The following is a 71,458-nucleotide window of genomic DNA, read 5'->3' as shown; positions in this document are numbered from 1 at the left end:
CTTGGTTTTGGAATCAGAGTGAACCAACCTAAAAACATCAACCTAAAAAAGACCTAACTCACACTGCCTTGAAAAATAAAGTTAATTTATAGTCTCATAGAACTAAAAATCCAAAAGAAGGGTGGTATGCCAATTTCTGAACAAGGCATAGAGAACTGTGATTAGCTGGGCCTCTGTGTCATTTGTGCATCTCTGAGGTCTGAGTAGGAGCGGCCCCCTTGAATTCCTAGAAGTTCACCCTGTCTTCAGGGCTGGAGTGCCATTTCTCTCCCATTCTTTCAACTCTGCTGTCCTCTTTGGGTCAGCTTCTTTCTTAGGTTGGTGTCCCCTGGAAACAAAATGTCTGCAGCAGTTCCAGGCCTAACATCCAAACACCACAAATCCAGATCACCCAATATTCCAAGCAAAGCCTCTGAAATTCACTCTATTGCATGAGTCTAGGTCATATGTCTACTCCTGGTCCAGTTGCTGTAGCCAGAGGCATGGCATACACTCACCATCTTGGCCTAGTTCACAGCTCTTCATTGGAGCTAGGGATGGCGTCAGATGTTTGGAATGGAGAAATGAATGCAGCCAACATCTGTCAGACATGGGGAGCAGAGTGTGTAGGTAAGCTTTCTGAAACGTTATGTGTGACACATCACTCGCCATTCATCAACATGGTGGCATTTATTATAACTGAAAGAAGCTCCCAATCTTCCATGAAAAGTGTTATAACCAATGTGGATAGAAGAGGAGCCATCTTTTGAAAACCAAGGGGTAAAAACCTATTGTTAAAGGAAAAAGGTCCTATCAGCTTCCCTCCTGCCTTGACTCTGAAATACCTTAAACCACAGAGCCTCGTTTGACTTGGCCATACTCACCGTCTCATTGGAGAAAGGGAGGTGGTACAATATCAGTCAGGATAGCTTATGTTATGCTGCTATAACAAGCAACCCGCAAAACTCATTGGCTTCATACAAGCCCACTGTAGGTGAGTCTCTGGGTGAGGTAATGGGCTGACTCAGAGATCCAGGCTGAGTCCCCACCATCCTGTGCCTGTGTTCATGCAACATACATCCAAAATCAGAACTATCAGGGAAGAGACAACTGCAAAGTGAATTGCCTCCCCCTTGGAGTGAAACCCAGCCCTTTGGCTCACATTCCATTGACTAAAATAAGTTGCATGGCCACGCCTAATATCAAGGGACAGGTAAGTGCTTCAGTGCCTAGAAGTAGAGCAGACCTGGATACTGGTGAATGCTGGTAGCGCCTGCTGCACTGGGCTCCTTAAACAAGAGCAGAGCTGTGTCAGGTGCTGCTCCTGCCTTCTTCCCTTGAACGGTCTTTCTACCATTCCGATTCTGGCTGCCACACGCAGGAGCTTGTTTCTGGAGGGGGAGGAGGCTGGCAATGGAAAGATTAGCCTCTCCCTAGGTTCCACAGGGGGATCAGTATTTTCAATAGTACTTTGTGAGTTCAGCCTCAAAGTAAATGGTTAATTCATCTTGTATCAACAGCACTGTGATTCATAATGTAAACTTGGAGAATCCTTGATGTTTCGGCCCACATTCCTTTTAATTTGGCTCTGCATTCTTTTAAAGCCACAGTGTGCTCACTTAATAGAATGCAGCATGCAAATGCACAAGTTTCTGCCTGGAGGCAATTTAGCCTGGCTGTTTCAATGGATGTCTTCTTTCAAGTGTATATTCTTTCTTAAATTATTTACTGGGTAAACACACTTTGCATTCTCAAAAGGGAGATTAAGACTGCTTGCTGCAGACCTAGTTGGACATAAAGGCCCCTTGCCTAAAGTTAGAAGGAAGTTTCTTTGGGCTTCCCCCAAAGTTCCTGCTCCAGCTTACTAGCTGGGAACCCCTCTTCCTGGCTTGTTTTTCTAATTCTCTCCAAACTGCATTCCTTTCTGCTTTGCCTGTAGCAATACCTGCTGGCAGCCTCTGGCTGAGCCAGTACTCCAGGCTTCCTCACAGATGGACCCACCAAGTGCCTGCCCCTCCTGGCTGGCTTGGTCTTATCCACCCAGGGCACCAACAGCTCACTTCTCTGGTCCTTATAGGGCCTATATCTGCCCAACACTTTCAGGTCCAATGCTGGGTTGCTGGGCTGGCCAGAGTCGAACGTACTTTCAACTCTGTCCTAACTCTTTATTTCTCCCTCTATACCTTTTCTCTTAAATACCTGCCAGCCTTTGGTTTGAAAACAAATGCTCTCTCCCACCACCACTGACTGGTGCTTTCAGAGGCATGATGGTCTGAGTTTCCCTCTTTGGGAGTAACCTTCAGCTTTTAGCATCAGTCTTTCTATGCAGACTCCCTGAGATTCCCCTACAAATTAAGCCTGCACAGATTTCTGCTCCATCCTCCCTGGAAAGGAATAATTACAGTGACGGCAGGACCGCCTTTCATCACCACGCTGTGGACGCGCTCTTTCCAGCCTGCGTGCCAGTTACTGTGCCGTGCGCAGGGGCCACCAGGCTGCAGACCCTGTGACAGCACCAAGGAGAGAGTGGACAGTTCACTCTTTCTGGCCGGCTGTGACACAGTGGTGAGGCCTGTGGGATGGAACATGTGTCCAGTGAATTGAAGGCACGAGCTGTGAGGGGAGATCAGTTGTGAAGCTCCCCTTTGCCTTGAGATGAGGGAAGCCCAATTAGCAAAGGCCGGGGAAGAGCTGAGGATTTCGGGATTCCCATGGATTCATTTTTCTAACCATGCCTCCGATTAAATAAGTAACACCCACAGTTAATCCTTTATAAATTAGCATCATGGATGCCTTGGGGCCCTCAACCCACAAATAAAATGGTTGTCAACCTAGAGACACAAGACTGTATATTACTTAAGGCAGAATTTTAAAGAGTTTTCATGCTTTTAATCTGTTTCACCGCTGCGTTTCAATTTTGCTGATTTCCTTTGCATGTCTGATGCGGGTGACTGTGGTAAATAGAGATTTTGACAGTGACTTGGGCAAACGGGATATGGAGGGGACAGTTGTGCCCCTTCCGGAGAAAGGGAAGGATAAGTCAATTGAGTTTTAAATTCAGCCGCCAAGCAGCACTGATCCGTGTTCATAATTAGCCTCCCTTTAACAAGCTAGGAGGTCCCCGTTTTATTTATTTATTTGGGGGACGGAGTATCTTCCTGCCTCCTGAGTAAATATGGCCTGTTAAGTCTGAATTAGCTGTCAGCACAGGAGAATTAATGTCGGGGCGCAGCCTTTCTAGTGGGGACGAGGAGAAATAAACGAGACAGTTCTGAGCTGAGGCTTACTTGATGAATGAGGACCAAGAGGATGATTCATCTCCTTCCAGCAAAGTGGACACAGGCACTAAAGCAGTTTTGCGGAAGACGTGTCAGCAAATGTGATCATTTTGTAACCTGTCAGGAGGAGAGAGAGCTAGTCCTTCCACGGGCCTCCAGGGACTGGGCTTGTGTGATGGGACCGTCTCCATCCATGCATTTAGGTTTGGGGAAGAAGGGGGTGGCCAGGAGGGACCCCCACTGCAACCACAAGGATGTCATCATCCTTCCTAGAAAGAAATTCATCCCGAAGCTGGAAAAGGCTAGAAACACCCTTTCTTCACAAACATTTGAAGTAGGAAGGTGGGGTCTCTGTTACAGAGGGGGCCTGGTGAGCCCCACCCAGCTCGTCCCTGTGAAAGTCCTTCAGGCCCCCTCCTACCCCCCCCCAACCCCACCGCCGCCGGTGCAGTGTTCTTGTCTAGACTAAGGCAGCAGCCCCTTTCCTGCTTGTTGTCTGAGGATGAGCGAGTGGGGTTTGCCAGAGGGTGATCAAGAACGGACAGGGGTTAGACCAACAAGCAGCCACTGTCCCTGTTTCTGCATCTGGTTCTGGGAGGGCAGACATGGGTGAGACTTTGGACATAGCTCCCTTTGAAAGTCTCGGTAGCATTCTGATGTTCGACCTCTTTTTTCAGAATGAGGTAACAAATTTTGAAACGACTTCATCAGCAGCTCTGCATAGGCACTGTGGGGCTGCGTCTCCACCCTGGTTCTCCTTCCCAGTTCCAGCTCCCAGGCGGAATCTGGCAGAGCCAGAGCTGGGGAGGTTAGCACCCCAAGAGATGAGGGCTCACCACCCCAAAGCACAGGAGGCACCTGGGTGCTTGGGATAATTTCTCATTTCCATCTTTTTTTTTTTTTTTTTTTTTTTTGCTATGGAGCAAATGTAACATTTCCTCCTGGCGTCACACACGGAGCATGAGCCCCGGTGACAGATGACGGTTTCACAGCCTGAGCTGCAAGTTTGACACTTGCTTCTTAATCCTGTCATTTTCTTCCCAAGTCTCTCTTTGACTTTTCCCCAGGTATTTTTGTACAGGTAAGTACCTTACTGACATATGTTTCCTTAGAGTCTTTTACTGTAACAGGAAACACTGGAAAAAAAAAAATCGAGGCTTGTATCACCTTTTAAATTAAAAAGAGACGCTCACAAGGGGCCCTTGATCACTTAAAGATTACTACGAGGCACTCCGAGCCTCGGAAGCCATCGGGTTCCCTTTAGCTTTGCAGCAAGCGTTTCTCCGAGTGAAGCGGGATGATCTCTGTGGAATCATTTGTGCATCGTTAGTAGAACCAAAAGGCTGCTTGGTCACACCCACACAAACGCGCACGCGCGCACGCGCACACACACACACACACACACATGCATGTTCATACATACACATGCCACCTCCCTCTCCCATCTGCAAAGCCATCGTTTGATTTGCCAACTTGATCTTGGATGATCTTTGCTGGAATGTCTTCTATTCATCCGTGTGATTTCTTTTTCCTTTGCTCTCTCCTAGAATCATCCAGAGCCGCATCCTGCTCGTCATCCTGGGCATCATCCTGGTCATCACCATCCTGACGGCGATCACTTTTTCTGTCAGAAGACACTGATGTATCTTCCTTGATAAACAGCAACCATGGGTCGTTCTGAGTAATTAAGACAAAATGGTCATATGAATCATTCTTTTGCGCTGACAGGCCCTGAGTGACCCTCCCTCTCCCTTACCCCTGCTCAGCTGAAGTGCAAAGAGTGTACAAATATTTTCTATTCCTGTTTGCATGTGGGTCGGTTTCCTTTCCTAGGTTTGTCTTCACCCAGATTTGTTTTCATTGGGGCAGGCGAATGTTTATTTGCCTTTTTGGTGATTTCATCTATGGACCAAAATAGCCTTGGTGACATTCTTCCTGGTCCTGTGGACATGTCAGGGGTCATGGTTTGGGAGGGGGCAAGATGAGTCAGCCACGAGGGCTGCTGAGGGGCGGTGCTGTTTGTCACATGGCTCTTATCACTGAATTGTCCTTCTGTGATGTCTGAGGGTAAAAACGCATTGAAAAGCAGGAGCCAGGGCCAGTAACTGGCCATAGCAATCCGACCTGCACCCACCCAGGTATAATGAATATAGTCAACCTGCCTAAGTGCTTTCATTTTCAAAGTGGGCATTTAATGTCAGTTGTGCAGGAAACAGACGTAGCACTTTCCCTGTTATTCTAGGCATAATTATTTTTTTTTAACCCAAGAATATTTTTGCCTGAGCCTGCCCAATATCCACTTTTCACAACTTGGATTACTGGCTACAAGAACAATTTCCTTGCCTTCCAAAAATTTCATACAGCCCAGAATTTGCTGGCAAAGTGAGCCCAGGCACCATATTTCATTGTGACCTCTTCTCCCCTGACCTGTGTAAGCATCTCTGTATCCTTTCGGTTGTAATATTTTCATGGCCAAAAGCAGCCCTCGTACATGCAAAAGGTCTGACAAGGTTCTCTCCACATCCATTCCAGTATGTAAAGACAACATGAATATTTCAGGAAGAGCAAGAACATGACTCCGTCAGTGTGAAATTTCAAATGTGACTATAAATATGGTAGAGTCCTAGAGGATAATCCACTAGAAATAAACTGTGGAAAATGCCCACTAACCTCCTTTGAAAGAACAAGGGATTGCCGCGTGTTACAAAAGGACAGCTTGGGTTTTCACTAATAACTGTTAGCAAAGCCTTCCGGAATTCACTGTGTATTCAAACCTCTAACATGCTTTGTGATTTTCTTTGGTTTTTTTCTGTCCGAGGTAACCAGGAATTGCGTTCAAAATGAGTTCATTTATGATCAGGCTTCAAGTTGCCCAAGCTGAGGTCATCTTTCCCCTAGTCATAAAGCAAAATGTATTTTTCTTAAGACTTCATAGACACTTCCAGGGTTCATACTCTCTTTTGAATATAATTGGATGCTTTGAATCCTTGAATAGCAAACCTGTTCCCTTCATAAAAAATGCTAACCACCTATGCCCATGGATTGAGATCACCTGGGTACAGCACTGGATTTTTTTTTTTTCCTCCCCAACCCAGAAAGAGAACCATTATGATTTAGACAGGAAACGCAGAGTGGTAAAATCCACCCGAGAAATCATACTTACCGAAACAGGCCGGGGCCTGCATATGTGCAGATAAATCATTTAGTATTGCGTAAATAAAGCTGCAGCCTTTACTTTACAGGAATGGTGTGGGATTTTGGCAGAGCCAAGTAGGACATCGAAAGAATAGGAAGGTGTGCTGATTTTCCTATCAGCTTCAGGGATCTCTCCCCACAAACATCCTTAATTCTGATAACGGAACTCTGAATGTGCTAAACGGAAGAAACCATTAAGAAGCAAGGAAACCACCTCCTCATTTGAAACACTAAAGCTCGAGAAGGGTTTCCACCTCTCTGATGGCTTCCTTCGAAACTGTTGGTTACTGAAGTATAGAAGCAGCTACCCAGCTGCCCCCCTCACACCTCCAGACTCGTGCCAAGGACCCCTAGCCTTCCGGGTTGAGCTGATCCTCCAAACTCGCTGGCCACAGTGTCCATCACTAAGACCATGACGTCATGTAGAAGTAGATGAAATGAGGAGCAAGGAGCCCTTTCTCACTTCTTAATGGCTTTGTCCTCCAGATTCTATCTCCTTATCAGCTCTTGCCTGAGATTTTACCCCATTTCAGCCTCAGGAGTGGAGGAAGGTAAACAGATGACCTTTGACCTGTTAGCTCCATCCACCACCCCCCCAGGGACTCCTAAGCCTGGGGTCAGGAGCGCTTTGTGAGGAAGCTGCTCCAAAGCCCCCCCTAGACTCCCGCTTGGCCCTCCCGTTGCTGCTGGAGAAGCTCAAAGGAGCCCCAAGGGAGGCAAATTGTCCCTCTTCTTCCCTGCTGCACCAGGAAAGGCAGAAAACCCACAGTTCCAACCAGGTCAAAAATCTGGGAAAGCCTCTAGGAACTTAATATGTAGACTTCAAATGATTTTTGATGACTATTTCTCAAGTTGAGCCTTTGTTAAAAATGATATTGGGGAGGTGGGGTACAGGGGCGGGATAAAGGTGAAGACTCAGAGAAGGAAGAAACCCTGGCCGTAAAAAAATCACACCGACCAGGTTTCCGGACAGAACAAATAGAGCGATGCGACCGTGCTCCAGAATCCAAAGCAATTTCATTAAGGTCTCTTAAGTTGTAAAGAGTTTTAAACGTTCCACGTTGCAACCGAACGCCTGCAAGTGCAGCGAGCTTGACGTCAGCTGCCGGGCCTGGGCTGGGAGGCCATTTGCTATTCTGTTTAAGGCAGGCTGGATTGTCTTATTTTGGAACCAGCTTGGTGGGGGGTTTGCTTTGCTACTGCTTCTGAGCCCTGAGCTTCAAAGGCTGAAATTAATGGTGAACAAAATTGTTCAGCTCTGGCCGTCCCATGCGGGGCAAGCCCATTGAGGGTTATCATTAAGTAAAGAAATAAAGAGGGGGGGAAAAAGCCTGCCTGTTCCAAAAACCTCATCAGATAATGACCTCAGTGATTGGGTTTTCATTACCAAACAGCATCCAGAGATTATCTACCCTGTCGAAGAAGGGGTGGGGGGGTGGGAGAAAGAAAGACAAGCCACTGTCTCTCTTTCCCTCTTTCTGCCTTTTTTTTCTTTTTCTTTTCTTTTTTTTTTTTCTTTTTGCACATCTTTTCTTTAAAACTGTCAGATCATCTCAGTATTTCAAATCCGAGGAAAACAGCCTGCCTGCTGCTGTATTTGAAGTTGTAATGGTGTCAAAAAGTCACGACTGACTGACAGCCGTCAGTCCCAGAGGGGCTCATTAAATCATAAAAACTTGACAAGGAAATAATTGCACATCGCCAGCAACTTGGCGCCTGTTTAGACGTTTTTATTTCCTTTCATTATTAGTCCCCACCATTACGTTCATTAACAAATTGCATTAAACAACTGTTAAGGGCTAATGATTTGTTTATCGCTTTTTTTTTATTATTATTATTTAAACATTAGCTGTGTCATGTGGTACCCCAGCAGCCTCTTGCCATCATCTGACTGAATATTTTTTTCCACTCCGAGCTCTGGGTACTGTTGGAATATGAAATAGATTATTCATTACTCTCCTCTTTGCCACTGATTTGGTTTCATGTAGCGTCTTCCACAGAGAAAGATGAAAACTTGTCAAAAATAGGTTATATCTTATTCGAGGGGGCAACAATAGCAGCAGGTACAGGCACACTTTAATATTTAATTAAGGTTGATGTTAACCCCTTTAAATGACTTTAGCTGTAAGTTCCATTCAAATGCAGGAGAAAAAAATAATTGTTCTTAATTTGCAACCTGTTCAGCAGGCATTCTTCATGGCGTGAGCTAGAAATTTGCAGTGGAATTTTTAAATAATGAAATTTCCCATCATAAATATGTATAGCCATTTGTCTACGTAGTTGAGAATTAACTACAAACCATGATTTCCTCATTCCTTTGGTTGAACGGGTAGCCTCGTGGTGTACTCGGCGCTTGGGAGTAGAAGTGGCATTCCTGGAAGAAAAGTGTCTTCAGAGCCAAGGACTGATGGTGGCTTATGGCTGGGGCTGTGGGTCCCCCGTCTTCCCGTTCACTCAGCTGCCCTTTTGGCAGCGTCTGTGGTTGGAGGACTGTGGTCTGGAGGACTTCTTAAAGAAGGCATGTGTGTCCAGCCAGCTGCTGTGGGCAGGGGTGAAAGGGATGTCTGAGTGTCTCTGTGAAGCGGATGAGCTATTGCCAGCAGTGCACCCCCCATAAACAACAGGAACTACGCTTTGTTGGGAATGACCATACACCATCAATGACTTGTCATTGATGAAATGATTGGCTTTTCCTTGGGCTATGAGATCGAGGGTAGAAGATCCATCATCAACCCAAGTCAGAAGTCAATGGCGTTCTCCACCCCACAACTCCTGGCAGCATCTGGTTACCCTGTTTGATTCAATGAGTTCACATAACCATAGAAACTACTCTCAGAGGCCTGGTTCAGTGGTTCTTCAGGGTTGGAAAGTTCTGGTCAGTATCAGAGAATGGCAAGTACCTTTCTCCCAGCTTATTTCAACTCCTACCAACCCATCTGCAGACAGACAGACCCCTTAGGCAGCTACACCATAATGTGAAGGGAAGAGATGGCACATGTTCCTGGCTCAGCAGAGCATCTCTCAGCATCACCCACCCAAACATGATGGTCCTGCAGTAACCATGGCAGGAGAGGGGTCAGCCCAGCAGGAGTGAGCCAGGTGAGTGAGGCCTGGCTTCAACCCTCATCATTACTATAGGTGTAGAGACAGCAGACATGCCAGGGCCAGGGGATAAGGATCTGGAGCCTCTATTTCAATCCACTTCAAATTAGCCACCTGAAACCTAGCAGTCTTTGGGGTGCCTGAGTCCTGGCCAGAGTCATCTGACCAGAAAGCCCATTGAATTATTTATCTAGAAGGAAGAAAGTCTCTGAGGTGACTCAGTCCAAGTCCTAGAGACACAGGTTGAAGATACTACTTGAGAGGAGAAGCCAATCCTCAAACATAACTTTACTGGACCCCAGGAGACATTCCTGTTTGTAGAGTTCCCGTGGTCTTCTGAGTTCAGGCCAATGGTATCTGCCAGCATCTCCCCATATTGTGTGACAGTCAGGTGACTTATAGATAAGGTGCCAGTCTTTTCTAAAATGGGACCCATGGTTTTATGGACAGCTCAGAAAAGTGCTCAAAGCAGAGGCACTATGCCCAAGGAGGAGGACATTGAAGGATAAGCAGGAGTAGCCAGGCCCATGCAGGAGAAGAGTGTGTGTGGTTTGAGCCAAGGCTGGATATGGGGCCCTGAAATGGGTGACTGAGTCAGATGCGACGTCCTCGCATGTAGTGGAGATAACACAAGAAATACTAAGGGAGACATCTCATCTCTATTAGGATTCCCAGACAATCAGAAGGTGAATGTTCCAGAGTCAGCTTAACAGAGACATGTAGGGGAAAAAACAAGATGGCGGGGCAAACCAAAATGGCAGGGCAAACCAAGATAAATAGATTGAGAATATAAGATAAGGAACAAATGGAGTGCGGTTAAGAGTAGATTCCCTACAGAAGAGAGAGTTAGGTGGCTCATTCCAGGGACGAGTCAAGAGAGGCAAGTAGACCCCACTTTGTCCCACTCTGGACCCATCATCGCCCTTCTCCAGGAGGTTCCAAAGAAGGAGAAGGATAGGGCGCATGTCTCCTGGGATCGGTGCCCAAATCAGACACGACCCTTGTCGCTGTGCTTTGCCTGCTCCAGGCCGCTGTGGGAAAAGTGCCTTCTCATCCTGATTCACCTCGTTATTCAAGCCATGTAAGAACGAAGGCATCACAGAGAGAGGGGGAAATGCCACGAAGCAGAGCTCTGGACTGATTCTGTGAACTCCTGCACCCTCCTTCCCTTCATCCAAACAAGGCCCTTTGGCGTGAATAATAGCTCGCTGGCCCTGAAGCCCGTATTGATCGCTGCCCACGCAGCTAGCCGAGTGCTGCCTGGACTTTTCCTGGGGGCAGGACAGCCCGCTCAGCGCAGCCCTCCTCCTCCCCCTACCCCCACAGGTGTGTTCAGGAGGGGGTGAGGGGGGCGTCCTCCAGCTCAGTGCTGCTTTGTTGCCTCGACTTTTTTTTTGTTTTTAACTTATTTTGCCAGGAAAAGTAGATGAGTTGGAGAGAAATATTTTCTTCATGATGATGCCCCATAGAGTTGAGAGTGAATTTATCCTCAGGCTCCGGTTTCTCTCCAGAAGGTTCTGCCAAAGACCCAGGCCACAAGAGCACCCCGGCTGACATTTTGGAGGCCTGTTTACTGCATGCCCAGCATTGGGCTAAGTGCCTGAGCGTGCTGTTCAGCATTTCTCTGTGAACGTTCCCTGCCTTACATGCTTGGAAGGGAGAAGATTCTCACCTCCCTGTGGGGCCCGGCTCTTGTAAAGTTCTGTGGGGAGCCGTCAGCTACGGGTTGGTAGAGACACAGGACGGATGCTGTACCCCAAGCTCCTGACCACACTTGCCCCTCATCGCTCTTCTGGGCACAGGGAATGGCCAAGACCTTGGCCCTCTGAGAAGTGTGCTGTTGGCCCGGCTCCTGCAGGGTTCCCCCCAACCCCGCCACGCTGGTAGATCCTACCTGAAACCCCACCTTTCATGGTTCATTCCTTTGGCTTCTGACTTTGAACCTTGTGAAAATGCAGCTTCCTTTGCAGTCTGCTCAGACTCCGACCCAGCTGGGTGAATTCTCTGACACGTTTATAAGGGAGATTTTGGATTTGAGGGAGGAGAGATCCACCATGTGAGAGAGTAGAGAGTGGCCTTTGGGAAGGGGGTGAAGTTTCCCTGAACCACTTCCCCAGAGGTGTCCCTGGGATCTGCTGTCTTTTGGGTTTATGAGCAGGTTCCAGGGACCACAGCCTTGCCCAAGAGGCCTGCACACCCCGGCCGGGGCCCAGGCAGACACAGGAGGTCTGAGAACTTGTGGGCTCCAAGAAAAGAGGTGAGTGGTATAGGGATCCTCTGTACGTCACAGTGATGCCACTGAGAAGTGAGAGAGCTGGCAGATAGGGGCGCCTGGGCTCTAGCAAATTGCTCCCCTCAGTGAACTGCTCCAACCTCCTCTCGCCCCAGCCTTGCCAAGGGCAAAAGGAAGCATAGGCTGACACAGGGCACCTTTTGACATTTGCCCCATCCAGGGGCCCCCACCCAACAGAGACACTGTGATTATCAGAGCATCTCTATTAATTTCTATCTCTTCCTCATCCAAGCCCACGTACCCCGCCCAGCCCCCCAAGAAATTACAGAGCTTGGGGAGCTGGACGGCTCCAATGAGCTCATTATTGACCCAACAAGACTTCTAAATAATCAAACCTTCCGCTATTAGACGCCTGAGAGGTGTGATCAGATTTATTCATTCAGCTATTCAATAAATGTTTAATGAGCATCTATGTTCCAGGCCCCAAAGTCACCTGATAAAGAAGATAGATAAGAAAAGATAGTCCACGGCCCTGGGCCTGGAGGTCAGAAGCAGTTTTCAGTCCCAGTGTCCTGACTTGCTGGGTTTCAGGCAAGTCGTTCTCAGGTTCCAGAAACCAGCATGCATGTCCCTGCATCTGCTGCCCTGGAGATCAACGCCTCATCTCCATGAATTGCTCGCAAAGCCCATTCCAAACATTGGTGCTGTGTGTTCTCTCCTCCTTGTGGTTTCCATGACTACATTTGCAAAATTGCCCCCCTGGCACACGAGCAGGGTTGGCCTTGCCTGTAAGTGGGTAATTCCCCATCAGCACATCAGCAGCGGCCCCAGGTCAAGGACCAGCCCAGGAGAGGCGGGGAACAGGAATGGGGGCCCTTTAGACTAGACTGACTTGGAGGGTTTTTTTCCCTGCTTATTAAATGATCAAGGTTTGACTTGGCAGGCAATCGGAAACCCAAAATATCATAAAAGGGAAAAAAGTTGCCGCATGGCTGAGAGGCGCACCCCGGGAGTGTGGCTGGGCTCGGCGGCGAGGTGAATCACTGAGCAAATGGAGCAGGGGACGGCTTCTTTCAAAGGCTTCTCTCTCCTTCTTCTCCTCTATCTGTCCCCCATGCGGAAAGGCGGGAAAAAAATAGAAGCAGAATCCAGATTTGGGCTTGTGTTTGCATCGATCACCCCCCACACACACACCTACCCCAGCGCCCCCAGACGGTGGGGGAACTTTGATTTCTGGGCACGTGGCATTGGGGGGCCAGAAAGCAGCACGCCCACCTCCGGAGGAAGATGAAGCCCTTGGGGTGGGAGGGGCGGGGTTTTGAAGTGAGATGTGGGCTGGGTCTCCCCTGAGCTCCATGCTGGCCACCTCAGCAACAGTTTGCATGGCAGGACCAACCCAGGGGAGGCGCTCGGATAGGAGAGCCCTCAGCCACGTGGACTTCAGGGCCTCTGAGCCAACCTGCTCTCAGAGAGGGCGTGTGGCTTGTTTAAGAGCACCCAGCCAATGGGTGGCAGGGCCGGGAAGAGAGGCCATGTCTTCAGCCTGCAGTCAGGCTGCTCTCCTCTGCACCAGGAGGTGTCACTCCCACAGCGACACGTCCTGGAAGCCGCAGCCAGCCGCAGGGCCACTGGCTGCCGAGGTCGAGCTGGCTGGCGAGGTCGAGCTGGCTTCCTCAGCACTGGGGCTCATGGTCCTCACTTACATTTTAAAAGCAACGTGCACAGAGAAGCTCGGCTCTGTCCCTGGAGGCAGGGACCATTTTTTTTTCCCTATAAGTAAGTGTTAGATCTTTGCTCTTTTTGAGGAATTAGCAGGGGATACCCCAGGTCTCTTAGCTGAGCTTCTAGCGTTACCTGGGGAAGATGTTTCTGTCCTTGAATCCTCCAAGGCTTCTCACCCACCACCATCACTAGCCACCCCCCTCCACCAAAGGAATCTTGTGAGAAACAACTGAGTAATCCTTTGAGGCACTCCTGCCCCCCGATGCTGAGTCCACAGGGATGCTCAGGAAGAGACCTGGGCCACAGATGCTAAGGGACCTTCAGTCTTGGAACTGAAGAAAACCCTCGAAAGGCTCCTGGGTCCTGGTTGTGGCGGCTGAAGTACATTCACACCTGGAACCATCGCCAGGGAGACCCCAGGAGACTTTGCTGTTTTTCAAAAGTCTCCCATCTCCATGCTGAGCTGGGCCTCCGGTACCTGAGGTTCCCCAGGCAGAGTGTGGGCTTGTGCAAGACAAACCTTGCTCCAGACCTTGGCTCCTCATCCAGCAAATGGGAAAGTTGGGCTGCAAAGTCTGGGGAGGCACATCTCCCCCAGCTCCATCTAAGGTAGTGAAAACAGAATGTTCTTGAGAGTGCCCAATGGCTGCCCCTGGTGTGTGGAACCTACTGGAAGACCAGGAAAGATTTGTCCATCTTCTGAGTTGCTTAAATACAGGGCCGAGGTCATTGTCATGGATGTGTGGGCAGTAGAGTCCAGAGGGCAGCGCCTTCAGTGGACACCACACTGGGTTTAATGCCCTTTGGTTGCCATCTCTTAACACAGTGAACCTTTGAACAACGTGGGGCACAGCTCCCAAGTGGTGGAAACTCTTTGTAGCCCCGATGCACTGGTTCTCCATTCGGGGATTCTACCCACAGACATGAACAGTTGGTTGAGGCCATGAATATGGAACCTGTGGACAGAAAAATTACCTAATATGGGTGGCCCCTACAATTCGAACCCATTTTGTTCAAGGACCAACTGCAATTTTATCTTGGTGATTGTGTTTTGTAAGTGAAAGCCAGTGGGACGAGAGTCAGGCGTGGGGGGCGTGGAGCCAAGGCTCCTTTGTAGCGCTGCCTCCCATCACCTCCCTGCTTCCAGGGTCTGCTTCTCAGCTGCTTGCTCCTCCATCCCCTAGAGCCCAGTTCCAGTTCCTCTTGGCTTTCTCCTCCCCACTCTACCCAACCTGCCCCTGTCCTGGGCACAGCATGGTGGGGGGGGGTGGAGCCGGGATTGGGCATTCACACACCACAGCATCTTTGGATGGTGCATGGTAAGCAGCCCCTGCCCTGGGCTGGGAGCCTCAGCATATTTGGTGGGTCTCAGCGGGAACAGGCCTCCAGCCTCTGCCCCAACCCAGTACACAGAATGCCAATGCACCCCAGCACAAAGGCTGCTGTGCCCCTGGGGGCCCCTGTGCTGGTTGGGGCAGGGTTCTGTGGAAGGAGAAGATGCTGGCCCTACCTTGTCCCAGATGTGGTCACAGCATGTCTGTCCAGCTCCAGGGAGGAGGGGGGTCTGACCTCCAGGTTCAAGTGCCAGGCAGGCCCAAGTCACAGGCAGGGCCCAATGCCTGTGGGGTCTCCACTCCCCCTGAGAGAATCCCTGTGCCTAAGAGATCACCCCATGGGCAGCTCCATGTCTGGGGCAACCCTCTCTTCCTTCTAGCCTTCCTGAATCTGGCTGGTCTCCTCTGGCCAGCTCGAGGCGCTCTATGAATATAGTGTATAACTGGTCATTTTGATGTTTGCATTTAAAACTTAAAGGGCACAATATAAATGAAGGATAAGACTGATGCTAATAATTGATACTTGGTCTTTACTTAGAGGGACATTATTAGAAAATTTAAAATGTCATGGCAGGTGGACAGAGAGACCAGGAAAGAAAGGAAAAAGCTCTTTTTCTTGTTGTTAGGTCAAGGGGCCCCACGTTCTCCTTTGGCTGTGAACCTGGCAACGATGGAGCAAGTCCTGCCTGCATGAGTCACTTTCCCTCTTGGGCACCCCTTCCCTTGGGAAGAAACCAGGCTGCTAATGTGCCTGGTTGGTCACAGGCACATTATGAACATGTACTTGGATAAAACCCGTGAAGGAGATTTAGAAGCCAAAGTATGATGCCAATCCTTGGCCGTGGGGCCACAGCCCTGCTTTCTTCAAAAGGGGTTCAGCCCCCCCTTACATAAACATAAAACACAACTCTCAAGTCAGTCTCCCCCAACCCAGGCCTCCTCCATTAGTGTCATGACTTAAGACCAAAGCCCCATTCCAAAAGCTCCCATACACACAGAAGAGACACTTAAGCACTGGAGAAATTTAATTTGGAAGCTGAGGAAGTTGTGAATTGGACAGACATCAGCTGGCCCGAGAGCCGGGGCCTGCAAGTGCATCCTTGATGTCTGCTCCATCCATCTTATTTCTGGTGGGGCCCAGGGCTTCAGCTTCTCCTCCAGGGGAAGGTGTCTCCATTCCAGGATTGTTTCCAAAGCTGTCCCTCATGATCATGGGGGTTTCAGGGTAGCCTGCGGCCGGCCTGGCTTGACCTTTGATGACTCAACTCTCCAAGGGTTGGACGGGTCCACGTAGCAGCCTCGAATATTCTGTGAAAGTGCCATCACTCACGTTGGGAAAACACTTACCCAGTGAGTCTGTTTAGCTCCAGTTGCCTCAAGTGGAGTTCAAATATGAAATCACACAGTCGGTGTCATTTCAGGAGAAAGGAAGAATTGGTGGCCCCCATTTGGCTTCTGTAGCGTCTTCCAGTCCCGGGTGAGCTCTATCATTTTCAAGTTTTGTTTTTTTTCAGTTTATCTTATTTCACTTCATTTCCTTTTGAGTGATGTCTCCTGGCTCCAGCTTCACATCCTCCAGATAATTCATTCGGCCTAAGAGCTGCTCCATAGTGGGATTAGAACCTGTGTACTACACAGTCACTTTAAACTGAGATCTGCTAATTAATCACTCTTCTCTGTGTAACTAAGCGATAGCGCGCCTTCCCCGAGGAATTGCAATTTCATGGTTCCTAATGGCGGTGCGATTACATTATCTGGATCACTAAGACTGTGGGTGTCAGGAGCGGTGCCGGGACCTGTCTCAGGAATGGGGAGAAATCACTCCTAAAGCAGGGGCTGCAGGGGGGAAGGTGGAGTTAGAATGTCTTCTAATTTTCACTGATGTACTGCTGTGTCTTCCGTCTCATTCAGACCTTAGTTCAAGCTCCCATCTTAGGCCTCTTTCCCCAAAACTAAGAGTCACAGGATTATTTCTTGGGAGGAAAAATTCTATTTATTTGTTGTATTCCACAGAGTAATTTATTTCCAGCATTTATTTTCATTAGATTTCTTGGAAATGTGGTTCTACATATCGTTAGTACAAGTAATACATTTTGATTGTTGTTTCCTGAACTAACTTGTATTATTTGATGAGTTAAATAAAATGCCTAATTCCAAAGTCTGCTGTTCCCATCTTTTGCACTTGAATTATTCATCTTACTTCCATCCCCTTTCTAATTGAACGGGAGTTATAAATCTTCAGTTCAGTGCTCTGCTGTAGTTTTTCTGCTGTGAATCTAGACACTGTCTTTTTTAATGACAAAACTTGGAAGGATCATGTTCAAGGTTGGTTTTGAGTAGTTTTATTTTTCTTCTTTCCTGATGCTGAAAAATGGCGTCTCAGCGTGATCGCGGGCCTGGTTTGAGCTCTGACTCACCTCCTCACTGAGCCTCAGGTTCCTGGACTGTAAGTAGGAAAACTATCATGTACCCCAAGACCTGAGGTGCAGGTTCAATTAGGGAACCCATGGAAGGCACCACCAGGCATGTGACAAACCAGTACCATTAGCTCATTTAACTAAAAGGAGCTGCCTGTGAGGTCAGGTGGCCCGAAACTACCAGGGAGGAGGATGAGTGGTTTGGCGTTGTTTTCTTCAGATGTTTCTCATGATTATGATTTTAAATAACTCAGGAATTTCCTCAATTAATGAAAGGAAGACATTTGTCTCTTCATTTATTAAAAAAAAAAACTTTTAAAATATTTTAAATTTTTTTTAAGATTTATATTTCTATATGCATACGAGAACTGGGTTCCAGGCCAGAGGTGTGGGAGTGGGGCAAGTGTTGAAAGGATTTGCCAGATACATAGTAGGGAGCAGAACAGGTGGATCTACTGAAATACACTGCTGAGGGAAGCAGTGAGCAAGACAGGAGAGGTCTGCTGCGCCATGTGGGTTAGCTCCCTGGCTAGGGATCGAACTCAGGCTGCAGTGGCCGGCAGTAGCTTGATAGTGCTGAAACTTAACCCCTGTGCCTCCAGGGAGGTTCTGTTTTAAAAGTATTTATCAACACTGAAAGTCAGACAGTGCCAGGGATGGGAAACAGCACTGAACACCCAACAGAGACTCAGCCTCACAGGCGGTAAGTGAGACCCAGTGTTACCTGGAATTACCTGCCCTAGTGTCTCAGCCCCACATAGAGCTGGAGAGGGCAGGCAGTCTTGGCTGGTTGCGCTAATGTTGGCCTGCCCACTGCTAAGGGTATGGTGTCCTGAGGGCGATTTGAGGACACATTTGAAACACTGGGCGGAAAAGTCTATGAATTAAGAAAATGGAGACTATAAGGAATGACAGGTGCTGTGATAAAATGCTTTTAAGTCGATTCATAATAGTCACATGCATAGAAATTTGAAAGCAAGATGTAAGATCTAGTGTCCATTCTATCTGCAAAGAGTTCTTGAGTCCAGAAGGAACCTTAGGCCCTCAGTGGCTGAGTGGTCGCTGATAAAGCAGCTACCACAGGGGAAGGGAGGACAGATTCTGTAGAAGAGATTCAAATAAGTGAATTAAAATGGTGCATGATGTCCCCAACTCAACGTGACTTAAATGACATGTACAGATGAAATAACTTACCCCGGAAGGATTGGAATTGCCGTTTCTCCACCCCTTTCACTCATCTTTGTCCAAGCTGCCATCCCTGTTCACCTGGGCCATTGCCAGAGCCTCCTAGCCTCACCCCCCCCCCCACTTCTACTTAGTAGGTTGTCTGAGCTCACAAAAGCCACCATGATTTTTCAAGTTTTCAAATCAGATCATAGAAATTTCTGGCTCAAAACTCTTCCACCTGGCTTACGCATCCTAATCGGAATAACTTCCCATGGCCCGCTGAGCCCTGCTTGACCTGACCCCTGCCCCCCCCACACACACCTGCCTTTCCCCTCCCTGCTCCTCTGGAGCACTCTCCTGCTCCAGCTCCCTCACCTCCTTCCTTTCTCCAACACTCCCAGCTCTGTCCCACCCCAGAACCTTCTCCAAGGTCATTCTCTCTGCATGAATGTCCCTCTGCCCCTCTGTCCTCTTCCTGGCTAACTCTGGCCAATTCTCCATCTCCGGGGCCATCAGAGAAGCCTTCACCAAATCACCCCCAATCTCAAGAAGATCCACCTGATTCCTCTTCATTCTACCTTTTCCCTTATCACAGTACACAATCATGCATTTATTTCTGTGTTTATTTTGAATGTCCATTTTCCCCACCTCCACCACCACCCACTAGGCCGTATGCTGTATGTTTTATGTCCTCTGTAGATCATTAGCGAACAATTGGGAGGTGACTTCTATGATTCCATGGCTGGGAGGTTCTCCATTAAGTGATCACTGATCCCCAGCAAGGGTTCAGGCACTGTGGCCCTGTGGGCGGGAAGAGGTGGGAGCTGCCTTCCTGCTGAACAAGAAGTGGAGTTGGGGTACTGAGCCATCAGCCACACCTGCCCCAGCACAGTAGGTGCTTCTCGAACATTTGTGGGTGGACCCCCTGCCTTGGAGGAAGTGGCTCTTCTCCATGAGTCTCCCTTCATCCCTCTAATTTGGTCACCAAGACCCCACCCCCCTTACAAGGGAGCTGAGCAGCTTCACGAGGCCCCCTCGTTTAGATGCATAGCACAATGACTTTGTACCCACCGAGCCTCCAGAGCTGATATTTCAAAACCTACAGTACACTAAACGTGAAACTTTTGTTCAAATTTCAAGGATTTTGATAGCCCAAGTGAATAGACACTGCCTATTGATTTTTCCCTTACAATGACTCTTGGATAACCTATTTTCTCATTTATTTTTAAAGACAGCTCATGAGATTTCATAGCAATTCTGCCCAACCTCCTAATATCAAAATCCCTCCTTGACCCTGAAAATTGTAATTCTGCTATAGATCACAGCTGCTGAATATTACCTTTTACTAAGCTGGTTAAATAAAATATGTCCAAATCACTAGATCCCACAAGCCGTGGTCGGCAAGTATAATGATGCAGGGCTGCGGCTCCACAGCTGTGCGCGGCCAGCCGGCGCTCTTGCTGGTCAGCCAGCAGGAAAGTGAGAGTCGGACTGTCCGCCCGGGTCTGGAATTTAAGGAGGAGGAGGAGGAAGAGGAGGAGGGGAGCTCCACTGGTCTTCAATGATTTCTTGTAAGTTTTACAAGGAAGACTTGGGTTGTTTGATGTATTCTAGACAATCAAACGCCCCGCAAGTCTGCCTTGGAGTGACTGGGGCTTTCTCCAGCAGAAGGAGGGGGCGTATTTGATGTTGGCCAACTTCAAAACCCCCAAAGCCTTCCATGCTGGCAGGTCAGGTTGCACTCACAAGGTAAGGAAATACAACACGTATGTAAAGCGTGAGAAGGCCCAGGAACCCAGGAAGTCACGTTCTGCTCTGGCTTTGGCTGGAGGGGAGGGAGGCCCTTACAGAATGAAGGTGGGGGGAATGGAGCCCCACTGGGCCCCCATCCACCCTCTGGGCACTGAGGCCCTCACCTGTGCTTCATTCACTGTAGCCTTAAGACCCCTGGATCTCTGGGCCCACCGAGCTGCTCAAGGCTCATTCACATTCACGTCCAACTATTTCTCTTCCTTGGAAGAGTGAAGGACAGCACTGGTCGAGATGGATCCAGGGCAGCTTTGCATATTTCAATGCCAACACTTAGACCAGAAGTCATGACCCCTGACGTTCAGATTTTCCTCTGGCCTTACCTGGGCTGCCCCCATGTGCAGTCTGGTGATTTTTCAGGAGACGCTTGCTCTTTCCAGGTGAATCGGTCTGAAATGACTCCAACTCAGCAGAAACGTGGCATCTCTTGGCAGTGGCCAGCGGAGCCCATTTGAAATGTGGGAGATCGACACTCTTTGCAGGCCCATGGAGCTCGGTGGCTAAGCCCCCCACCCCCTCCCCCTGGCCCAGCTGTGACCCGCTCCCCCATTCAGCAGAGCTTTGGCAGATGACGGGTCCCCTGGAGCAGATGCTAGAGATCTGCTGACATCAGCAGCAGGTGAGTTGGAGTGAGCAGGAAATTGTCCATGAAAGAGAAATTAATAGATAGCAATGAGTCCTTCCCTCCACCATCACCCCCCCCCCATCAGACCTGTCAGGAGATCAAAAGAGCGAGCATGTGGTACATTCCTTTAAGCACCCCTCTTGCCGAGACAAGCCTGCAGCAGAAGGTCCCCTACTCCGCCATGCTACTGGCCCACACTGCAAGTTGATCCTCATCCTCCTTTGGCCTTAGAATGCTCTAGTATTCCCTGCAGGCTGTATTACTCCGCAGGAGTTGATTTAGAAAATGCAATCTTTTTTTCGGGCACCCCCATGTTCCCACACCCCACATCATGTGCATGTCTCTTGGCCTACCTGGGGGGTCCTCACACTCCCTCCCCTAGGAACCTGCTTCTCCCCTCTCCAAGGTCCCATTCAATCTCAGCCACCCTTCTCCTCCCACCTCACCACAACTACACCCGAACAGGATAATTGAGATAAGGAGTGTGAAGCCCTTGAGGTTCCGGCCCTAAGCACTTTGGATGACTTTGGACAAGTGACTTTGCCCTTCTTGGGAGTAACGATTAAGACTCCAGGATCTCTAAGGTGAAACTCAACTCTCCCATTTTGTGATGTCAATTCACTTGCAGCTATCCCACTCCTTGAGTGGTTGGATAGAACTCTCTGTCATCACCTTCTTCCTCTACCTTGGGAGCTCCTGGAGGGCAGGGATCCTGCCTGGGGCTGCCCTGTATTTCTCCTTGGGGCATCCAAGTACTGGAAGCAGCGTGCTCAGTCCCCGCTGATTGCAAGTTCGATTCCTGTGAGGTTGATCGTCTTCTAAGGAAGCAGAGTCCCTAGACAGTGACACCGAACCAGCATTGTTCCAAAGGGACCAAATGCAACTTTTACCCCCCACTCCCGAGGGGCCTTTAGCCACTGCTGGGGCCAGTGAGAGGTCAGGGAGCCCGCTGGGTGTGGTGGCCACAGTTCAGATGTAGGAGCCGGCTGCTGCAGGAGCTTAGCAAGAAGCTCGCTTCACCCTGCTTCCCTTCCCGGCCAGCTAGGCGGCCGAACTTGGGTCAAGGAGGTGGCAAGAGGACTGAATGAGGGAACGTGCGAGGCATTTTCCTCTGAACCTGGACAAAAGTAAGTGCTCAATAAACCGAAGCCATTCTGACAGGGGCCACCAACTGAGGACGTTCCTGGCCTCTGGTCTCCCCATTAGCCCGCTACCCGAAGCATCCTGCTCTCCCGGTTCAAGGGCATTGACTCTGTGCCAGCCACTGGGCTAGGAGTACGCAGAGAATGAGCAATTCTTGGCCTGGAGGAGCATCAAGAACAGAAACTAGAGGTGGCCAGACAATGAGGTCCCAATTCTGACAGTTCACACTGGACACGATCACCAGCCCCAAGCCTCAACCAACTTGTAACTGGCTCCATGCAAGAAAAGGCCCTGCAGCTCAGATGATGCAGAGTCCCCAGTCCCCTGGACAGTGCCACCTGCCTCGGGGTACACTGCAAGCTTCAGGGCAATAAATTTTAGCTCTTGTTACTACCCCTCCATTCTCCTCCATCACTCTCTTGATCTTCCCCTCGCTGCTGACAACTAGATATGGCAGGCATTTAGAGGGGGATTTAAAACCAGGAGAGCATCTCCCGCCCTTCAAGCTGGAAGCTGGAGGGCTGGCTCTGGGAAGCCTCTCAAAGCTGGGCGCCTGATGAGTGCCAGGAGACCGGCTCCTTAAACCGGAAGAGGCCTGCATTGTTGCACCAAAATAGCTAATGCGCAACATGAGTCTCTTCAGGGACCCTCAGCTGCTGGCAGCCTCCAGTGGGCGCTACTCAGGCCAACTGTGGAAGCAACTGGAATGGCCCTCGCTGCCACTGGAGAGCCCTTCCACGTACATGAATGCTCATACCTTCTCTAGGTGAGTTCCTCCCATTGAAAATGGACTCTGCAGTCCTGAGCTCAAAAATTGCATGTCTGGCTTAAATAAACCAAGCCTCTACCCACAGTCCCTGCTCTTCCTGGTGACTTAAATCCTCCCATCTGGAGTTGCTACCCATGGATTTCCCAGGACAAAGAGACCCCCCCCAACCCAAAAGGACCCCTTTCTGTGGCTGGCAGGCACACTCTTTCCCACTCATGAGACCAAGGCGGAGTTGCAGGATGTGACTTCTCTTCCCGGGTGATGCCCCACGGATCACTTGTCAGCTTCCAGAATGTTTTCATCTCCAGAAGAAACAATACATAAAAAAAGCAGTTCTGAAAGAGGAATGAAGAGGCTGGTTAGACACGGGTTTTGGGGCAGGGTAGGTGGCCTTTCTGGGGGGTCTTTGAGGAGGCAGACTGGGGTTTTAGACCACCCCTCTCCCCTGCAGTCCCCCTTAATGAAACTGTTGTGCGAGCCCCCTCGGAGGGCCGGGCTGCTGCAGAGCGGTAGCAAGTGGCCCATTACTGTAAACGGCCTTTTATTTTTAAACTAATGCTATATTTGGAAAGCAGTAATCCTGGGGAAATGATACTGGGACTAATGGGGAACCTATTACCTTTCATGTGCTTTTTCATGTTTAAGGTTTCTTTGTTATTATCTGAGTAGCAAGGTTCTGCATACACTCTTGGGCAAAAAATCAAAATAAGCCTTAAAGCAATAATATTTTAATAAGCATCAAATGTCTTCAATGAGATAAAAGTATTATATGGTGTTTTGATATTGGGCTTTAGTTAAAACCTCATTTAAAAAAAAGGAAATTTCTCGGCTATGTTGGGGTGGGGAATATAATGTTTTTATATTCAGGTGGAGAAAAACTTGCAGTTGTGATCCATTATGCTAATTCAATGCCACAAACGACCCAAATTGCCAACAAATGGACGTTATTATTTGTTGCTTTCACTGTTTTGCATTGATCAAAAACGGAAACTAATGACACTTGAGTCTCCAAAGCTGAGGCTCTACTCTGAATCAACATCAATGCCTGGGTGCCGGTCACAGCCCTTGGGTGACGGAACTGAGCTGTCATCCAGCCAGCTTCCACCCCTGTCCTCTTCTTGGGTGAGGTTTCCGACTGCTGGGCTGCTGGCCACCTCCCCGAAACTCAGATTAGCTTGGTCAGTGACTGCCTGGTGCCGTTCCCAGCCCCAACTGGGAAGTGCTGAGGGGCCCAGGTTATGAAATGAAGCCAAGTCTCTGATTTCTTCACCCATAGCTGGGGCCAAGCTAAAAGCAGGGGCTTTTTTTGGCAGAAAGGAGGAGCCTTGGAGAGCCTCCACTTGGTTTTAGAAAATGAGGAAACTGAGGCTCAAAGAAGGGAAGTGACCTGCCCAAGGGCACACAGCAAGCTGGACGCAGGGCCAGGAATAGAAGGGCGGATTCGTGACTTCCGGTCCCGTGCCCTGCGGCTTCCTCCCCCATGTTCCAGGACACAACTGCAGCTTTCCTTTCCCCCACACCCCCGCCACCCCCCGGCACATCCCCTGCAGCTTTTCTTGCAGTTTCATGTCAAACCACAGTTGAGTGACCTCAGCCCACAGTGACTGGCTGACGAGAGGACGCAATCGAGGCCTGAGTCTGTCTTTCCCATGGCTGATCTAAAATGGGATCAAATTTCAGTGACAAAATAAAATGTCCTTGACACTGAAGAGGTGGATCCTCAAAGCAGTGGAGGAGATGATGGTTTGGGGCTGATAGAAGGACCCCAGAGTCCTGGCTTTCTCCCCTGAGTTAGAGAAGAAAACACACTGCTGGCTCAGCTATTCACCACTGCTATCTGCAGATGAATAAAGAGCCCCCGAAAAATTTGCTGCAGGAGTCAGCGATCAAGAACCTCGCGGGTTGAGGCCTCTGCTTTTCTCATTTGGTTGGCTTACTGTTTCAATATATGAAAAGCTCCTAGTTTCTCCCGAGTGCTTAGCAGGTACTTCATGAGGTCTGTCCTCCCTCTCTACCCACTCAGTAGGAGGCAAAGCCCCATATCCAGATAAACCCCGTCAAGGTGGACTTTCAGCCATTTGGGTAAAAGAAATTGATGCTATGTTGAAAGAAGAGGGGCTCTGAGACCACCACAGGGGAACCCACTGATGCCTGCCATGGGTATTGGTGGCGTGGTGGCATCAGAGCCCACTGATGGAGCCCTCGAGCCTGTGGTCAGGGGACAGTGGGCATCTGTCCCTCCCAATGGTCCAGGATGATGATGACTCTCAGCTGTCATCTCAAAATAGAAAGGCAATAAAGAATTGGTTCTGAGGATGCTGAGGCAGCAGCCCCAGAAAAGGGTGCAGCACCCAAGGGTCTTGATCATGGTGGGTGCTCACACTCAGGATTTGACAGTATCCCCAGGGGCATCCACTGTCCATGGCATAGTTTCCAATCGTCTGTCTCCTGCCATCCTGATATTCTGTCCACTAAAGCTTCCCCCAAATCTCCTCCTCTACTCCATCAGTGGCTTGTGCCAGGAACCTGATCTGGGGCTGCCTTCAACTCCAAGGCCCATGGGAGCCAGAGAATGATTACAAGAAAACAGTGGTTCACCTTGGTCCCAGAACATGCTTTCCAAAACTGGATACAGATATAAGGATTTCTTTAAGATGTGTTGCCTGTGAAGAGACAGAATCGTGTTGGGGTTTCCATGGGAGGGTTAGGATAAGGACGATAGGGTTTTCACATTCTGGTGGGATCCTGAGACCTGCTTCATGTTGCTTTCCTCTCCCCGGGGAGAGCAGAGGACTCACACCCCTTCATTCCACGGCCCTTGGCTTCCCTTCACCGCCAGGTGTTTACTACCTCACATCAAAGCAGACAGTGTATTGTGGGATCCATTTCAGTTTGGCTGTACTTTCCTTGCGAGCTCATAGGAATCCCCTTGTTTGAGTCCCTGCGGGCCAAGGGAAAGCGCTGGACTGGTCAGTAAGCCTGGCTCCACGCCCCTGCTCAAAGTCCAACTGGCTGTGATGGTCCTCTCTGGACCTGTTTTTCCCACTTGCAAAATGAAAAGAACCCAAATGTTTCTGTACAAAAGTCCTTCCAGCTTCAAATTCTATGATGCCATTATTCTGACTCTTTGGAATGCTCCTTGCTGTTGCTGCCTTTTCTGCACTCTGTGTAGACGGATCACAGAAATAATAGAAGAAAAAAACAGGAAGGTTAAACTCAACAACTGTGTCCACCTTTTGTGTTTAGCAAGGTGGGGGATGACCAATTTGCTACCAACTTCTGTTCCCTGTCTTCCCAGTGTTATATTACTGTAATCGTCAGGAAAACAAGCCACTCCAGGCATTGCAAGCAGGAAGGGTTCTAATACAGGGAATTGGGGACCTGCAAGATTACAGGAACAGGCCAGGGGGCAAAGGTCAACCAGCAGCTGCCAGAGGCAGATGATTGACAGGAGCTCACCGGAAAGCTGCCCCTGCCAATCCCAGCAACCAGAAGGAACAGAGCATGCAATTCTCTAGAGTTTGGTTTGGCCCATGTAGTTTAACTGCAGCCACTGGCAGAGAGAGATAGCAGCTCTCCTTCTCCAACTCCCAGTCTTGCAGCATGCCTCTATCTGGCAGACTCCAGAGAGAGTTGTTTCAGAGAAATGCAGTTCCAGCTTCTCCTCTGAGGAGCAGGCTACCAGAGTGTGTGGCCATGATGCCAAGAAACACGAAATAATGAGTTTGGTTTCACAGCCCCAAGCGGGGAAGAGCCAAGAGATTTCATGAAGGCCAGCCCTTGATTAACTGGTCACAGCTGGGCAGAGTGCTGTGTGGAGAATAAGGTTGAGGTTGTCTTTAGGGTCAGCAAGAGAAGATGCTATAATTGATTAGCGATGCCTGTCATGGGTGGTGAATGAATGGGGAATCATATGCAACAGACTTTTCATAGCACGCTAAACCAGTGACTGGAAGATCTTCTAAAGGGGCTGCCATTTGCATTTGCTCGCTCTTCCCGAGTCACATGATAAGCTGTAATCATCCTGTGTAGAGTTACCCCCAAGAACCTTGAGCTCAGGAAGGACTTCTGCAAACAAATGTCCCTTCTCTTTCCATCTCCTTTCCCCACTTCTTGCTCCAGCCCCTCTTCTAAAGAGTGCAAAGAGGGACTCTTTGGTGGCACAGGGGTTAAAGACACAGCATTATCAAGATATCGCCAGCCACTGCAAGAGGAACTCTGGTCAGCCAGGGAGCAAGCCACATGGCACAGCAGACCTCTCCTGTCTCTCCCGCTGCTCCCCTCAGCAGTGTATTTCGTCAGTCTGCCTATTCTGTTCCCCGCTCTATCTCTAGTGAATCCTCTCACCCTCTCGCACATCTGGCCTGTACCCCAGTTCTTGTGTAAATAAATAAATCTTTAAAAAAGTGATATTCGGGCCTCCCCGGTGGCGCAGCGGTTGAGCGCTGGGTTGCGAAGCTGCCCGCAGCCTCTGAGGCGCCGGTTCGATCCCCGGCTGCTCCCCGGCCACCGGAGGAGGGTCCCACATGGCGCGCAGACCTCTCCTGTCGCCCACTGCTCCCCTCAGCAGTGTACTTCGGTCCTTCTGCCTGCTCTGCTCCCCACTCTGGCTCTGGTGAATTCTCTCACCCTCCCGCGCTTCTGACTGTACCCAGTGCATGTATAAACAAAAACAAACAAACAAATAAATAAATAAACAAACAAACATGCCTCTATTAAAAAAAAAAAAAAAGTGATATTCTATTAAAAAATAAATAAATCTTTAAAAAATTAAAAAAATAAAGAGTGCAAAGATCTGTATATGTTCCCATTTTGTTTATTTTTTTCTAATTAATATTGCAAAATCTTCACTTAATTTTCAAACTGGGTTGAAGCTGAGAATCAAATCTGAAGGTCAGTTCTTGTTGTTATGAGATAATGTGAGGTCATCACTTTAATAAGGGGACAAGGCAAATTAATATGTAATTTCCTCATTTTCCAAAACTCTGTTGTTACTTTGTTTTCTACTTTGACAGCCCGTTGAACTATAGACAAATTCGACCTTGACGTTGTGAGGTCCATAGTTGCTCTCTCTGTCCCCTCTCCATATGTGAGGTGCGAAATGTTGAGAAATGAAAACACATTGTTTTGAGGGGTCCTTGTTGTTTGTAATGACAGCACGTTGACTAAAGTTTTTGTCATGTTTCTTTTTTAAAATATGAGAATCACTCAAATAGGTTTTTCTGCTCAAAATGTGCTTTGGCGTTCCATCGAGGAGGGAGGAAGACTTTCGGTTTCCCTTCCTGTTGCAGTTTCACTTCGTTCCCATTAACACTAGTTCTAGAAGACCCTGAGTCAGCCATAAAATATGACCGTTCAGGAAAATGTCAAGTTCATTTTTGTTATTCCTATCTGGAGGGGCAGGGGCAGATTCAGGGTGACGGGTTTGAGGAATTGTGGGGAGAGCCCACCATTTTGTCTCAGATCTGTGGGGGGTCTTTGTGGGCCATGAGGGAGTGACTGGATTCAGCCCACTCCGTCTTGATGGCCCCTGCCTGCACAGTCTGTGATTACTGACCAGGGCCCTTATGTCCTGGTCCCTTTCAGCATGCTCACCAGCTGGTTGGCTGGAACCTAAGAGGTGGGGCCTTCTCCCATTGGCTGGCTCAGATTGGCAAAGAAAGCTGGAGAGCACAGACCTGTGGTCAAGCAAAAGCACCTGCCTCACCTCTAGGCTCTCAATAATATCACAAAAAGTGCTCCTCTCCCCAGAAGGCACAGAGACCCACATGCAGGAGAGAGGGCTCACCTTGCTGAGGGCCTCTTGCAGACAGACTCAACATCCAGGAACCTGATGACCTTGGGGCTGGGGAGAGAAGATGCCTCGGCACAAGAAAGTAGGAATGCAAGGCCATTCCCCTCTGGACTAGCTAGATTCCCCTGGAGTGGAACTGTTCCCCAGACCAGAAGTGGGCACTCTGGTGTTCCTTCTAGAAAAGGACTCAAAGCAGAACCTGGCATGATGGGAACTTGATTCATGCGCAGGAGAGTTTGCTTCTCAAAATAAGCCAGTCACCTCTCATCATGTATTCCATTCTTTTTGAAGCGTATCGAAACCTCAATCCTATCATCAGAGCTTTCCTGCTCGGTTGGAGCTCCTCTTGAAGGGCCACAGCGAGCCACATCCTACAGAAATGGAGGCCTCATTGACCAAGGGAGTGGGGAAGTGATCCACATATGCACAAGCAGGAGGGACAGAAGACTGGGCACAAGCCATCATTACTGACCCTAGAACTGACCCATGATGACATCCTAGAGAACTAAGTTACGCTGTGTGATACTGTGTACACCTGAGCCTTGAAATGTGGTTGGTACAACTGAAGAACCAAATTTTTAATTTAAATTTAGATAGTCACTTTGGCTAGTGACATCAGTATTGAAGAGCAGAGTTCTAGAAAGTTTAATTTGTAAGAGATGTTAGATATTCTTTGGTTCAGGGAGTCTCACCACATGGCCTCTCTTATTGGGAAGTATGCTTTGCACAAGCCTATGCTTTATCATTTTATATATGAAAAAATTAATAACTCCTGGCTTTGCATAATACAAACCTTCAGGAGAGAGTTTTGTGTTTATCAAAAAGTAGCAAAACCATGCAGTATAGTCTTATTCTTTTATAAGACAGCCTGAGCCGCAGAGAGAAACAGTGATTGGCCAAGTTCTCCCTGTCACAGTGATTTCTCTGGGATGCCTCCTCTCATCCCAGCACACAGGGGAGTGCAGGGTCTGTTAAGTTACAGGCTTCTCATGGAAATCTTCCTCACCCACACAACACCCACCACTCACCAGGCCAAGGACCCACACTTCCACATGGAATTTAGCTGCTCTCTCTGACAAACTGTTCGCTGCACTCATTTATTCATTCTATCACTGCCATTTTTGAGAATATATTCTCAAAAGGACAGAGCTTCAAGGGAGACTTCCGCCAAATGGGGAATGTCATGAGAAATAATTGAAAATCAAAAGAGTTTATTCAGTATCATATTCAGTATCATAAGGCGAAGAACTAGATCACTGCAGTTACAAGAAATCATACACTTATTGTGGATAAGTTCCACCTGGCTATTGCCTTATTCAATAAACAATTCAATGATTCAGTTCTGTAACTATGTTTTAAGGTGGTCACAGACAGGAAGGCAAACTAGAGAAGAAAAATAACAATAATAATGACTATGATGCCACATGATGCATACAGAAACAGAAATATATACAGAGCCCAGAGACTGCTCTGGGAAGGAAGAGAATAACACTTTCTGGACACTCAGCCTAGTTGCTGGAGAAGTTGGTTTTCCAGCTCAGCACTGGAAGGCATGCGTAAATATGGTGTCTTGTATGTCCCAGCAGACACCACATAGAGCAGAAGAATCACCCAGCTGGGCCAAATTCAAATATGCTGAATCATAAGTTAAAATAAATATGTTGCTACAAACAACTAAGTTTCAGGTAGTTTTTTTGCACAGCAATAAATCATTAAAATATTTCCAAATTCAGTCCCCACATAAAAATAGAGGGCATATCTTCCTCTTTCAGAAGGCTAGTCCTAGTGTCTTGGCCCTCACCTGTCAGCTGCTCACAGCTCTTTTACAGGCAATGGTATTGCAAGCACCTACCCAACCCGTTTTTGTGTGGCTAGGTATAATTAATTAATTAGCCATTTGTGAGCCCCAGACAAGGGGTGCCATTAACCTTCAGTCTTCTCCATTGGTGAGGAGACTTTGGAGTTAGAACCATTAAGGTTGGGCAGGGATGACTAGGGCAATCCCAGACACAGAACCCCTCCCAGTTCATGCTGTTACAGGAGATGCCTTAATGCCCATCCCCAAAATGTATGGGCCAGGGTTTCTTTTCATATCCCTTATGCTCCAAGGACCTCAGCATTGCCAAGTGTTGATGAGGCAGGGGCATGCAGAAAGAACCAATGCTTCCATTTCTCCATTTTATCAGATTTCTCCTTCATGAAAGAAATGGCGGGGCCTCCCCGGTGGCGCAGCGGTTGAGCGCTGGGTTGCGAAGCTGCCCGCGGCCTCTGCGGCGCCGGTTCGATCCCCAGCTGCTCCCCGGCCACCAGAGGAGGATCCCACATGGCGCGCAGACCTCTCCTGCCGCCCGCTGCTCCCCTCAGCAGTGTACTTCGGTCCTTCTGCCTGCTCTGCTCCCCGCTCTGGCTCTGGTGAATTCTCTCACCCTCCCGCGCTTCTGACTGTACCCAGTGCTTGTATAAACAAAACAAACAAACAAACAAATAAATAAATAAATAAATAAAAACATGCCTCTAAAAAAAAAAAAGAAAGAAAGAAATGGCTCTTTGAGGGCAGACATCAAACCCATTTGTCTTGGAGGAACAATATAGAGGAAGTCACTGGTATAGCTACAAAGGAGCACAACAAGCCCATTGGGGCTGAACTTATTCAGAAGTGAATCTAGTGCAGGTGGCGTATTTAAGTCAAATAGGAGCCATGCCCTGCAGGGAAGAGGAACTGGCATTGTATGGCCCTCAAAGGCAGCTTCTTACCACACCAGACCTCTTAATATGCAGGGCTGGCTCTTGGGGGTAAAATTTGCACAGGAACCAAAGAACCCCTTGAGAAGAAAAACAAAAAAACCTAGACCTCAACCTCTTCCCTTTTGAAGACAAATATTTCTTGGATCTAATATGTCCTAGGTAAATTAATGTGCAAGAAATGCAGGAAAAGACACCCAGACCCTGCAGAAGCCAATATACAAGAAGAGGGAGTTTGGACAAATAACCCGGATCAGACCCTGGAGACAGAGCTTCAAGGGAGACTTCTGCCAAATGGGGAATGTCATGAGAAATAATTGAGAATCAAAAGAGTTTATTCAGTATCATATTCAGTATCATAAGGCGAAGAACTAGATCACTGCAGTTACAAGAAATCATACACTTATTGTGGATAAGTTCCACCTGGCTATTGCCTTATTCAATAAACAATTCAATGATTCAGTTCTGTAACTATGTTTTAAGGTGGTCACAGACAGGAAGGCAAACTAGAGAAGCAAAAAAACAATAATAATGACTATAATGCCACATGATGCATACAGAAACAATATATACAGAGCCCAGAGACTGCTCTGGGAAGGAAGAGAATAACACTTTCTGGAGGTGTCCAGGAAGACTCTCTGGAGGAGGTGATCAAGAAAATGGATTTTGAAGGTTGAATGGGCATTCACTAATCACATCAAAGGGTAGAGGCTCATCTTCAATGCTTGGCAGCCATGGTTTGTGTGTGGGTCTCTGTGGCTTAGAGCTAGAGGAGCAAAGCCAGCTTTGCACACTCAATTTCCAACAGACAGACATGTTGACTTCATGGTGGGTGGCAGGGAGCTCCTGAACTCACCATGAATTTAGAGATAACACCCACAGGACTGTGGCATGAAGTGACATTGTAAGTTTCTTAGTAGTAGGATTGATCAGTCACAAAGGCTGTAGTTTTTTCTGAGCATTTGGATGCAGCTAGAGGACCTTAAAAAGAACAAATAGAAAACAGCACATCTCTAGGTGGTGGAACTAAAGTCTCCAAGTGGTGGCAGTGCTGGCTCAGGGCCCCTCCACCTGCTGGAGAAGTTTCTACATCGTCTTCACACATGGGCTCTCATTCCACACCGTGGCCCTCAGTGCCCCAGCCCCGAGAAGAGTTATGAGTTCTGACACCCATTGGTGAAGATGCCCCTTTCCGAAGCTGGTGCGCAAGGCCCAGGCCTTGAATGGTGACTCAAACCTCTTGGTCTAGAACTTGTTCCACCTTAGAAACCCCACCTTTGCCTGTAGAGGGTTCTATCCGGGTATCCGCAGGCAAGGACAGCCCTGAAGTAGGTAGTGCCCCTTTGGAAAGAGCAGATGTCTCTCTTGTCACTTTAACTTGAGCTAAGAGGGGATGACAGAAACATAATACTGGGCAAGCCATATTCGACTGATATTCTGTGAGATATCACATGGGGTTGTGATCCACATCCTCCCCCATCGGCCGTGGCAGCCTGAGTGACTGAATGCACAATGGCATCATTACCATATTTTGTTCCTATTTCCCACCATCAGTTTGGAGCCAGTGAGTGTGAAATCTGCCCTCAGCAAAAGGGCCCTCTGGCGGGGTGGGTGCCAGGGCGAAGGCATCTCCTGGTTCTTCCTCTGAGGAGAGCTGGGCAGCAGGGAGGGCTGACCTGGAAGGCATCCCAGCCCTCACCCCGGAAGGTGCAGATCCTGGAAACAAAGGAGGAAGGTGGAGGATCAACAGTAAGGAACAGGATTAAGATCACACAAACCTGCAGCCCTTAGAAACCGGCTTAATCCATTTTATAAAGAGTTGGGAGGGTTTTTCCCTCCGTGAATATAATACCTTGCACATCTGATCAGCCTTTTTCCCAGAACATTTCAAAGCTCTCTGCAAATACAGCAGAGTCTCCTTAGATTAGAGCACGGCCTATTATTACCTGGCTCTGGAGACACCCCGGTCAGCAGGTCACCTGGGGCCCTCTGAAATAAGACAATTCCCTACAACAAAAAGGCTGGTGATGTGGTTTGTCTGACAAGTGGTTTTCAAACTATGAGTCATGGGACCCTTTAAAAAAAAAAAAACACAGCCTGAAGCTCAATTCCTAATTCAGAACAAAGTGGAGATCTTCTCACCAAAGCAAAGGTGGGATGAGTGTGCTCCTCCTGAAGCTCCATCCAGCCACCCCCAGGACTTCCCCGACCCCAGTTTGAAGACCACGCTGGAGGGCAGGCATGTCCCCTCCTCCAAGTAGAGGCAGGTTTTCTTGGAAGTTAATGAAACTTAAGTTCCTTCAGGATACCTTCCAAGGCTGGGAGCTTAATTTTGTTTCTATCCCTTTGTGTTCTTTAATAATGTGGGTCCGGGGCCTCCCTGGTGGCGCAAGGGTTAAGACGCAACCTATGAAGCTAACCGCAGCCACTGTAGCACGAGTTCGATCCCCGGCCAGGGAGGTGACCCACATGGCACAGCAGACCTCTCCTGTCTCGCCCACTGCTCCCCTCAGCAGTGTATTTCAGTCAGCCTGCCTGTTCTGCTCCCCACTCTGTCTCTGGTGAATCCTCTCACCCCCCGCACCTCTGGCCTGAACCCCAGTTCTTGTATGCGTAAATGAATACATCTTAAAAAAAATAATGCTGGTCCCCTTCCCCTCAGCTATGTAAGTTCCATGCAGAACCGGCTGCATCATTTGCAAGGCAAATGCAAAATAAAAATGGGCCCTTCGTTCAAAAAACAATGAGCTTTTTCTTTTCAAAAACTTGGGAAGCAGACAATGGAGTGAATACACAACAATGGGAAGTCATTCATGCCATGAGTGTGCATTTTAAGAAGTTAAAATTACAAATTTTGTTGTTTCTATATTTACCATGATAAAAAAAAAAACAGTAAATGAAACAAAAATCAAGAATTTCAAGATGGCGACATCGAAGCTTTATACTAAGCCCAAGGCCTGATCCATACCTTCCCACACTGAGGTCTGCCCCTTTCCCCAACTTTTCTAGGTTCCCCTGTAATCTCCCATCTCCAGAGACACTGACTGTTGTCACACCGTCCCAGCCCATGCTACTACTGAAAGCATGATGTTGCATAAACACACCCTCTGTCCCAACTACGCCATGCGCTTGGCCTCTGACTACTCTGTGCTCACTCCAACCAGCAACCCCTTTACGTGTCTTCCCCTACCAGAAAGTTCTCCTTTCGCCCTTCTTTAATCCAGGTCCTAGCCACCTGTCAAGCTCCTGTGCCATGTCCGCTTCAGGGGCCTCCACGTGAAATAGGCTGCCCAGTTGGATTTGGTAAGGAGAGCCACTTCCTGGGATGACTGGGTTGAGTCTGGAGTCAGAGAATGAACAAGGCAGAACCTACACAGGAAAGGGAAACCATGGAAGGACTAGAAACACAGGGGCTTAAACACAGGAATTGCCGGCAATCGGAAAGCAAGAATCAAACAGGGGGCACTGAGTTAACCTAGTGGCCAGCACAGCAAGCCACCTGAGCCCTCACCGGTGGGACGGACAAGGGGGAATTGTTTCCAGAGTGAGCCAGGGCTCCTGGGCAAAGCTGTGTCCGCAGGGCCTGTCTGTTCAGAGGAGCTGGAGCTGTGGAGGGGAGAAGAAGCCACTGCCCATGGCGGAATGGGCTGGGGGGAGACACTCCGTGGTGCTTCCTCATGTTACCTTGTATCATCCCTCTCCCTCCTTGGCCAGTGGGAAACCAGTTGATAAAGGCTTCTGAGAGATGCAGCCTACACGAGCCAGGCCTCTCCCAGGCAGAGGAGAGCAAAGGGGAGTGGGGAGAGGCTGGCGCCAACAAGCCCCTCGGTGCACATGGGGTGTTGTGAAGTGAAGCTCCTGTGGCAGCCGGGAGAGGCCTCTGAACGTGAGAGTCTCTGGGACCCTTTCCAGCCCGGAGAGGGCACTTGACAGCAATAGCCATTACTTTCCACAACAATTCACTTGATAATGGCCTTAGAAATAATGTTTCTTGGGCCTCCAGGGTGGTGCAAGGGGTTAAGATGCAACCTATGAAGCTGTCCACAGCCACTGCAGCACAAGTTCAATCCCTGGCCAGGGAGCTACCCACATGGCACAGCAGACCTCTCCTGACTCACCTGCTGCTCCCCTCAGCAGTGTACTTCGGTCAGTCTGCATGTTCTGTTCCCCACTCTGTCTCTGGTGGATCCTCTCACCCCCTACAGCTCTGGCCTATACACTAGATCTTGTGTGCATAAATAAGTAAATCTTAAAAAAAAAAAAAAAGAAAGAAAGAATGTTTCTCATGCTCAGTAGAAATTCTTTCTCAGTAGAAAATTTTTCACTGGATATTTAGTGTCCCTCTTGGTTAATTTCTTTTTATAATTTAGGAGAAATGTTGTGTTTTCTGACTTGCAGATTCACTTCCTTTTATGAGACAATGAAAATTATATAACCTATCATGTTTCCCTTTTTGCCTTAGCTGCCAGGAAGCTCTGAAGTAAATGTCAAACTTCCCAACGACAAGTTTTTAATTATACGCTATGCCCTTCATATTTCTTTAAATACACAATTTCCATTGAGTCAATGTTCTATAATGCAAGACACCTCAAATTTTGAGTGGCAGATAAAATATATCTTGGTTTTTTTTTTAATTTAAGATGATTCCAACAGTTCCAGCCTCACTAATTCTTCCTCACAGTTGGTCCCTGTCTGTTCCCCTTCCCCCGTAAAACTTCCTAATGATTCGTGATTTTCCCACGTTGAGAAAGCCACAAGCCCTCTCCACTTCTCCATGGCACTCTCTCACTCTCAAATTGTCCCTGTATCTCTTTCGCTTCCTCTTCCATTGCCCTCTCTGGAGATTTCCTCTCTAGCAGGGCATGAACCTTCCCCAAGCCGTGCCAGCATCACGGGGCCCACTAAAGAGGAAGCCAAAAGTCTGGACAGAGAAGTGAGGGTTGCCGGAGGTGGGGGGGCCAATGTGTAGACATGATTGGCAGTTCTTGAGGCCTTTGGGTCACTGACTTGTTTGAACTCAGTTCAGCCACTCACCTGCCGCGACCAGCGGACATCTCTTGTACTATCTTCCCAGAAGGGTTCCTTAACCTTGCTTTTAGACATAGCACCCCAATTTCTTTCTAAGGACTATTCCTCTTCCACTGCACCCAGTCCGGATGGCACTGTCCTTCAGTGTCATGCCCTCCCTGCCCCAGATATGGTTGGGTGGCCTGGCCAAACCACGAGCGTCTCCTTGCAAGAGAATATGGGATGAAGAGTTGGACCTCACTCACCTCACCTACAGACCACAGTGAGCTTGTCCATTAGCTCCTGCTCCCTCCAACCCCTAGGGGAGCCGAACCCTTGTCGTTGAGTGGCTGGTCTGCTCAGATTTTCCTCGTTTCTTTTTTTAGGAATGAGCGTCTGTTGCTGCCACTATCAAACCTCGAGTGGTGCAGGGCCTGTTATGTCCCCTTACTGAGCCCCAGGTCCTGCATCTGTAGAATGGAGACCCCAGCACAGACCTCGTGGGGTGAGGATAATGGTTTAGTCCACCGTGGGTGTTTCACAACCAAATTATCTCTCTACTTGCTCTACTGAACATGTGACCTGCAAAAGGTGAATAGATCCTGCCCCCAAATACGATGGTGAAGTCTCCTGAGACCTCGTGATCCCCTCCGGACCGCTCTCCTTTTACAGGATTCCTTGGGATCTCACCAAAAGGTGGATAGTGGTTTACTCATTTTAAGGGGGGAGAAGCAGAATTTCTAAGAAAAAAAAAAAAACTCATCATGAGGAACAGAGGCTTCGGGTTCTCCAGCTGTGGCTCCCACACAGCAGTGTGGCTCCCACACTGCTATGCCCAGTGGCTTCCTCTCTCCATAAAACTGCAACCAAGTCTGTTTTAGAAGTTTGTGCATAAGCAGACTTGGCTTTGAGGGGCCTCCTGTTTCCCAAGGAGACTTATTGCTGGAGCACTGAAGAAGGTCTGACCCTACAAAAAGACTCCCTACCCTGCCTACCTTACCCCAGAACTGGACGTGGCTGACATGCCCAGCTGCCCCCCAGGTCCCGGGGTCACAGTTTCCAGAGAGTGCTGATCTCACTGAGAGAGTGGAAACGAAATCTTGATGTTCCTAAGCCATGTGGGTTCCTTGGGGAACCCCCCTAGCAATCCCAAATTGACCATAAAATCTTAAAATAACTACCAGCAGTATCACTACTATCTATGCTTCACATCAGGTAGAAACTAAGTTCGTTAGCCTTATTTTACAAATGCAGAATCAGTTTTACGCAATGAAACTTGACCAAGGTCACCTGTTGTTAATGGTTTGCCTCCAATAATCTCACCAAGCCGACCCGACTACAAAGCCTGTGCTCTCCACCACCGGGCTATGCTGTCTCTCATGCTTCTGGCGGGAGGTCCACCAGGACCCCCATTCACAGTCACCCTGTGGGCATCAGCCCCCAGAGACTGCGGTAAGTGAAGGGAACTAATTTCTGCTACTGCTTGGCGGCAAGGTCACAACTAATTGACTTTGGAAAGTCACTTCGTTTCCTCTCTCGGCCCTTTGTAGGTGGAGGGCGCCCTGCCTCTGTGCCAGGAGGCCATCTACAATACTCTACACAGAAGCACTGTGGCAGGCATTACCAGCTGGGAGAAGAAGGACCATGTAAGGAGACACCAGCATGAAAGGAAGTGTGTGAGGAGGCCATGGCTAGAATGACTGAGACAGCTGACACAGCGCTGCCCTTTTCCCTCCTGATGCTCCAAGCTGGCACACCCACCGGTGATACCAGCTGGGGTGCTTCCTCCCTTCCCCTTGAGGGACAGAGGGAACCAATAAAGGGTCAGAAGCCACATGATTGCGCACGCTCACGGGAAGTCTTGGCATTGTGGGCCTCCAGTAGGCCTGCTGGTTCTGTAAGTCAGCTTGGGCTTACGGATCCTCCCGCCTCAACTGTCAACTGGGAAGGAGCTGGAGAAGTTGGAGACGCAATGGGAAGTCCAAGCCTTGAACTTCCTGCTCTGTCACTCCCCGTATTTCCTCTGCCCTCTTCTGGCAAGTTGAGTGCTTCCCTTTGCCCACCCCACCCCCACGTCCTCATTACAGAACAAAGGAACCTGGCTCTTTCCCTCCAGTCCAGAGAGGGTTCCTAATTGGCTTTCCATTAAAGAGAAAATAGACTACTGTTTCCACCTCATTATTTATGAGCCTTTCTGGAAGTGCATTTCCATGCACTCTGGGATTACTCACGCCCATTTTGCTTGGCCATATTTTATGATCTGTTTTATTTATTCAGGGCCTCTATTGGGCACTCACATCTGAAACCAATTAAAAACCAAGAAATAGGAAAAACCAAATAAACACCTGGAGATGTCCAAACTTAGTCTTTCTGGAGCCCACGATTGGAGGATTGATACGGCCATGCCAATATTCCAGGCCATGGGAAATGGGTGTCTTGCTTCTAGAGACATCAGGTGGCAAGATGGCAGCACAAAGATTCAAAGCCCTTCAGTTGGCAGAGTTTGGACTGGGATTGCCTGGCACCTCCCTGTGCCCCAATCTCCCTGGCACATAGCAAGACTCAACAGCTCTGCTCGACCTCACGCTCATCCCACCCTACTGCTGTGACAATATGGAGAACCAGTGTTATGAGTCTGGGAATGCTTTTCCTGCACTGGGCTCTGGAAAGATTCTTTGGGCCCAACATACTCCCTCTCAATCTCAAAAAGCGGTCAAGATTGGCTTTCCCTGAGACACACTGTCTCATCGAGACTTACAGGGGCAGGAGAAATGGCGGTGTTAGGAAGAAGAGAACAGGCCCTCACATCACTTGCAGGGACATCTAAAACCATTTCAGGGGCCTCCCTGGTGGCGCAGGGATAAAGACGCAGCACTGTGAAGCTATCCACAGCCACTGCAGCATGTGTTCGATCCCCGGCCAGGGAGCTCCCCACATGGCGCAGCAGACCTCTCCTGACTCGCCCTCTGCTCCCCTCAGGAGTGTATTTCAGTAGATCTGCCTGTTCTGCTCCCCACTCTGTCTCTGGTGAATCCTCTCACCTCCTCCCCCCCATCTCTGGCCTGCACCCCAGCTCTTGTATGTGTAAATAAATAAATCTTTTTTTTTTTTTTTAAATCCTTCATTCATTCCTTTGTTTACTAATTCAGCAAACAACGTGTTGACGCCTCTATGCAGCCGGACACCTGATGCAGTGCTTCATAAGGCTCCTCCTCTGCTTACACTCCCTGGGCCTTCTCTGGGTTTAATGCAATTCAGAGGTTTACTCCCTCTTGGAATCTAAGAACTAGAAGAGTCGTCAACACCCGAGACAAGGGCAACGAGGAAACTGAGACAATTCTACTTGTCCACAAACCACGGTTTCCAAATCTGAGGTCTGTCCTTCTGTATCTTGCTGGCAAACATGAATATTTCTTACTGCTATGAGAGGACTCGCCTGATGCTTTCAAACAGCCTCACTCTCCCTTTCTCTGCCCTCTTCAGCAGCACATGGGACAGATGGCGTAGAAGATTCAGGGAGCTGATGGGCATACGTTGGGTGGAATGGGGATGACTCGGCCAGGGTAACCAGACTGGCTCTCAGCAGAAGGTGCAGAGTTTGGTGACATCAGCAGGCACTGAGTGAAGCTAAGTGGTACCATATGACACTGTGAGAAGATTTTGGAATTCCTATACAAAAGTGGCTCTGCTGGCCACTCCTTGTTAGATTAATATGTTAGTTCATAAAGCTCATAATGTTCATAATTCATAAAGTTCAAAATATATAGGATAAAGAGAAACAATTATATTAAAATACAGTTATTCACATATTTTTAAACTTGTGATAAGTGGCTGACTATAAATATATTTAAGTAATAAGATAATGCATTTTGAAATATGGAAAATTTCTATTTTACTCTTTAAAGACAACTCTATAAGAAGGCTGTTATTTCTTGGCTCGAAACCAGCCAGAGTGACATTCCTGTCTTTGGAAGGGCCACTCGTGTCATGTTGTATGCTCAGCGATTTTGCTTTGACTTTTTTTTTAAAGATTTATTTATTTATTTATGCAAGCACTGGGAATAGTCAGAAGTGCGGAAGGGTGAGAGAATTCACCAGAGCCAGAGCGGGGAACAGAACAGGCAGACTGACGAAATACACTGCTGAAGGGAGCAGTGGGCGTGGCAGAAGAGGTCTGCGCGCCATGTGGGACACTCACCGGAGGCTGGGGATCGAACCAGCGCTGCAGAGGCTGTGGGCAGATTCGCAGCCCAGAGCTCAACTGCTGCACCACCAGGGGAGGCCCTGCTTTGAATTTTTATAGCTCTAAGGATTGAAAATCCTAATTCATAAAGATAATTTGTTGCAAGTATATTTTAAAAGTTTGCTTTAGAGGAACACCTGAATCCCCCAATGTTTATGGAGTCAAACATCAGGTCTGGGACTGCACTACCTCACCATTTTGTGGTTGAACCTTGGTGTCCAGAGTTACTCAAGATGTCGCAAGTTATTTCTTAGAATCGAGGACACTGATATTCTAAAATCTAGGCGGACTCAAATAACCATGTAATGTCAAAGGGATACTGCAGGATCTTCAATGACTGTAAGGCAAGTGCAGGGTAAATAATGTCAGGCTTTTCTGCCCTCCCACCATTGGGATTGGGATGGATCCCTGCAGTCCTGAATGCATGCCTCATGGTGGGCACCTGGAGTAGGGTGTGTACAAGTAGGTGGGTGGGTACACCTGGGCTGAGACTGGGCTTATAAGGGTGGCATCATGGGGATGCCAGCAGAGTGAAAGACCAGAAGGAGAATAAGCAAGAGACCAGCAGAGAACCAGCAGAGAAGCAGAGACCACAGAGAACACCGGCGAGCCCAGGAAGAGTGAAGATTCACCGGGGGCTGGGAGGCCTGCCAGCCCCCTGCCACATCTACCAGCCGTGTACCTGGTAAAATGGCAACAAAAGCCTGAAAAAGCCACCAAGGGCTCCAGGACTCTCCTTTACCCCATCTGCTCCAATTACAGAGCTCCTGCACCGTGCCATCCTCTCACTACAGCAAGCTCAAAATATTTGGATTTCTAGTAGTGACCTCTTGTAGGGAAAGGAAAAATATCAGGCTTTTCTGCCCTTCCGCCATCAGGATAGATGATGGATCCTTGGAGTCCTGAATGCATGCCTGATGGCGGACACCTGGAGTAGGGTGTGGGCAGATGTAGATAGGATTCACCCGGGCTAAGACTGTGCTTTTAAGGGCGGCGTCACGGGGACGCCAGCAGCAGCAGCAGCAGCAGAAGAAGCCGAAGCAGAAGCTGAGAAGCAGCAAAACGAACGCCAGAGAGTCCAGATAGAGTGAAGACTTGCTGGGGGCTGGGAGGCCTGCCAGCCTCCCAGCCCCCCAGCCAGCACCCCTGCCTGCCATATGCCTGGTGAACCCCAATAAAAGACCTGCAAAAAAGCCACTGAGGACTCTGACTCTTCCTTTACCCGGTCTGCATGGGATCAGGAAACCTGCTCAGTGGTCCATTCCGGCCCCTACGCCGCTTCACAGTACTGCTGATACTTCAATAGTCTCCTACCCACCCAAGGGAAGGAAACACTAGACTTGAGTTGGAAGTTCCAAAAATGTGTCATTTCCTCCCACCTAAGCTCACACATGCCACAGAACACTTAGAAAGTCCATGGACACTGGATTAAGAAACACCGTTCTAGAAGAAGAGGAGGGGCAGAGATAAAGTTCAGCTAGACAGCACAGAATTGGAAAGCCCCAAACGCAGGGCAGCCCATGGGACAATCTCAGGTCATGGAGCACTGGGGACCTTAATGAGCAAGAACATCCTTGACCTAACTTTGCATGGCAGTGACTCACATTCCCAGCCAAATCTCCCAAAGCTCCTGTGTGTTTCAGCTGAGTGTGATTTGTAACAGACATCAAGGAAGGGGCTGGATTTCATGTTTGGGTCAAGCTGGGGGGGATGTAAATCCATTTGTCAATGGAAACAATTCAGCTGGAGTGGGAACGTGGGCCAGAGAAGTAGGAGCACCTGGAAATCCGCTCCCTTCAAGGAGAGTTTTGGACCAGCACCCAGTGACGGAGAGCAGATCCAAGTCGATCTCATCTGAATCTCAAGGTCCTGGAGGCCCCACAGACACTGAGTGGCACCTAAGAAGTTCACTGGACCTTTTGCAAAAGAAGAGGTCAGTAACTCGTAGCTCTGACATTTGCAAAGCAAGAAGAGATCCAGGAGGTGAAGGAGGTGATGAGGTTGAAGAGGCTGAGGAGAACTGTAAGCCCCTGCCTTCTCAATTGTTGTTTTCATGCCACGCAGCCCTGCTCTGAGGCTCAAGCATCCAGGGGAGAAGAGGGAGGCTCATTTGGTTTGTGCTGCTCCATCAGCAGAGCTAACAGTTTGGTGCTTTCAGAAATCAGAGCAAGATGCTGGCTCCCGGCATTGCCAACCCAGGCAGTGGTTGCTGAAGAAGCTCTAATGAGAAGCTGACAAATGAATCCCCTTTGCCCTGCCCTGCCTCCAGCCAGCCCACTGCATCCCCCACCGTCTTCCCCATGCTGTTTTGTAAGTTTTCCTCCTAATCTCAACCTCATTCCTCTTTTCCATTCTTCTGAATGTTAAAGTCATGACCTTTGCGGTTATGGGCCACCAGAGACTGAACTAAATGTGTTAGCTCTGAGTCCAAACAAGTAATAGCCGGCCAATTAAATTAATAATCCATATTGTTACAATGTTTAACCACGGCTGTTTCCTCAGCGGTCTGTTTAAATCACAGCCAAGGCCTGACCTATTAAAATGAATAACTAGAATTATGAGAAACTCCATTTAATAAACACAGCGAGGAACGCAGCACAATTGGGCATGAAATATTTATTACCACTTGAAGCAGAGAGCTGTTTGGGACTTTAAGATGGGATTAATGAACGCGTTTTAATTTCTGGTTCACAAGGTGGGAGGTGGGGCTGAAACAGAGGGCCCTTTGGCAAATTCCCGGAAAAATCAACTCATGTTATGTTATCAAACTCTGCTGGAGCTGTTAGTTTACGTGCAGCCCTCCACCAGCCCACTGGAAGAGCAGGGAGTTTGGGAAACTAATACTTGCTCACTAAATGTTTGCTGAATGGGAGGGTGAGCGGGTGGGTAGGTGGGTGGATGGATGAATGGATGGATGGAGGGACGGATAATGGATGGGTGGGTGGATAGATGAAAGGATAGGTGAATAGATAGGGCATGGATGGGTGGGTGCTTAGGTGGATGAACAGATGGGCAGACTCATGATAAATGAAATATTTTGATGCCTTAGGATATACGATATTGGACAGATAAAATACTTACCACATTACCTAGTACATTCTAAATCCTCCTTAAATGATAACTGTCATTATTGTTAGAGAGCAAAGTCTGGTTAATTTACTAAAAATTCAGTGCACACACTGATACCTCCTCAGGAGTCTCAGAGCTGCCCCAGAAACCCATTGTCCACCCTGACTGGCTCATTTATCTTTATGTCAGCACTTGGGAACCTGTTTTATTTTTTGGTTTTTTTTTTTGTTTTGTTTTAAATCAAGTTTCTTTTTTTTTTAATTAATTTATTTATTTATACAAGCACTGGGTACAGTCAGAAGCATGGGAGGGTGAGAGAATTCACCAGAGCCAGAGCGGGGAGCAGAAAAGGCAGAAGGTCCGAAGTACACTGCTGAGGGGAGCAGCGGGTGGCAGGAGAGGTCTGCGCGCCATGTGGGACCCTCCTCTGGTGGCCAGGGAACAGTCGGGGATTGAACCGGCACTGCAGAGGCTGCGGGCAGCTTCGCAACCCAGCGCTCAACTGCTGCGCCACTGGGGAGGCCCTTGGGAACCTGTTTTAGATTAGATGTTTCTGTTCGATTGTTTTTGTATTTTCTAGAATGGGTTCTTCCTTCTGATTTCCCAAAGGTCAACGTCTTATCCCTGCCTTTGCCCCAACATATCCCCATTTTCCCAGATAAGACTATTTCACAGGGTCTGATCCCTTTTCCCAGACGTCAGCTCTGCAGTTTTGATAATGGGTTTAGAAATGTGGTTGCTCTAATGACAGCCCTTAGCAAGTCATGTAAGTGGGGTAGTTATTGGGGACCTATGACCAAAATAACCAAGCCTTCCCTAGAGGAGAGCCCCAAATGGGAACAGGATGAGTCAGCTCCTGCCAGAACTTGCCTTCCAGGCCAGCCAAGCCATACACTGATGAGGCTCCTCAGACAGTGTGAAGGTTGGGGGGGTGTGATGGTGAGATGGTGGGGAATGCTGGCCTGGGTTTCCTCTTTGACATGGAAGGCTCATCTTTTTTTTTTTTTTTTTTTTTTTGCTGGGATTTTTTTTTTTTTTTTAATAAAATCCAGGTAACAATGGTTTACAGCAGTGCAAATACCTCCTCAAGGGTATGCTACCGCACCTCCACACCCTCACCAAAATACCAGTAACCCTCTACCATAGTTCAATGGGCCCTGGAAGGCTCATCTTATGGAGACCAGAAAAGTGTCCTCTGGTGCAGTCACCACATCCCCAAGTACAAAATTAAATGTATTAATGAATGCAAGGCAAACAAAAGGCAACCTCATTTCGAATAGTGAGAATCTTGAAGCTGAAACTAGTAAAACAGGAATAACTCCGGGTGCTTTGCTGGTGAGAGTGGTGTGGTAACATACATCCGAGGGGTTTGAACCTATTCCCCTAAATCACACACAGTGTGTAAACCAATATTAACGTAGTAGAGGAAAATAGGAATGAACTTTGTAAAGGCGGGTAGGCCTCTGGCTCTGATGATGATGTTGGGTATTTTTTTGTTTTCAGTGAGGAGACAGTGAGTCTAACCTTGTGGAAGGTTGACATGTCTCACCACCTCTTCGCTGTAATCAAAAGCCAAGAGCCGCCCCAAATAAAAGGAGTGCTATACTGGCCAGCATGGTCTCATAGAGGTGACATGGAAGTTGCCTGGCCCCAAGAGCCCTCAGGCGATTGGCAGGGCTCTGTCTGTCTGCACTCCGCAGAGCTCATATTGTCAATGTTTCTGTCTGTTACTCTGTTGTCCTCAAGCCTTAAGGATGCTTGCAGTAGACGGATATCCTGGCCATGTTGGGATCCTGTTTTTATGTATGTTGGAGGGAGCTTTTGTCAAATAAGAGGTACAATGCCTAAGGTGCCTGCAGGATAAAAGCCTTCAGAGTTGAAGAAAAAGACAAGGGAGAGATGCTCCTTTTCACCCATCCCTCCTCTACTAGTTGTGAGGAGGGCTTTCTACTAGAGTCAGGCTTTCTGATTCATCTTTATATTCCCCACTGCAACTTGCACAGTAGCTAAATCTTCCTGGTTCTCAACAAGTGTTTGTGGATAATTAAAAACCACCACTTATGTGTCAAATAGACAAGCATTGTTACAATGCCCAAGCCCATGTTAAGCTCTTTGCATGTGCTCTTCACATGACATTCCCAGCCACACTCTGGCTCTGTGTGACTGGGTCACGTTTTATAGATGAGGACACTGAGTCACAAAGAGGCTGAGCACTTGTCAAGAATCATCTAGCGAGCACTAAATGAAGATAGTCACTGCAAGTTAAATATCGAACAACATCTACTTTTATATGCATCAAAATCAGAAACCTATATGGATTTTGTGATCCAGAACTGGCATCAATTTTTAACTACAGAGCTCTAGTTTTAGGGCCTCCCTAGTGGTCTAGGGGTTAAGTGTCAGCGCTATCAAGTTATCACTGCTATGGCCTGAGTTCGATCCTCAGCCAGGGAGGTGACCCACAAGGCACAGCAGACCTGCCCTGTCTTGCCCGCTGCTCCCCTCAGCAGGGTATTTCAGTAGCTCCGCCTGTGCTGCTCCCCACTCTGTCTCTGGTGAATCCTCACTCCCCCCACATCTCTGGCCTATATCCCACTTTTTGTATACATAAATAAATAAAATAAATCTGTAAAAAAAAGAAGAAATTGTATGGCAGCTACATAGGGATTGTCACTCATTTTGTACCTTTGAAATTCCCCATGATAGAGTTAAAAAAAATAAACCCAAAAAGTTGGCCAATGAACATTTTTAAAAATAACCTCCCGGGCCTCCCCGGTGGCGCAGCGGTTGAGGGCTGGGTTGCGAAGCTGCTCGCGGCCTCTGCGGCGCCAGTTCGATCCCCGGCTGCTCCCTGGCCACTGGAGGAGGGTCCCACATGGCGTGCAGACCTCTCCTGCCGCCCGCTGCTCCCCTCAGCAGTGTACTTCGGTCCTTCTGCCTGCTCTGCTCCCCGCTCTGGCTCTGGTGAATTCTCTCACCCTCCCGCACTTCTGACTATACCCAGTGCTTGTATAAACAAAACAAACAAACAAATAAATAAATCATAAATAAATAAAAATACATGCCTCTTTAAAAAAATTTTTTTAATTAAAAAATAAATAAATAAATAAAAATAATCTCTCAAGTGATCAAAACTGCATAAAATGACAAGATACAATTTTCAACCTATCAGATTGGCAAAGATTATAAAAATGTTAATGTTCAGAAATGGCACAGATGAGGGTGTCAGGGATTCCTTATTCATTCCTTAGCTTACTTGGTGTGGCCTTGATATGGCTTACTAGAAAGCATCTTGGCAATAAGTAAAAGCCTTAAATATGTGAATGTCCTTTACCCTAGCAATTTTATTTCCAGTCATTCATCCAAAGGAAATAAACACGCATGCAATAAGATATCTGGTCAAGGATGTTTATTATAGTAGAATTATAGCAGTAAAAAAAAATTACATGCATACCAATAAGGAAATAGTTTTGGGAAAAAAAGCATATCCACATAATGGATACATACAGAACTATTAAGGAACTATGATGCAGATGTATATTTATTAACGTGGAAAGATGTGTTATAGACATATCAAGAGGAAAAATCAAATTTCAAAGACTATGTAGTAAGATACATTTTTTTTTTAAATGTAGAAGGAAAAACTTAACAATTCTCCCTCTTTTTTTATTTTAAAGATTTATTTATGCATACGAGAGCTGAGGTACAGGCCAGAGGTGTGGGAGGGGGTGAGTGGATTCACCAGACAGAGTGGGGAGCAGAACAGGCGGATCCACTGAAATACACTGCTGAGGGGTGCAGAGGGTGAGACAGGAGAGGTCTGCTGCGCCATGTGGGTCACCTTCCTGGCTGGGGAATCAAACTAGTGCTGCAGTGGCTGCAGACAGCTTCATAGTGCTGACTTAACCCCTTGCACCATCAAGGAGGCCCCTTGACAGTGAAACATGACAGTGAAAACATGGTTCAATTTTATTATTACTTTTCTTTTGCTTAACTTTACTTTTTCATTTTTCTAAAATAATTTTGGGGTTCTAAATAATGAATTTCTATGTAATTTAAACATCCTCTCCCTAGTGAAATGACATGCTACCTGGAATTTACTCCCAAGTCATTTAGGGTTGGGCAATGGATGAAAGAATTTGGCTGCTGGTTGACAGGGTGAGTGACTGGGTAAACAGGGACACATTTTACTTTGTTCTCTACTTTTGCATGTGTTTGGAGTTTCTCGTGCAAAAGGTTTTATACATTTTTTTCAGTCCAAAATGACATCTTGTCATCTTCAGTCTCTACACCGCTCCCCATAACACATCGCCAGAAGTCACAAAGGGCATCGTGCCCGGAGACATTAACACTGTCTGATATTTTTATTACTAAAGTAGTTCACTGTGGTCAGAAAAGCACTGGAGTGGAAATGATTCTCTTCTGCGATCCCTGCTCCCACAAACCTTTCGTATCTACACAAGACAGTGGCCTGGGACCAGGGGATCAGACTTCAGCCAAAAGCTAATTGGTAGTGCAAGGAACAAGCTCACAGCCTTAGCACCTTTGTCAGTCTGATCCCTGTGCCATTACATCTCTGACTGCCTGCCCTTTAGATAAAAAGTTAGCTGACATCTGGTCTATAGGGTTGAGATTTGCCAAAACTACACTTACACGGGCCAAGGGATGTTTCAGTCAATAAAGAACCATACATACACAGTGATTCCAAAATGTTCATTGTCTAGTGGCATTGTAGCCATGGTAAAGTCATAGTGTTTTACATAGACAGCAGCCTCATTACATGTCATTGTTTACCAAGTTTCTCCAAAGCATCATTTCCCCTTGTGTTGTTCACAGTAAGTCATGTTGTTTGTTCACTATGGCCCCTAAGTATCCAACATCCAATACTAATGGGCTGCCAAGGCATTTCTCCATCCTTAAACAGCACATGACTGTATTCTTATGATTTTCTATTGTCTAATAGAGCTGAACTGCAATACCACCAACAGCCAATAGGTGCCACTGTCCTCCATCCTGAAACCAACTAGACTTGAGGCATTGGGTTCTAGAAAATTCATTCATTCCTCCAACAAAGAGTTAATGAACGTCAACTTCGTGCTACACACAGTTTTAAGTTTTGGATGTACAGCAGTACCTAAGACAAGCAAAAACCTTTGCTTTCTTGGAGACGAGGTTTCAATAAGGAGAGATGACCATAAACAAAATGAGTAATAATATACAATATGTTAAGTGACATTAAGTGCTATGGAAAAAACAAAGCCAGGCAGGGGATAGAAAGGGTCAGGGAAGGAAAATGTGGAAGTTTTAAATCAGATTAGGAAAGACTTCGTTGACAAGGTAATATTTGAGTAAAGATTTGAAGGTAAGAGAGCAAGTCTTGAAAATATTTCCAAGACATTCCAGGCACAGGGAACAGCAAATACATATATGTACATTGTGTGTGTCCCCTTATTCAAGGAACATCAAAGGCAAAAGTTGTAGACTTTGAGGTCAAGGAGGCAAGAGGTAGAGAACAGGGCCTCAAGCAGGCGAAAAGGCTGCTGTAGACCTCTTGAGCAGTGTACAAGGAGGTGCATGTAGCATGGTAGAGAACAGATCATACAGATCTTATAGGACATATTGATGAAGTGCTTTTTATTCAGAGTAAGATTGGGAACCAGTGGAGAATAAGAGCAGATAACTAATATCTTTTGACTTCCAACTCCAAATTTAGTATCTGTCTGACCTATTTAACTACTAGTTATAAATGAGGTATACTTTGCTTTTGCTTTTGATTTTTTTTTTTTTTTAAGATTTATTTATTTATTTATACAAGCACTGGGGTACAGTCAGAAGTGCAGGAGGGTGAGAGAATTCACCAGAGCCAGAGTGGGGAGCAGAACAGGCAGACTGACGAAATACACTGCTGAGGGGAGCAGCGGGCGCAGCAGGAGAGGTCTGCACGCCATGTGGGACCCTCCACGGTGGCCGGGGATCAAACAGGCGCTGCAGAGGCTGCGGGCAGCTTCTCAGCCCAGCACTCAACTGCTGTGCCACCGGGAGGCCCTGATTTTTATTTCTTAAGCTTGAAGAAGAGTTAAAATTTATGAGAACAGATATGAAAAACTGAGTGAAGGAAGAAAAACACAGCAGTGAGTGTTGCTGTTATCCACCGCATTGTAACAAGTCAACCCAAAGCTTAGTGCTTTGAAAGGATGATGATTTACCTTCTCCCTTGAGTCTGTGGAGTGAGTAGTTTTTCTGTTTTTTTAGGCATTAGTTGAGATCATTCATTCAGTGACCTGGGTGGGAGGGTCCAAAATTTTGCTCACATTGCTGGAACTCCATCCTTCTTCCATTTGGCTTCTCTTCATGGTAAACTCAAGTTTCCAGGTTTCAGGGTATCAGGGTTTTTGTGGAAGTTGTCTTCAAGAGAGAGAGCAGAAGAACTGGCAGAACTCTTAAGGGCTAGAATTAGCGCAGCTCTCCTTTTGCCACATTAGTTGGTTAAAGCAAGTCAAAAAACAACCCAGATCCAAGGATGATAGGTGAGGTCCCACCTGCTGATGGTTGCTTGGCAGGTGGAGGGAAGAAATGGATGGTGGCCATGTTGTCACACTATCAAAGTGGACAAGAAATGCTGGCCCCCATCCCATAGACCCACACAACTCCTGGAATCCCCTCTTCTTTTGGGGTGCCAGTGTTTGTATATATGTGTATATATTTATAAAACATTGATATCTTTGACTGGTAGACTATGACTGATCAGCTTTATATTCTTTTTTTTTTTTTTTTAAAGATTTATTTATTTATTTATACAAGCACTGGGTACAGTCAGAAGTGCGGGAGGGTGAAAGGATTCACCAGAGCCAGAGCGGGGAGCAGAACAGGCAGACTGATGAAGTACACTGCTGAGGAGAGCAGCGGGCGGCAGGAGCGGTCTGCCCAGGGGCCGGGGATCGAACGGGTGCTGCAGAGGCTGCGGGCAGCTTCACAACCCAGCGTTCAACCGCTGCACCACCAGGGAGGCCCCAGCTTTATATTCTTGAATCATGCCATTCCCTAAGTCTTAAAAATCATTGTGAGAAGCAACTATGGAATCATGTTCATTTTCCTCCCTCACTCACTCTGCTGGCCCAGAATCAGGTCTGGCTGACTCTCCATGATACTCCTGGGTCCAGTCACACTGGGATATCCGCAGGAAATGGGGCAAGTGTGGCCTTCTGCAAAATTTAGGGAATTTTGCAGCTTTTTCCCTAGAAGGAGACAAAGCTGCCCAGAACCAGAGAGATGCCATCCACCCTCTTCCCAAAGGTAAACAATGTGGGGGAGTGGGCATTTCAATGAGCAAAATCTTATTTGGAAATAAGTTTAAATTTACAGAAGAGTCACAAAGGCGATACAGAGAATCCCCACATACCCTTCACCCAGCTTGCTCTCCTATATGTAATATTAGAGATAGGAAATGACACCTTACATAGTCACTGTGCATGATGAAAGCTAAAATATCAGGAGATACGATTAACTACAGACCTGTCTGCATTTCTCCAACTTTTCTACTTCTGTTCCAGGGCCCCATCTGGGTTCCACCTTCTATCACCAAGTTTCCGTGGTCCCCTCAGGTCTGTGAAGTTTCTCTGTCCTTCGTTGCCTTCCAAGACCTTGCCACTTTTCAAGAGTGGTAAGTTATGTTGTAGAATGTCCCCCAATCTGAGCGAGACCATTTTGTCCTCATAATTAAGCTGAGGTCATAGAGCTTAGGAAGAATAGGACAGATGTGATGTACCTTTCTCATTGTATCATATGGGGGCACGTGACCTCCACCTATCTTATAAATGATGTTGATTTCCCTTTCTAATCTCTATTCTCTTTTTTAAGATGTATTTATTTATATATACAAGACCTGGGGTACAGGCCAGAGATGATGGGGGATTGGGGGTGTGAGAGGATTCACCAGAGACAGAGTGGGGAACAGAACAGGCAGACTGACTGAAATGTACTGCTGAGGAGAGCAGCGGGTGAGACAGGAGAGGTCTGCTGCGCCGTGTGGGTTTCTCCCCAGCCAGCGGGGATCGAACTACAGAGGCTGCGGATTGCTTCATAGTGAGGTGCTTAACCCCTTGCACCACCAGGTATGCCATCCAATCTCTATTCTTTAGGGCCCAGCCTACGCTCAAAGGAAAAGGAATTGAATTTCTGGAGGGAGGAACCTCTGAGCTTTTTAAAATACCAAGCAGTCGTGCTGCTGGGCTGCCAGGAGCAGGGAGGGCACCACAGGCAGGGCCTGCCCACTGACTTGCTGGTGACCTTGAATGAGTCAGTCTCTGAGAATTGGGCTTTCTCTCATCTTATGAAATCCATGATGGTGCCCCTGGCCCAGAGCTGTCTCCCGAGAATCTCTGACATTTCAGCTTGTGACACTTCGGGCTGCAGGAATAGAGACCCACTGGGGGCAGGGAGCCTTATTATCAATAGGAACAGCGGAGGTTCCACTCCTGATCTAAAACCATTTCACCAACCTGATGGCCAGTATCCCCACCCCAAGCTGTCCCCGCAGAGAGATGAGACCATCGCTACTTGTATAAAACAGCCCCATGTTATTAACTTACTATTCAGGGCATGGCGTAGCTGGGAAAAAGAAGCATTATTTTGTAAAGTGAGTCATCCACCTGAAATCATCTTTTTGTACAAAGTCACCTTTCACTTGTCGGACCCATTTAAATCAAGGCGCTCGGGCCTCCCTAGTGGTGCAAGTAGTTAAGACACAGCACTGTGAAGCTATCTGCAGCCACTGTAGCAGGAGTTCTATCCCCAGCCAGGGAGGTGACCCACATGGAGTAGCAGAGCTCTCCTGACTTGCCCACTGCTCCCATCAGCAGTGTATTTCACTAGATCTGCCTGTTCTGCTCCCTGCTCTGTCTCTGGTAAATTCTCTCACCGCCCCCCCCGCCCCCCCCACTGCATCTCTGGCCCCAGTTCTTATATGCATAAATAAATATTTTTTAAAAATAAATACATAAATAATAAATCAAGGAGCTCCTTCCAGAGTAAGTTCCTTCCAATGTAAACAGTCCTCATGCAAATGCTTTTTGAACAGACAGAATGTTTTCTATGTTGATGGTGAGGAATTACCTGAGGATGGTCAATCACAGTCATTATTCCACATCTTGGCATCTTGGAGTGTGTCTCTTTACTGGTGGAGAACCCTGGCCAACCCATATTTCTGACACTTGACACTAGCAAAAACTCAATCCTGAGAGGATTGCTGCTTGATGGTTTTAGCAAAGATGGGACTGGGAAGCTGTGCTTTTTAGCAGGTGGGGGTGTCTGCTGGGATGGGAAGTCTTCCTCCAATTCTGTGCAAATCGTGCTGCTCCACTGAGCCACCGTGACTGGGCTCTGCTCTGGCCGAGGCTCTCTCCCTCCTGCAGAGAGCACTGCTGAACCCAGATACCACTAAGACGCCAGTCCTCTGAGGCCAGCAGGTGCAGAGCACTAAGGTCCCTTGGCCAGGACTCTTGTGTTATATCCAATCCAGCTCCACAGACAGTGGCTGAGGTACTGTGACAGGTGAAGGCAGACATTAATCCTACATGTCTCTGTGGCCTGGCTGGATCCCACAGCCAAGATGATATGCAATAACCTACTTTATAAATCCTCTAATTGTCTTGAGGATGGCATGGTTACGGGTTGTGTTGGGGCAGGGGGTTTAGTTCAGGTGGACAAGCATTTTTAGTACTCTTGCAGCATCTCTTCATTTTATGTACAAAGAATCTCAAAAGTGGGAGTGACACAGGATGTATTTTTGTAGTAAAGATTAGAAAGATTCAGGCCAGGAAATCTACCTCAGAAAGGTTTGAAAATCACTCCACTATTCCAGACTTCTCACTCCTCATGGCCAACTTTGCTTCACCTTCTCTCTTCCCAAACTCTTCCCAGCTTTGGCTTCTACCTTGTCTTGCCCCCTGTCTTGAAGACTCTCCCTCTTTCTTCCCTAATTATCTAACTCAATACTTCAAGACTCAGTTCAGTCCTGTGGTCTTTGGGAGGCCTGTTCTAACTGCCAGTATTCTAGAACCATCTATTTGAAGAGAAGGACATTTCAGGCTACCCTCTTTTTTTTTAAGATGTATTTATTTATGCATACAAGAGCTGGGGTACAGGTCAGAGATGTGGGGAGTGAGAGGACTCATCAGAGACAGAGTGGGGAACAGAACAGGCAGACTGACTGAAATGCACTGCTGAGGAGAGCAGAGGGCGAGACAGGAGAGGTCTGCTGCACCATGTAGGTGCTCCCTGGCGGGCCAGGAATCAAACTAGTGCTGCAGAGGCTGCGGATTGCTTCATAGTGTGGTGCTTAACCCCTTGTGCCACCAGGGAGGCCCCAATATTACAGAGTTCTTAAAGCACCAGCATCTCTTTCATCTGAATGCTGTAGCCTTTCCCTGTGGCATCCTAGGTGGGACTTCGGGGGTGGCCATGATGTGAGGAAAGGGGCAGGAATAGTGTAAGGGTTGGTAGAGAGTTGACCAGAAACAAAGGTGATATTCTAAATAGTAGATAAGGTAGTTTCCTGTAACTGCAGTCAGCCGACCTCCAGAGCAATAAGGACACCACACCTCAGGCTTTATAGATGGTTCCTTTTCCTTCACGGCCAGGGCAACAGGAGAAATAATATGGGCAGTGGAGTGAGACTGATAGTTCAGTTCAAAGTCCACCTCTGGTCCTTCACAGCACTATGACTTTTCTAAACCTCAGTTTCTCTTGAGGGAACTGGGGAGTTCCCAAATTCAGTAGGGAATCACTCAGAAGAGTAGGTGCTTGGGTCATTATCCAACACAGATGTTTTGAGCCTGGTCAGTGCTGCAAACCTTCTAATACATGACAGGGTAAACACTATACACATGCACGCCACTAGCCCCATGGACCTTAGACTCATGAGGAAGAGAGTTATCAGCCAATGAATTCTAATAAAACATGGTGAGTAATTTGATACGGGAAATACAGGAACTCAACAACATATTATGGGAGGTTTGACATAAGCATGTAGGATATGAGTAGAAGAGTAGGGGGAGAAGTGGTATTGCTGATAAAGAGAGTAAAATAGAGGACATCAAGGAGACCCATCGAGTGATAGGACATTACAACTATCTTTCCCACTCCCTTCTATCTCCCAACTGGCACTTTGTGCAGCATCTCCCTCATCATAGCTCTAGGGGTAATTTCAAACCCTTGTCTTAGTGGTTGTATGAGGCAACCCAGATTTAAGAAACAACACATGGCATTCCCCTGGCATGGCAATTGGCTAAAGATGATCTGATTAGTGCAAAGATAAACACTGTTTATCCTACTTGGATAGGACCTAAAAAACTATTGTGGGAAGACATCTTATAACCATTAAAGAAACCATACTGAGGGCAAAGCCAATACATCATAGAGGTCAACACTAAGAGAAGTGCAGTCAGAGCCTTGATCAAACTGTACCTGAAGCCCACTTACACTGGTCTTTTGACTGATACTTTGATTAAACCCCCATTGTTTTTTTTTTTTAAATATTTATTTATTTATTTATTTATTTATTTATTTATTTATTTATTTATGCAAGCACTGGGTACAGCAGAAGTACAGGAGGGTGAGAGAATTCACCATAGCCAGAGCGGGGAGCAGAGCAGGCAGAAGGACTGAAGTACACTGCTGAGGGGAGCAGCGGGCAGCAGGAGAGGTCTGCGCGCCATGTGGGACCCTCCTCCAGTGGCCAGGGAGCAGTCGGGGATCGAACCGGCGCCGCAGAGGCCGCGAGCAGCTTCGCAACCCAGAGTTCAACTGCTACACCACCAGGGAGGCCCTGTCTATGGAAATATTCTAACTAATAGCCACGGAAAGACTAGCTTGAAAAGTAGGGAGCAAGCAAAACAGTCCCTGATGTTAGCAACATTTCAAGCAAGACAAGTACAAAAAATGTCCATTGGATTAGCAAGAAGGAGGTCAGTCATGACATGAGTGGTGTCATTTTCAGTGCTGGGGACTTGGTGGCCAGGAGAACTCTGTGTGGGCTTCTGCTAGACATCTGACTGGGCCATGAACCCTTGACTGTGCTTTGGAGGACACAAGCAATCCTAGTATCTGTCATCACAAAGAGAGAGATCAGTAATTCTAAGATTTTAAACATTCTGTCCTATTGTGCCCACTATCCATCAAAATACCCCTTCCCTTCTCCCCTGCCAACCCTTGGACTATCTAGGTTCTGTGATGTCCTATAAATTTAAGTACAGAAAGAACAGGCTGTCACATAAACTGTGTAAGAAGCTTCCATTACAGCTGACCAGATGGATTAACTTTTAACCTTTTTCCCTCTAGGTGGTAACTGCTTCTAAACTCTTTAGGGGGAGGGAGCCACACAGTCCTTGGAGAATTAGATTTGAAACTGTGAACCTTCCCTGTAAGAGACAAAAGTGCCCAGAATTCTGCGTCCATTTTTAAGTCTTCATGATTCCAATGAAGCCGGCCTCACGCCTGTGTAGGACACTGCCCAAGCAGTCATCATTGACCAGCACAGGGAATTTGTTTCCTTAACTGAGTTCTTGTTCCATTGAATAAAGGATTCCAACCCACCAAACTAGCTCCCTCTTCCTGGCACTAGCTCCTGGAACCCCAGCTTTCTCCACTCACCTTTGGGAATTGATCAGGGAAGGGTGTGTAGCTTTCTCACCTAATGCACACTCACAACAGCCTCTTTCCTCTCTCATTCCTCTCTCGATCTCTTCCCCCAAGTACAAATCTGCACCCCTGGCCTTGGTGAAGTCTTTGCATTTAGCAGGTATATGTGGGTATCACTCATTCACTCCTGCTTGTATTCCAAAGCTCTCCCTGGTCATGAGCCCCGGTTCTCAGGTATCTGTCCATTGCCCTGGAAAATACATTCAGGGGTCAGGCAATTGTGAAGACATAGAGTGTGAGTCCTAGCTAGGGCCTGCCACTAATGTTCCCCACTGAGGGCTTCCATTGGTCTTATCATGGTTAACCACCAACATAAAAGAATCCACTTGTCCCCAAGTGCCGGTCTCAGCCTACTACAGGGACTCACTGGTGTGGGGGGAAGGGATATATGATCTGAGACCAGACCTGGAGCAAACTCCTCTGCTCTCATGGCCTGCACTTCCCACCTGTGTTGAAGAAAGAGAGCCAAAATTTTTCATGTTCACCTCTGTCGGCCCTCATAATTATGCCCTGATTGTTTCCATCCCCTCCAGTCACACTCACTACTCCGTGAGGGTGTGGCCATGAATAATTCACCCTCGTGCCTGCAGAGTTCCCACAGAAAATATCTTTACTAAGGACAAGTATGGGTTGAATCCTCCTTGCTCTGGGACTGGAGTGTAACACTGTCTGCTTATCTTCCTCACAACACTACACAGAACTATCGGCCACCCCACTTTCTTTTTTATTTTAAAGATTTATTTATTTATGCATACTAGAGCTGGGGTGTAGGCCAGAGGTGCAGGGGGTGAGAGGATTCACCAGAGACAGAGTGGGGAGCAGAACAGGCAGATCTACTAAAATACACTGCTGAGGGGAGCAGCGGGTGAGACAAGAGAGGTCTGCTGTGCCATGTGGGTTGACTCACTGGCCAGGGATTGAACTCATGCCGTGGTGGCTGCAGATAGCTTGCTAGTGTTGAGACTTAAACCCCTGCACCACCAGGGAGGCCCAAAATTACCATTTTTTTAAATTAAAGTTATGTAAGTAGGGTTTTCTATCATGTTTATCATAAATGATAAAACTAGGTGGACTCAAAGTCAGATTGAGCTTCGGCATCGCTGAGGGAGTTTATTAGCTGCACTGATGCCTGGGGAATTTGATGGTTTCATAAACACCACCAGCGATTCTTAGGCATCTTCAAGCCTGGCAACCCACTCATGCACATTAGGACTGGCCTGTAGGAGGTCCTGGGGTTTCCCTTCTGCTTCCTCCCCTCCTGCCTCTCCTCTGCCAGGTGAGAGACCCCCAGGGAGGATCCCAGCCCCAGCACTCCAGCTTCAATGCTTTCTATTTATATGTGAAATTGCTTGCGTTTTCCTAGTTAGTGGCAGATCTGCCTGTTTGATGTTAATGAGTTTGTGAACCCAACAAAAACATAAAAGACAAGGCTCTTCCAAAGAGAGAAAATAGAAAATAAAGTGCCATCCAAAATGGGATGGGCTTGATATCCGCCTTGAATCTCACCAGCCCCCATCCCTGTCTTCCCAACAGAGCCTCTTTCATCCAACTGAAGAAATCAAGATAAAATGCCGTCCTGGTGAATAACCTGCAAAACCAAACCAATCTGATTTGTCTCGACAAAGAAAATAAGGAATTTGGCTGATCAAAGTGGGCACAGCTTCCCCCAAAACCCCTCCCACCCCATTAGACCTCCTGTAGACAAGAGACACACATTTATCACACAGCAGTGATGCTCCAAATAGCCCCTCGCATCCTGGTGCAAATCTTAGCTGCCTCCTAATCACCCACTTTAGGACACGGATGTTCTGATCTGATATTATTAAATGGAAAGTGGCCGCTTTCTAATCTAGAGAGAGGCAGGGGCATTTGTAACAGCTAGAATCAAAGGCCTGGTCTCTCCTGTTCCTAATTATCAATAGTGTTTTATAATCTTATTAATATTGATACACAGTATACTGAAGATCTGTTAAGGCGTAATGTATGTGGAAGATAATTAACAAGATCCGAGTCAGATCAATCGCCTATTTGACAGCCAACGGTGTGTGGCTTATAAATTATACATATTCTAGGTATTGCTCAAAATGTTTAAAGTTTCAGTCCAATCCTTCCCAACCGGCTCTGGGGGAAGACATGAACCTAAAGGTACCGTCCCCAGCCTATTGGAGCCTCGGCTGCACATGCAGGACTCGCGGCTGCTTAAAATCAAAGGGTTCCATTAACTGCCAAGATCTGCACACTACATAGCACACACCCGCTCCTTGTACAGTGCAGAAAAACAAAAGGCGAAATCTTGTAAGAAAGAAGATGATTAATAAAAGGAAGGCAATTCGCCTTTTGATTTCTGAAAGGTAACGGATATTTCAAACGGTAGAGCTGGTGCTAGCCTGTAATAGGTGAGACATCTGCTTGCAAGGGATAATCTCAATTAACATGTATGTTTGGGGTGGTTCAAGAACTTAAAATCTCTTGGTCAAATACAATGTGTGTGTGTGTGTACGTGTATGCATATGCATGTATGGGGTATGTGTGCACATAGGTGTGTATGCACTTGCATGGAGTGTGTACTTGTGTGCAGGGCTGTATGTGTGTGTGCACTTGCATGAAGGATTGTGCACGTGTGTATATGAGCATGTGTGTCTAGAGTGTGTGCGTGTGCACACAGGGATTATGCAAGCAGTGGACTTTTTTTCTCTCTCAGACAGCATTCCTGGACAGCACCTCCCTTATTGTATAATAATCCCATTCAGTCCACAGAGCTCAGAAGGTGCTGACCCAACCCCAGAAGGGCAACATGACCCAAATCGGTCAATTAAAGCCCTTCTTATAATTCTTTTCGAGAGCCATTGAAAAATATGTCTCAAGGGTTGTTTTTTTTTTCAAGATTTATTTATTTATGCATATAAGAGCTGGGGTACAGGCCAGAAGTGCGGGAGGTGAGAGGATTCAACAGAGACAGAGCGGGGAACAGAACAGGCAAACTGACTGAAATACACTGCTGAGGGGAGCAGTGGGCGAGACAGGAGAGGTCTGCAGTGCCAGGTGGGTTGCTCTCTGGCTGTCCAGGGATCCAACTCATACTGTAGAGGCTGGCAGTAGCTTGATAGCGCTCTTTAACCCCTGCACTACCAGGGAGGCCCTCAATGGGGTTTTTAGCACAAGGCAAAATCCTGATACTGTTGGTGGTCACTTTGCCATCTGCTATAAAGAGCCTGTCTGAGGAGAAACAACCCAGCAAGAAGCACATCCCAGTCAGGGAGAAAATCCAAGCCTTGCTGATGCAACTTGAACCCCTGGAACCAGCTGTGCCTGAAGTACACACTCACACTTACCTGAGCCACTCCTCAGTCCCCTTTCCTGCTTAAGGCAAGAGGCATTAGGTTCTATCTCTTAACTGAGGAACTTCTAGCTAACACAGTGATTAAGGCCAGACTTTTGGCGACTCTTTACATCTCCATGATGCAGGTGTGAAAACTAGGCAAGGCGTTAAAGTTCAGGAGCAGGAAATAAAGATAACCACAAAAAAAACAGGGCGCAGCAGGTTTATTAAGACAATGGAACTGTGGTGAGGGATCTTTGACCTGGCGCTGAACCCTGCAGAATCTCCTAGCACCCATGTACTTTAACTGGGGAGATTGTGGCATTCTACTATAGAGCTTGCAGCCCCATCAGAAGCAAGGCAGAGGGGCCTCCCTGGTGGCACAAGGGGTTAAGATGCAGCACGATGAAACTGTCTGCAGCCACTACAGCACAAGTTCGAACCCTGGCCAGGGAGGTGACCCACATGGTGCAGCAGACCTCTCCTATCTCTCCCACTGCCCCCCTCAATAGTGTGTTTCAGTAGATCTGCCTGTACTACTCCCCACTGTCTGTTGAATTCTCTCATGCCCCACACCTTTGGCCTACACCCCAGCTCTTCTACACAAAAATAAATCTTTAAAGATTGGGTGGAACCATCGATTTGGCAAATGCAGACATGGCATGAGTAGGGCTTGGCTTGCATTGTTTGTTTCTGCCACGTGCCATGAAAAGAACAGCCTTGGTGTGAGGAAGACATGAGACACAGGGGCAAACCCAGCCCTGACCCACTCGTGCAGCCCAGTCAGCCCACAGGCTGCACAGCAAGCTGCCTCGGCCAACTCAGAGAAGCATGAGCTAAAAATCCACACATTTGTTCTTGTAAGTTACAAGACTTAGGAGTTGTCTGCTATGCAGCATTGCTATGTAGGACCCTGACTGATCCAGAGCCGAGAGTGGCGAATGCTCCAGAACTTCTAGTCCAACCCACAGATTTGATGGATGAAATTCTCTAACTCTGTGATATTGGGCCAGACAGTTTCTGGTCTCAGCTCTTTCATCTGTAAAATGGAAATACAGCGTCCAGCTCTCACGGATGTCATAAAGATCAAATGATAGCTACGAGGAAGTTTGCTCAGTGTCTTAATCATGATAATGTTGCTGTGAACCCTAAACCATGGCTAGCTCCCCATCCCCATAGAATAAAGCCAGCATTGTTCATCTGGGCATTGTTCATGCCAGTCCTCGTGTCTGCTCCTGCCCTCATGGCACCCACACACGTGCTGCCTCCACAACATCGTCTGCCCTGGTGAGGAGGGTGTGTCTCTGCTCTTTGTGCCCTTTCAAGCTCTGGACCATTCCCTTAGAATGTCTTTTCCTGCCATCTTATCTTTTGGAAACCTTCACTGTGTAGTTAAAATATCATATCTTGGGACCTCCCTGGTGGCGCAAGGGGTTAAATCACAGCACTATGAAGCTAGCCACAGCCACTGCAGCATGAGTTAGATCCCCAGCCAGGGAGGTGACCCACATGGCACAGCAGACCTCTCCTGTCTCGCCCACTGCTCCCCTCAGCAGTGCATTTCAGTATATCTGCCTGTTCTGTTCCCCACTCTGTCTCTGCTGAATCCTCTCACCCCCATACCTCTGGGCTGTACCCCAGTTCTTGTGTGCATGAATAAACATATCTTTAAAAAAAAAAAACCAAATAACTTTCCTAGCCCCTTTACCAAAAATTAAGTGGTATATGCTTCTGGACATGACATACATTTGATTCATGCTACAGGCATTGGGTCCAAGTCCATCACACCCACAAGCACAAGGATTATTCTGTGTTTTCATCTCCACGGGCCCCAGCCCAGGAAGTACTCTACCCGGGCCTGATATGTACTGATAATGAAATGAGGTGTCAGGCCCAGCCAGCAAGCAGTCACCCTAGCACGCTATCCTCCATTATCAATATAGAACAGCACTGCACCCCTGTGGGTGCTGACCTAGTTATGGAAAACTTACTCCCCAGGCGGGGTCTGTCCTAAGCACTCAGAGTATGTTTTATTTAACTCTCCCAGCAGCCCTCTTGAAGAGCTGTCTCGTTTAACTATGAGCTGTGAGAAGTTGGCAGTGGTGTTCATTTTCATCCAAGGCACCCAGCTAGGCTGCCCAGCTAGACCCCCAGGTATATGTGTGAGCACTGACTGGGGTTCCCCATAGATGGCAGAGGAAGCGAGGTGTGCACTTGCAAGCCAGGCCCTCGTGGTGGCCCCGTCTCTTCTGACTGTAGACCCAGAGGATCCCGCCAATGACCTTGAGACCTACAGGAACGGAGAACCACAAAAGGGAATGAGTCTGGTCCATGAGTCATGCTCCATGTGTCGATGCCCTGAATCCTCCTGGATTGGACTGTCATGTGATTGGGAAAGAATGTCTATTATATTAAGCCATTGAGATGTTAGCACTTTTCCTTACAGCTATTACTTAAGCAATTTTAAGCAAATTATACAAAAGTTGGGGCTAGAACGCGGCTGTGATGGCGAGTGGTTAAGGCATTGGGCTCGAAAAGTTGGGGCTAGGATTGTAAACAGAGCTATTGGCAATTGTGATTCTAACTACTCTGCTATCCTGCCTGTCAGGAAGGAAAAATACAAAAAATGAAAAAACAAACCTAGTACAGGGGCAAAAACAGGACTTTCCAAACATGTATCCCCTGGACTCAGCAATGTGGCTCCAGGGAGTTCCCATGGAGGTGGGGGGGGGGGGTCTGTGATACTGGATTTTTGCCTATTTCAAGTGGAGGGGGAGCAGGAGAATGATATGTATCGAGTGCCTATATGTATGCCAGGCCTTTCCACACATACGTGTAATTTGCATACATATGATCATTCTTCATATAAGCTTCTGAGAATGTATTGTTACACTTGGACTCTGAGAAGCATAGGGACTTGTTGACATTTCCACAACTAATGAACAGAAACACTGGGATTCAAACCCATGTCCATCTGATTCCACGTTGAGTACCTTCCTTCCATCACCCCTCTGAGATCTGTCATTCATGCACCATCCATCCATTCATCATCCACTCAGTACGTATTGGGTATCTACCATGCAGGTCTCTAGAGATAAGGACTAGAACTTGGTTGGCCCAAGAAGGTCACAAAGGGCATAAAAGCAAAGGAGGCACTCACTCTCAGGTGTGTGCCCTGTTTTCCCTGAAAGTGAGGGCCTCCTTAAGTCTTGTGCCTCAGGCACCAGCTGTCCTTACACAAGCCTAACAGAGTAGTGAACAAAACCAGATTCCCTCAGAGAGCTTCCCGTTTAGAAGCCAGACAACTTCCAACACTCCATTTACTCTTGCAAATCACCCCAACCGTTGTGCCATAAAATCACAACCATTTTACTGTACTCACAGAGTCTGCAGTCAAGAATTCAGATAGGCACAGAGGGGATGATTTCTCCCCTGCCATGTTTGGAGTCAACCAGAAGATTTGCAATTTAGGTGATTAGACAAGCACGGGGCCTTTGTCTTGCACACCTCTGGCCTCTCCCTGCACCAAGGTGAAGGGCAGTCCAGCTGAAAGTGTGTGAACTGGGCTACTGCATATGGCCACCCTGGATTGTCCAGGTTTCTGGTCAAAGAAGCCACCTATTGCTCAGACCCAAGAGGAAAGAGCAAAGCCCCATCTCTCAATGGAAGAAGTATCCAAGTGCTGGCGGCCATTCTAAGACCATTGCATATGATGACAAAAATGAATAATTCAAAGGGCTTCCCTGGTGGTGCAAGGGGTTAAGCCTCAGCACTATGAAGCTATCCGCAGCCACTGCAGCACAAGTTTGATCCCCAGACAGGGAGCTGACACACATGGTGCAGCAGACCTCTCCTGTCTCACCTGCTGCTCCCCTCAGCAATGTGCTTCAGTCAATCTGCCTGTTCTGCTCCCTATTCTCTCTCTGGTGAATCCTCTCACCCCCTGCACCCCAGCACTTATATGCATAAATTTTTTTAATCTTTTTAAAAAATGAATAATTCAAGGTGTGACAGAGGATTTTTGTAGGGGGACTGACTGGGTAACAACAAATGCGCTTCATTCATTAATTCACTCACTCACTCATTCACCAACTAATCAATCCACCAATGCGCACTTAGACCAAGGCACCAGGTTCCCTGCAGGTGCAGGGAGGCACAGTTCTGCTGGGACAGGAGAACATGTTTGTCTGCTTTTATGTGGCTTGTTAGCCCTACAGGCATTGCTGACGTTGAGCACAGAATGGTCCACAGACATATGTAAAATCCAGTGTGCTTGCCCTGAGGAAGGAGTTGAGGGTGACACAGAAGCTGCACCCCCAGGTCCTGGAAAACTTGGCGCTGTGCTGTTAGCAGCAGCTGTGCTGTTAACATGACGTTGCTATGATCAGGGATGCACTGGCCCTGATGGAGCCCTAGAGTCAGAACAACTCCTGGCATTTGTAGAGGGATCCTGAGTTCCAAAGCTCTTTCACACCCTTTACCTCACCCCAAACCAACAGGGCAAGTGGGCTAGTGTCCCCCAGACTCCCATTTTACAGATGCAAAAACTGAGCTCAGCAGCGTTAAATCCTTGGGCCTGTCCCAGTCAGACAGCTAGCGGTGGCAGCTCTGCGTGGGTCTTCATGTTATAGGGCAGCCCCGATATTGAACGGGTTGCCTGGCTGTGGGTCCTCACCCGCGCGCTTACATGGGACTTATGAATACTCCACTACAGGCACACACAAAAGGTTAATCAAAGGTTTATTTACAAGGGAAAAGGAAATAAGGAAAATGTACAACTCAGGGAGAAAATAGGGAAATACAGTCTTTAATGCGTCCTACCCGATCCGACGACCTGGAAACCCAAAGGCACTCTCAGAGCTGGCCAGACACTGCGAGCTGGCGGAGAGCCAAAATGGGGGACCCCTCCAAAGCCCACATGTCTGGCTTTATACCACACCTGGCACCCTCAGGTCCCAGCCACCTTCCCTTGGGTGGGGATGGGATTTGGAGTTCCCAGTGTCTTTGGCTTTGGCCTGGGGTGGGGGTGGAGTCCACAAAGCCTGTATGGAATTAGCTTTAGGACAGCCTTTTCCCTCTAACAGGGTTTTTCAAAATTCTCAACTCTTTCTCTCTCCCAAATCATTGTCTTTTCCTTGCCATTCCACCACCCTTATTTGCCTTCGGGTTCAACCACTTAGAAATAAATGGATCAAGTAATTGCACGCCGGCCCGCCAGGTGTCCCGCAAGGCCCTCAGCCTCTGCTAGCTGGTGAAGTCTTCCTGACACGCAGAGTAGAGAAAGACCTAGACGTGTCCACCCTGCAGATGGAGAAACTGGGCTTCGAGAGCGAGAGTGACTTTCTCAAGGTCACCCCAAGATGAAGTAGCTCTCGAGAGGAAATGCAAAGTCAACTGGGGTGGGGTGGGGGCCAGCCCAGGGTCATCCCTCCCTCCTCCCATCCGCAGTTCCTGGTGGGGGAGCCCTGATCCCAGAAGTGCCTGAGCCAGGCTGACCCTTCGCCCTTGCCTAGGACGGGGTGAGTAATCCTTGTCATTGATTGAGGATCCGGGCCCTTCCCGAGTTATCCGGACTAAGCTCTGATAGTTGGAATTGAAGGGTGAGGACAGCCGCAGAAAGGGTCGCTGGCCTCTCTCCTAGCTCTTCCTGTCTCCTCCGCCCTGGTGACAAGGGTTTGGGCCCGGAATTCGGGTGTGCGTCTCTGCCAGGGTTTGTGTTGGGCAAGCAACAGCTGGATTTCCGCTCCACGGTGCCACAGCACGTCGGCCCCAGCCAGCCAGCCTCCGCGGCTCCATTCATTTCAGGCCTCATTAGTGCCCGCAGCTCGGATTTACACAGATGTAAATCAGGTCATTAGCACCTCACGGTTTGGCAAGGAGGTGTGGCCAAAAGGGAATTTAAGTGGGGGAGGGAGGGAGCAAACTTTGAGCCCAACTTAGTGTTTAACCTCTGTGACAATGGTTCGCAAGCCTTCCCTACCCTTGTCCCAGGCAGCTTCTTGGGTGAAAGAGTCGATAAATACCGCGCAGATAACAGATGGGGCCGGGTGGGAGGAACCAGATTGCTAAATTATACATCAGATGCAGGGTGGCTAGCCAGGGCCAATAGGAAGCGCCGTCTGCAGAGGCTTTCGCGAGGCTTCTCTCCCCAAACACACTTCTCCCTTCCTTTGTCTGGGAAGAGAAACCCTTCCTGGATGCCTCTTACACAGTGCCAGATCGTAGAGAGAAGGGGAAATTGAAGGGGAGCTAACTGGAAGAGGGGGAAGTTGGGGGGAGGAGAGAGGAAAGAGAGGGAGAGAGAGTCATTGAGTCATTTCTGGTAAATAATTAACAACAAAAAATGTCTCCCTTAAAAAAAAATATGCCCGGCAGAACTTTCAACTTCTCTAATTTGGAAAGTCAAAAGTTTAACTGGGCACCAGGGTTCTGATGCCAAGACCCTGTTCCAGCCAGTCATGCTGGCTGTGCATGGGCTGCCAGCCCAGCTGTGACCATCTGCTTGGGAAGAGAGTGGTGGCTGGTGAGAGCAGGTGGAGAAGAGATTCTAGAGCCTTCCCTCTGGAATCCCAGCAGACCCCGTGATGATGAGTGCTGAGGATTCTTCCACAGGACCTCACCCAGCCACCAAGTACGTCTTAAAGCTGGTCTCAAGTCAACACATAGGAAGCATCAGTTTTGGAGTCAATCCTGGTCCTTGCTTGCTGTGCATCCTTGTGCAAGTTACTTAACCTCTCTGAGTCTGCTAACTACAGAATAGTCAACAAAACTGCTTTTGCAGAATCGATGCCAGGATTAGACACAATATATGTCAGGGGTTGGCAAAGTACAGCCTGAGGGCTGCCTATTTTCTAAGTAAAGTTTTATTGAAAAAGTCACACCCACTTAATAACCTTTTGTCAATGGCCACTTTCTCCCTACAATGGAAAAATTGTGTAGTTGCACCAGAGACCGAAATATTTTACTCCAACCTTTGGCAGAAAATGTTGCCAAGTCCTGGAATTTGTAAAGGATGTAGCCCGCTACCTCAGGGAGGTTCCAGTGTAGCCGAGGTGGTGGTTAATTTCATCAATATCCTCCCAGAGCTTTTGGGGGTGGGGGGTGGGTGGCTTGTCCTTCATTCTCAGGAATATGGGTCTTGCTTCACTGACCTATTTCCCGCCTTACATCCCCTTCCCTCTGCTCACACTCCAAGTGCTGGTGATTACATTGGGCAGGGGTCTCTTATGCAGCTGAGTGCACAGTAGGTGCTAATACCCACACCTCCTATCCTTGTTAGGGCCAGGCGGGCCTCCAACCAAGTCACTCACTCCATCGATTGCCACCCTGGGGCCCAGGGAGAAGAAACCTCAGCAGCAAATGAGAACCAAGCAGACCTGGTGACTCAGGCGTCCCATGGCTGACCTCTTCTAGGAAGCCCATGTTTGCAGGGCGATGAGGGACATGGGCAAAGACAGAAGAGACCCAGCTCTTGCGGATCCATCACAGAAGCTCAGGGGGTTGTAGGACAGTGCAGAGCCCATCCCACAAAGGAGCAGAACAAGTGTAAAGTCGGCCTATGCATTCACTGCCGTCTTCTTGAACCGGGCACCAAATCTTAGGATTTCAACAAATCCTCAAGAAGTGAGCTCAATCGATGCGATGGATTTGGCGAACAGCGACCTCTGAGTAAGCATCGATTGACGGATCACATCTCCTGTCCTTTGCGCGATTTTCCCTTCTCACCACAGTCTCTTATTTCATTCCCACTGCACCTCTGCAGGTCAGCGATGTCCCTGTTTCATGCGAGGAAACTGAGGTTCATGTAGTTGAGACCAAATCTCTGCTTTCTAGGACCAGGCAGCAAGATTCAAGCTGAAGGCCTCAAAGGCTGCCGGCCACCTTTCTTTCTTTCAGCGGCTTTACATGACGTATGTGCACTGGCCCAACCTGCGTGAATCATGCTCTCAGAGTAGCAACAGGAACTCAGGAACTCGGAAAGTAGCCTCAAAGGCCCTGCCCACAAATACCTCCAGCCTGCTCAGGGTGGCCGATTTGGCCTCCTGCTGGCCTTTCCTTCTGGGCCCTGCTGGAAGAATTGCCAGGCACAGCTGATAGCCCAGATAGAGGCCTCCTACTAGAAGCCGCCAGTCGTGTTTACACACCAGCTTCAAGTTTGCAAGGCCCCACACATATCAGATTACATCCGCCAAAAGTGCCAAGTCCCTGGACCCTAAACACTGGCCCTTGGCCCCATGAATGGAGGACCTCCATATTCTAGGCATTCTGGAAAATTCTATTGTATTACTTAAGAAAGACTTTTGAGAATGAAAGAAAAAAATGACTTAGTAATATTATGGGAAAGTTATGAACTAGTTTTGACCTTAAAGACCCCTTGAAGGGTTTTCAGGACTTTTATACCTGACAGATGGCAACCTTGGGACCCAGGTAAAAGAAATCACAGACAGGTAAAAGGCAGGCAGACCCATGACTGAACTGAGATTCCTGAGACACTTGCAGAGTACTTCAAGGTCAACACTAGTTCATAATATTACTAAGATTTTATTTTTTTTTTTAAAAAAAGATTTATTTATGCAGACAAGAACTGGGGTGGAGGCCAGAGGTACGGGGGTAAGAAGATTCACCAGAGAAAGAGTGGGGAGCAGAACAGGAGGACCTACTGAAATACTGCTGAGGGGAGCAGCGGGCGAGACATGTGGGTCAGTTCCCTCACTGTGGGGTCGAACTCATGTCGCAGTGGCTGGCAATAGTTTGATAGCGCTGAGACTTTAAACCCTCTGCCATCGGGCAGGCCCTTAAGGCATTATTTTTTTCACTCTCATTTTCTCCTAACTATACAATAGAATTTTCCAGAGACTGCATCATGCATGATGATGTCATCTCTCTGATGGTCTTTGGAATATGTTTCCTAGAATCTTCTACAGTGAGGTCTTTGGAGATGCTCATTTTTAAGAATGCAGAGTGTTCCTGAGATCACCATGTTTGAGAAACAGCAGACCACACACGGCATCTTGTAACTACAACATCACTAGTTCACCCAGGGGGAAGCTGAGACTCAAAGAGGTGGAGTGACTTGCCTTAGGTCACACGGTTGGGAAGCGGGGAGCTGGCATTGGGAACAGGTTCTGACTAAGCCTGAGAACGAGCTCTTGGAGTCCTTGTAGAAAGGCCTCTCCAGGGCCTCCCTGGTGGTACAGGGGTTAAAGACAGTGCTCTCAAGCTATCGCCAGCCACTGCAGCATGAGCTTGATCCCTGGCTGGCCAGGGAGCTGACCCATATGGCACAGCAGACCTCTCCTACCTTGCCCGCTGCTCCCCTCAGCAGTGTATGTCAGTAGATCCTCCTTTTCTGCTCCTCACTCTCTCTGGTGAATCCTCTCACCTGCTGCACCTCTGGCTTACACCCCAGTTCTTGTATGCATAAATTAATAAATCTTACAAAAAGAAAGGCCTCTCTAGCTGCACAGGAGAACACTGAGCTGGAGGCAGAGGCCATGGCAGGGCGGTGCCCAGTGGTTTATTTGACGTTCCCTTCTCTCCTGAGAATTCAGGAAATGCCAGACTCTGGGCCTGTTTTGTACTCTTTTTTTTTTTTAAAGATTTATTTATTCATGCATACGAGAAATGGGGTGCAGGCCAGAGGTGTGGCCGGTGAAAGGATTCACCAGCGACAGAGTGGGGAACAGAACAGGCAGATCAACTGAAATACACTGCTGAGGGGAGCAGCGGGCAAGTCAGGAGAGGTCTGCTGCGCCATGTGGGTAGCTCCCTGGCCTGCGGTTGGAATTCATGCTGCAGAGGCTGTGGACAACTTCATAGGCTGTGTCTGAACCCCTTGCGCTACCAGGGAGGCTCTGTTTGTGCTCATTTAAACAAGACAAAGGGAGTGGTCCCTGGGGCGATCCCTGAGGTCCTTCCTAGCCAGGCCCCCCAGGCGGTAACCTCCAAGTGCCAACCTGTGAAGACAGATGAGGGCAGATGGGAGAGGGGCCAGGCAGTCACAGGACTGGCCACATCTGCCCAGGCCTTCCCTCAGATTTTAATTTCCCTTTTTTCATTCTGATACAGACTCTAGTGCAATTTCAACCCACTGGCTCTGCCGAAAAGAAATTACTTAAAAAAAAAAACAAAACTCAAAAAAACCTTGTCGAGGTTGAAAGGTTGGCCCGGCTTTCCCTTCCCTCAGTCCGCCCACTGCTGGTGGCTGTCCCCACCGGCTTCGGCCAGGACTGGCTTTGTTCTGGGTGTGAATAAGAGGGAGAACACCTGCTCATCTCTTAAACAAACAGCACATTTGAAATGGGCACCGGCCACATAACTGGCTAAGGCGTCCTTAGAAGCAGCACCCCTGACTTTTGTTGGGTTTTCTTGTGTGTTTTTCATTTTGTTTTGTTTTGGATATTTTGTTATTCTGTGTGCTTCAAAAGAGGCTTGGGTGGCCCTGAGACGCCTGTGTTCTTAGCTCATTCCCCTCCCATGGGGCTTTTGTGGACTGGCTTCTTGTGTTGGTCTTATTGTTCTTGCCCAGAGATTTGGGCTGTAAAATAAAGAGATTGGATTTTTAAAAGGAAACAAATGTGGGCAGAACCAAGGTGCCCAAGCAGCTCAAATATACCTGCAACAGACAATGACTGTTGCCCAAAAGGCCTGCACCTCCTTGCCAGCCGGCAGCTGAGCCCATCCACTGAGTCAATCCTCCTGAAAGCTGGGGCTCACCTTTGGCTCTCTCCCTTCCTCACTAGCCCATCTGTTCCACCTCCAAGGTCTGGGGAGTCCTTCTCCTTAACTGATCTTAAGAGTTTGGTGTCACAGAGAGAATGTGAGTTTGCGCAGGACACAGATCTGAGCTTAAATCTCAGTTTGGATCCTTCAGCTCTCAGCCTGGCCTTGGGCAAGTGTGTCCCATATCACTGCAGCTCATGTTCAAGTTCACCTGCAGTGCCCAGCCCCTGCTGACAGTCCCCCATCCAGTGCCCAGGTTTCTCTCCTCTTGGTGACTGGAGAGTTTTGCTGGTCCCAAGGTGGAGCAGGGCCACCAAGGTGCTCTGGATGTAACCCCTCCTGAGGAGGCACCTCCAAAGAGGGGCCATGATGGCAGATGAACATCTCAGCCTCCTTGTCCCTTGTGGGGGATAGAATGATACTGGCCCAAGATAACCTAGAGCAACCCTGGCAGGATCAGCCTTCATGCCCCAACTCCCTCACTGCACCCCCAGGTCCTTGTGTTGGGCTCTGCTTTGGGGAATAGGACCCAAATTACTTCTGCAGATTACTTAACCTCCAGGACCATCCATTTCCTCTGCAGCAAATGGAGCTATGATAACTGCCTTGCAGGGTTGCTAAAGAGTAATAAGATGTATACACCTCCCTGGTGGTGCAGGGATTAAGTCTCAGTGCTGTCAAGCTATCGCCGGCCACTGCAGCATGAGTTCAAACCCTGGCCAGGGAGCTACCCACATGGCGCAGCAGACCTCTCCTGTCTCGCCCCCTGCTCCCCTCAGCAGTGTGTTTCAGTAGATCTGCCTGTTCTGTTCCCCACTCTGACTCTGGTGAATCCTCTCACCCCCCACACCTCTGGCCTACACCCCAGCTCTTGTTTGCATGAATAAATAAATTTTTAAAAAAATAAATCTTTAAAAAAAAAAAATATCAACCTTTACAATGGCATAATCCAAAGGTGCCGTCTCCCCATGCCCATGTCTCCTGCGCGCTCTGCAGAACCAAGGTGAGTGTTTTATGAAGCGCCTAATATCCAGTGCATGTGTCAAGGGTTTGGAGAATCTGTGTCACACTCCTGTACTGAGGTTCTTATCTT

General features: G+C 48.0%; 1 protein-coding gene and 1 long non-coding RNA gene across 6 annotated transcripts in view; one reads left to right on the top strand and one right to left on the bottom strand.

The window, feature by feature from the left end:
- The window catches only part of VTI1A (vesicle transport through interaction with t-SNAREs 1A), a 322,364-nt gene extending 314,502 nt beyond the window's left edge, over window positions 1-7,862 (top strand). For 2 of the 4 annotated variants that reach the window (XM_054690630.1, XM_054690632.1), the window contains one exon: window positions 4,805-4,842. Coding sequence is in view for 1 of the 4 variants with exons in the window: in XM_054690631.1 (XP_054546606.1) it covers window positions 4,805-4,898 (94 nt within the window). In the remaining 3 variants the exon portion in view is untranslated. Of the gene's footprint in view, window positions 1-4,804 lie in introns of all 4 variants that reach the window. The other 2 variants (XM_054690631.1, XM_037497303.2) reach the window with 2 other exon arrangements.
- A 13,673-nt stretch (window positions 7,863-21,535) lies between these two features.
- On the bottom strand, window positions 21,536-51,293 carry LOC129144970 (uncharacterized). Of its 2 annotated transcripts, XR_008549889.1 has the most exons (4): window positions 51,141-51,293; window positions 32,835-33,025; window positions 22,996-23,108; window positions 21,536-21,696 (listed from the first exon to the last, which is right to left on the bottom strand). It is a non-coding gene; the product is annotated as an uncharacterized LOC129144970 (long non-coding RNA). The 2 variants fall into 2 exon arrangements; XR_008549890.1 differs by lacking the exon at window positions 32,835-33,025.
- Window positions 51,294-71,458: the final 20,165 nt, after the last annotated feature.

Source organism: Talpa occidentalis, unplaced genomic scaffold (genome assembly GCF_014898055.3).
Source record: "Talpa occidentalis isolate TD23 unplaced genomic scaffold, MPIMG_talOcc4v2.1 talOcc4.8, whole genome shotgun sequence".
Classification (NCBI taxonomy): Eukaryota; Metazoa; Chordata; class Mammalia; order Eulipotyphla; family Talpidae; genus Talpa; species Talpa occidentalis.
The sequence above is the reverse complement of the archived record's forward strand: the minus strand, read 5'-3'. Positions and strand labels throughout refer to the sequence as shown.